The 72,089-nt window shown below is 39.0% G+C and overlaps 3 protein-coding genes across 3 annotated transcripts; 1 reads left to right on the forward strand and 2 right to left on the reverse strand.

Moving 5' to 3' along the window:
* Positions 1-4,363: 4,363 nt before the first annotated feature.
* Positions 4,364-6,759, reverse strand: LOC118926135 (olfactory receptor 14C36-like). Its single transcript, XM_036912685.2, has 2 exons — positions 5,847-6,759; positions 4,364-4,491 (listed from the first exon to the last, which is right to left on the reverse strand). The coding sequence occupies exons 1-2, from the start codon at positions 6,757-6,759 to the stop codon at positions 4,364-4,366; spliced, it is 1,041 nt and encodes a 346-aa protein (XP_036768580.2).
* Positions 6,760-19,033: 12,274 nt separating this feature from the next.
* LOC118926134 (olfactory receptor 14C36-like) lies at positions 19,034-19,966 on the forward strand. The gene has a single exon (XM_036912684.2). The coding sequence runs from the start codon at positions 19,034-19,036 to the stop codon at positions 19,964-19,966; it is 933 nt and encodes a 310-aa protein (XP_036768579.2).
* Positions 19,967-53,991: 34,025 nt separating this feature from the next.
* LOC118926133 (olfactory receptor 2H2-like) lies at positions 53,992-54,930 on the reverse strand. The gene has a single exon (XM_036912683.1). It carries the CDS (start codon positions 54,928-54,930, stop codon positions 53,992-53,994), a length of 939 nt encoding a protein of 312 aa, XP_036768578.1.
* Positions 54,931-72,089: the final 17,159 nt, after the last annotated feature.

The following is a 72,089-nucleotide window of genomic DNA, read 5'->3' on the forward strand; positions in this document are numbered from 1 at the left end:
GGAGCTGCGGGGCGCCGGCCCAGACACGTGTGCCTAGACTTTGCTCTTCTTAGACGTTCACGGCTTAATAAACTTATGAGGCATTTAAACTAACCGGTCTTTTCATCTTAAAAGTACATAAACTTTCCAATTTTCAGAGTTATGAGTGTTAAAAAGTATAATATATAAGTAATTGAATTAAATATAACAGTCTAAACAAATAAAAGCATTTCTAAATATTTACTTTGTTTATTTTTGGATCTATATGAGGGAAGGAACAGAAAAAATCTACAAAGAAGTTCATAAAATATATTTTAAAAGAAAGTGAGAGAAGATGAGGATTTAAACATCAAAATAAAGAGAGAACATGGTAATAATTGCTAGAAAGTAGTATATGTAGCTGATCAGAAGGAGACTATTAGAAAAATTCTTGATAAATTTCAATATGAAATGTATTTCAAAACCCTAGTGGTAGAAGTGGACATAAATGTTTTTCTGCCTGGTATGCAGAGAATGGATTGTGACTGTAAGTCTAGCTTTGAGGTATCTAATAAAGAGTAGCCTCCAATCTGTAGTCGGATTCTGTTTTTTAATAAACTAACCATGTGTTAATATTTGTAAAATACTTCTGATAAGTCAGGATGTATAGAAATGACCTATATTGTCTCAATCTTCCAGGCAAATCTTTGATACTCATACTCATTTTATAGTAAGTTATAAACAGGTATGCAAATATTTGCCCAAACTCTTAAAGACTCTGTACCACCTCAAACAAGGAAATAAATCACATAAGCAGGGAAAATGAAGGAAAAAATTTTTTTTTCATACTACTCAATACCAGATAGAATAAAATTGGATACATGGGAGTTGATAAACATACATAGTCTAATTGTTTCCATCCTTTGATTTTCCATGCTTTAGGGACTACTCATGTCCAAAGAAAAGTACCAACACTTTCCGACTCTAGCATGGTGACTGAATTCGTGCTTCTGGGATTTTCAGATGTGCTGGAGCTCAGAGCCTCGCACGCCATGCTGTTCCTACTGATATACTTGGCATATCTACAGAAGGCAGATATACCTTCTGATCGTCACGGTAACCACCTTTGACCAGGGTCTTCACACTCCCATGTACTTCTTCCTCAGGAATCTGTCCATCCTGGACATGTGCTACATTTCTGTCACTGTGCCCAAGGCGTGTGTCGTCTTCCTGCTGGACAGTGGGGTGATCTCCGTAGCTGGATGTGCAGCTCAGATCTTCCTGGTACTTGTCTTCACTTTACCAGAGCTGCTGTTTCTCACCGTCATGGCCTGGGACCGCTATGTGGCCGTCTGCCTGCCCCTCCGCTAACCTGCAGTCATGAGCCCTCGGGTCTGTGTCCAGATGACCCTGGCCTCCATCCTCAGTGCTGTGGTTGACTCAGGGTTCCACACTGGCAACACATTCCAGCCGTCCTTCTGTCTGTCCAGCGTGGTCCACCAGTTCTTCTGTGACATCCCCTCCCTGCTGAGGCTCTCCTGCTCTGACGCCTTCAGCAATGAAATCGCCATTTTTGTCTGTTCTGTGGTGATTGCGGGTGGCTGCTTTGCCTTCATCGCTGTGTCTTATGTTCACATATTTGCTGCTGTGCTCAGGGCTCCAACTGGAAGAGAGCGAGGAAAGGCCTTTTCCACCTGTGTCCCTCACACCCTTGTGTTAACAGTGTCTGACAGCTCAGCCGCGGCCGTGCGTGTGAAGCCAAGCTCCACCCCACCCACAATTCAGGACACGGTCACATCCATGCTCTACAGTATAGTCCCTCCCCTCTCGAACCCTGTTATTTATAGTCTTAGAAATCAGCAGATAAAGGAGGCTATACAGAGAACTATGAGAAGGTTTTATTAAGAAGATTATTATTATTTCAACACATTTCCTCTTTGATGAGGTGAGTTGAAAATGCTTCAAAATTAGTTTTCTTTTCTATTTCCAACTTTAAGGACTTGATTTATTTCTAAGTAACAATCAATATATCATCTCTATATAGAAAAAAATGGAATTGTTTTTCCTCCCCCAAAACACACGTTCCCTCATTCCTGAAACATCACTGCTTAAGACTGCTATTGTTTGTTAAATATTTACCTTTCCAGTTTTTCCCATTTAGATCTAGTAAGTTTTAGAACAGATAAATTGTATATTAACTTTTATCTCTCTTTGCAATTATGAATCATGTATTCATCCTATATTTTAAATATTCCTTAAAATTCATAAAACATGAAAACTGGTAAAAAAATAACACTTAAATATAATTTTTAATAATTAGGTGAATAGGTGGAACACAGGGGATTTAGGGCAGTGGAAAACTATATATGATACTGCAAAGTGAATTCATGACATATGAGTTTATTAAGACTCAGAGGTGTAAAATACAAAGAGCAAAATCTAATGTAAACTGCAGGTTTTTGTTAATGTATCATTATTGGTTCATCAATTACAACAAATTTACTATCCCATGAGAATGGGAGAGAACTGTATTTGTTTGTGTCTCCTTCAATTTCTTTCATCAGGGTCTTACAGTTTTTAGAGTACAGGTCTTTCACCTCCTTGGTTAGGTTTATTCCTACATATTTTATCCTTTTTGGATACAATTTTCAATAGAATATTTTCCTGATTTCTGTTTGTGCTAGTTCATTGAGTACATAGCAATTCAACAAATTTCTGTATATTAATTTTGTATCCTGCAACTTTGCTAAATCCAGTTATTAGTTCTAATAGTTTTTTTGTGGACTCTAGGTTTTTCTATCTACAATATCATGTCATCTGCAAATAGTAACAGTTTAACTTCTTCCTTGCCAATTTGGATTCCTTTTATTTATTTTTCTTGTCTGACTGCCATGGCTAGGACTTCCAGTATTATGTTGAATAAAAGTGGTAGAGTGGGCATCCCTGTCTTGTTCCTTATCTGAGAGGAAAAGCTTTTAGCTTTTCACCACTGAGTATAATTTTAGCTTTGGCTTTATTTGATATGGCTTTTAATATTTGGAAGTATGTTTTCTCTATAACCCTTTGTTGAAAGTGTTTTTCATGAATGGATGTTGAATCCTGTCAAATGTTTTCTCAGCATCTATTGGGATGCTCACACAGTTTTTATCTTTCCTTTTGTTAATGTGGTTTTTCACAGTGATAGATATATGAATATTATACTGTCCTTGAATCACTGGAATAAGTCTCAAGTGATTGTGATGGATGATCATTTTGTTGTGTTTTTTAAATTGTTTGCCCAAAGCAATTTACAGATTCAATGCAATTTCTCTCAAAATACCTATGGCATTTTTCAATGAACTAGATTGAATAATTCTAAAATTTACTTGGAACTACAAAAAATCCAAAACAGCCAAGGGAATCCTGGGAACGAACAATAGAGCTCCCTGATATCAAGCTATAATATAAAGCTACAGTAATCGTAACAGTCTGATGCTGACATAAGAACGGACCCATAGATCAATGGAGCAGAATGAAAACCCCAGAAAAAATAAACTCACAAATGTATGGTCAACCAATATATGACAAAGGAGGCAAGAATGTACAATTGAGTAAAAAGAGACTCTTTAATAGTTGGTATTTGGAAAACTGGACAGTTACAAGTAAAAGAAGGAAACTGGATTACTGTCTAATACCATACACTAAAAACTTAAATTTATAAGACATGAGATATCATCCCCTTATCCTGTGTAATGTACTGATGGCTGTTTACTGATGCTCTCCTTGTATAACATTTCTTATTTATGTATTCATTGCCATAGTTTCACTTTTTATGATTTCATGCAAACTAATGTCCAATTCTACTCTATCATTAATTCCAGTCAGTGTAATTTTTATCACAAATAGTGAATTTTTTTAAATCTTTAGGAGTTACTCAAAGGTCTTTTTATATCCCCCATATATCTGCATTGCTTTCAGAAAACATGTCAGAGTTATTTTTGCATTTCTTTGCATTTGCTTGCCTGCTAATGCTAATATCTGCTTAAGTTGGATCAGTCTAGATTAATTTTTCTCTTTGTTATTTCTTGGTATTTCCTTTTTTTGTGTGTGTGTGTGTGTGTGCATGACTTTTAATCCCTAATGGATTCCAGATATTGTGAGTTTACCTAATTTGATGCTGATATTTCGTGTTCATATGTATATACTTGATCATTGATTAGATTTATAATTATGATTTTGGAAACATTTTGTTGCTTTAGGTCTTTCAAGATTTTTGTCCAGGACCTGATTCTAGATCTGATTTTTATTAGTGACCGAAAAAATTCCTTCCAAGATGATGAGCATTTCCATTCTAAAACTATTGGGTATAGACATTCTTTTGGACATTGTGAATATATCTTCCTCTTCTTCTTGATTACATTTTTTTTCATTTGGATTGGGTAGTTTCTTCAAGTGTGCACAGAACACACTGTGGAAAGCTGCAGAGAAATCTGCAGATTTCCAGATCTCTTCTCATGGACAGCTCATTCCTCTGATATTCTGCCCTGTAAGTCACCCACCAGTGTCGTGGAATCTCATTCCCATGTCCTCGTACCAGGGGTCCCACTGGCTGTCACCAGGGCCCCCTCGAGTTGGAGTACAGCCCTGCAGGAGGCTCCTCTGTTAACATTCGTGCTTTTATGTCAACACTTTGCCCTTAGTGGGGCTGTAATATAAGGACTCAGTTGGAAGGCAGCATTAATCATGAGATGCTGCTTATAATATTAGATAATAAAGGGTTCTGGCTTCCCTCCTGACTGCCCCGTTACACAGCTCCTCTCACCCCTTCAGTAGCTCGTGCTGAGGTAAGTCATCTGCCATGCTGAGGGAATCTCCCATGGGTGGGCCCGTGTGGCTAGGTCCTGTGGCCTCACACCACTACGTAGTGAGTTTGAAGGGTGATTCCCCATCACCATTTATGGCTTCAGGTGGAATTAAAATGCTTTCCAAAACCTTGACAGCAAGCAAATGAAAAGCCTTGTTAGAGACACCCTGATAAGTCTCCTGTACTTCTGACTCACAGAAACCATGAAATTTTACATATTCATTGTTTGAACTGAACTTTCTGTTTTCTGAGGGAATTTATTAAGCAGAATTTATATTTACTATCATTTTTGGTACCTGAGGTGGGATGATGCTATAATAATAATAAAAAAGATTGCCTTTAGAATACTGGGATTGTGAGGAAACTTGACAGAAGTGGAAAGTGCCTGGCATTCATGGAAGTCTCATGGTGTTGGTGAGGCTGCCACTGGGCTTGGGGGAAAGTGAGGAAGAGCTTGTCAGGAACTTCAGGAGGGGTGATGTTCTATGTTGTGGAAGAAATTTAGAACATTTTTTTCTCCAGTAATGTGGACAGTAGAAAATAAATTCTAAGAACAGTGTGATGTAGCTAAATTGACATTCACATTATGTATTGAAGACACTCCTTTTTTCTTCATGCTTGATTATGGTAAAATGAAAGAGGGCAGAGATAAATTGAAAGGAGTAGTATTAAAATACATGACTCAGAACTTACTACTTTAATAATTATTAGCTTCTCCACATCAAATTTGACTAAAATTAATGTTGCCCTTGAACAATAATAGAAATAAGAGAACATCTAGGAAATGCAATCTTCTGGAAGAAAACTTATAGAAACAGTGAGTAAAAGACCCGCCAGGACTGTCAACACCTTAAGGATCGCATCACTGAACCCAAGTTATGTTCCGTGGATCCATCCTCTCATGTTAAAGAACACAAAGCATCTTGGAAAAAAATGTCAGACTAGTGTGTACAATACATACAGCACTGTATTTATAGAAGTCTGAATTTCACTGAGTGACAGTGGATAAGTCTGAAGTAGCTTCATAATTTTCCTGAAGAAGTCTTTCTTAATACTACTTTCTTCAGAGCTCCCTTTACCTGTTTGTTTCTAAGACTGTAGATGATAGGATTCAAGAATGGGGGAACTATGGTATAAAATACAGAAAGAATCATGTCCAGAACTGTGTCAGAGGCTCCTGAAGGCCTTAGGTACACACAGCTGCCAGAACCGAGGAAGACAGAGAACACAAGGAGGTGAGGGACACACGTGGAGAAGGCCTTGCCTCGCTCTCTGGTTGGAAACTTGAGCACAGCGGAAAATATATGAAGGTATGACATGGCAATGAAGATAAAGCAGCCACCACCAACCCCCATGGCAGAAATAAGAATTAAGAGCTCATTGCTGAAGGTGTCAGAGCAGGAGAGGCTCAGCAGAGAGGGGATGTCACAGAAGAACTGATGGACCACGTTGGACTGACAGAAGGACAGCCGGAATGTGTTCCCTGTGTGCAGGCCTGCGTAGATGAGGCCACTGAGCAGGGAGACCAGTGTTGTCCAGACACAGAACTGGTGGTTCATGATGACGGGGTAGCGGAGGGGCTGGCAGATGGCCACATAGCGGTCACGGGCCATGATGGTGAGGAACAACAGTTCTGAGGTAGCAAACAAAACCACAAAGAAGGTCTGAGCTGCACAGCCAGTCACTGAAATGGTCCTGTTGTCAGTGAGGGAGTTGACACAGGCATTGGGGACAGTGACAGAAACGTAGCACATGTCCAAGATGGACAGATTCCTGAGGAAGAAGTACATGGGCGTGTGAAGGTTCTGGTCAAGTGTGGTGGCAGAGATGATGAGAAGATTCCCTAACAGGGTGGCCAAGTACATCAGTAGGAATAACAGGGCATGTAGGACCCTTAACTCCAACACTTCAGCAAAGCCCATGAGGAGAAATTCAGTCACCATGGTGGAATTGGCCATTTCTGGAAATGCTGGTTGACCAGGAAGGCAAAAGAGAAAAGCCATGGAAGATGTGAAAAAGAAAAAAGAAAGTTAGCTTAATTTCTTTCACAGATTATTTTTTATCTTAAAAGTTTGGCCTTGGCATTTTGAAATTTTCCACCATTGTTCTTTTCATGTGCTTCTCTCTCTCTATAAGCTTATTACCACTCTGGAGTACAAAAAAAGATAAAAAGTGGGCTTTTAAATCCTAGTATTTCAATATAATACATAGAACTGCTACTTTCTGGTCTCAATAATTTTGAATTCTTGAGGTTTACTGCCTTAAATAGGATTAACTTAAGTGACATACATAAAATTCTTGGTAGTGATAAATTCTCAGTGAGAGTTGTTAACTTTCATTAGATGTTGGACAACATATTTTGCCTGGATATTGGTACAAAATGGAAATTTGACTCCTTGCCCTTCAGTCTGTGGAGCAGTAAAAACGCATGATTGCTTTGCATTTGTCTTCAAAACATAAGTGCAGAAAATGAGTTAAGAGTTTCTATGCTTTTGTAGAAAAAGTTGACATGTCCATGACTAGCAACAGATTTATGTATTATATAGTTTTCACTCATTATTTTTCCAGAAAGCCATTTATTTCAATTTTTGAGAGGATTACAAAAGTTTGGAGAAACATAAAATTGATCTTCACCACAGCATGTTCAAGAGGAATTTGTCTCATTGATGTGAGCCTTGGAAGGGAAGATTTCCATGTGGTCAATTTTTTTTCCTTAAAAGAAATTTGATTTCTTAAAATAACACTGTTTTCTTAAGTTGCTATTAATTGTGGTATGGATCTATCACAGAAACTTACCTCAAGTAAGATATTAAGATAAAAGATTAGCATGTTTATCACCACCTCTCTGTTTGAAAGCCCTGCTTCTCCACAACATACTAAAATTTAACTATCCACCCTTTAAGTACTGTGTTTTAATTTCCTGCCTTCTGTTGCCCAGATGCCACACTTGCCACCATCATCATAGCACCATATTCAGTGTCAGCTGTGATCCAAACTATGATTAGATCGGTTTCTTACATAGGAAATTATGCATGACCTTGTTGTATTTCAATATCTACTTTAATATTAACAATTTGTTAATGGAGAGACAGTCTCAAAAATACTAAGTAAACTTTTACATCCAAAGAAGTCTAAGTCTAAGCATTGGCTCAACCTGGCCCTGACTCTAAAAGCTCAAATCATGACTATTCCATAGTTGCCACCTTGGAGAGTGCTAGACCTTTTACAACACTGACATTTCCCAAAAAATGCATATAAATCAGTGGCCTTAGGTCGTCTACATTTTACTCTTTTTCTCCTATACTGGCATATTATTATGGGTCTTTAAAAGGCTATTCTTTGTATTCTTTGTATCCATCTTCTCTCATGAGAGAAGGCTGAGCCACCTTCCATTTCTGCAGTTCATGGACAATGGCCAATAATATTTCCCAAATCTTGGATTTCATTGTTTCATTCAAATTTAGCACATGTCCAGAGCTCAGAATTATTTAGCATGTTTCTTAGAATTTCTCTGAAGTTTCTTAGAATTTCTCTGAAATATCTTTGAAATATCTTAGTTGTCAGAAACACACAGCATAATCATTTGCATATTTTTTGAAAATATCAAATTTTACTATATTTACACTAGCAACTTCAGCATTCATAATAGATACCCCCCTTAACTACTTTTAATTAAATTTCTCCATTTTCTCTATCTGATTCTCATCAGACCCTATTCAACTGGGTGCCAGTTTTCACCTCTCACTGCTTTCTTAAATTGAAATGTTCTAGTCACTGGTGTTACTTAAACGTAGATTTCTCTTTTTATAAACTGATCTGCGCTGGTCTTTTTAAAATCTTTCATTATTTTTGTCCTTTTTTTCATCATGGTCACTAAAAAAAGTGTTTATATTCGTGACAATAGAAATTATATCACTCCTGAGATCTCTCTTACCTATTTTTCTCTGCAAGTGGCCAGACTGGGCATTTTCTCAGTCCTCCCCTATTTCTTTGGCATTTTCAGTATCTTCTCACATTATCAGCAATCTTACCATAAGACCACTTTTCTCACAATATTTCCTAGAGCATATCTGAAAATACATGTGTTCTACAGGTCTGTGCTCATGTCTCTCGGAACCACATTCCTAATGTGTTACGTTTCACTTTGCCTGAAATTGAGTCCCTGTTTAAGAGTGGTGCGCCCGTCCTCCTGTCCCAGGCGCCACCCTCCCTCCACACCTGCTCACCTTGGTGCATGTCCTCAATCCCCGAGTACATCCAAAAATTTGGCCTTTCATTCCTGGGTCACTTTTCTTCCTCAAACAAGATCATGGTCTTCTGTTGTAATCTACAAAGTTTTAAAATCCAACTTATATACTTTTATTCTAAAACTCCTTTAAGTGTATCAAATTTATTCTCCTATAAAAATTTATATTTTGTTTAAGATAGCACATGCTATTGAATTATAAGATAACTGGGTTTATTTATCACACCCAGACATCTGTGTGTGTTAAAATGTGTATAAAAATGTTATACAACTATTTATAATCCTTTAATATAGTGTTAAAATATTGAAAATGACTTAATTTATCAATACTTTGCCTGCAATGAACATGATTCAATTCATAAGAAATCATATTATTTCTAAATTGACTTGGGAAAGAACAAATCTTCTAATGTGTGTAGAGTACACTTAAATTCCTGTAAATTAAGGAAGAATACAGTATATAAGTAAATTAAGATAAATACTATTTTCTTGATGTATGGAAATAGTAATGAGAAGGTAATGCTCAACTATATGCAATAGGTGAAACTTAATATTTGTCAGTTTTGTAATATTTAATATGCTTAGAACATTTGATAAATTTACCTTAATGTCACTAATTTCTCACTAGGGAGCTTTTCTGTGGATATCATTTTAATTAAAACATACTGGATAGCAATTTTTTCAAACTAGACAAAATAGTCAAGACACTAATATAAGAATATTTATAATACATTGTTGTTTTTGTTTGCATAGGATATTTGGTTTTTTGTTTATAAGTCATTGTCCTCAATAACTGAAGTCTATGTCTATTACTAATTAATATCCACAGGAGATGGATGCATCAGCTGTCTTATACTATAGTCAGTAAACACATGCACTATGGGTCTTTGATTTCTCGATCAAAACCAGCTTAAGGATTTTAATTTTGATTTTCTTCTGGTACTTAAATTCATTTGAAACAATAAAAATCAAATTTAAGAAATATAAAATGTGAATTCTCTTATTTATCTAATCATTTTTCCGTGTTCATATATTTAATATATTAGAACATCACTTATGTCTTAGTGAAAATAAGTAGTATAAAAATTTGATGATTAAAGGAATGTATTTCAAGTGTAACAGAATTGCCAGAAAGGGCATACATTGAGCAAAACTCTGGTTTTCACTGATGGATAAATTCTTAGTATTGTAGACAAAAGGGGAAGGAATAACTTATAAAACCAATTCTAAACAAGTACATTTAAATGGACAATATATTAATTTTTGTTTTATTTAGTTGTACATTATATACCATATCTTGTATATATATATACTATAAAGTATTGTCTATATAAAATATAATGTAGTCACTTAATAACTATTTACATTTTTTCTAAATTGACACAGGAAAGAGAACAAATATTCAAATGTGAATATAATACTTTTATTTGCCTAATATCAAGAATAAATAGTATTTAAATAAAAGGTCAGCAATATTTTTGTTTATATATTTTATTTATGTAACAAGAGCTTTTATACTGGTGCTTTCTTCATCTCTTCTTTAATGTCTGTATACATTTCTTTATTTTTCAGAAACATATTGATGTTTGAAAGTATTAATTTTAAATCACTAAAGACATTATAAGTCATGAGTCCATCGTCCTGAGTCTAACACACTCACTCATATTACTGTTGTGACATCTATGAATTACAGAAATGATTATAAAATAATTAAAAATTATCTATGACAATATTTTAAAAATACAATGATAATTTATTGCTCTGCCTTATTCCTTTGATCATAATTGTTAATTGTTGCACAGAAAAAATAAGAGCCATTACTATACTTTAAATTTATATCACATTTCTGTCTATAAATAAAAGTAAACAGCATCAGGCAGAATATTATAGGAAAATCAGAGTGTAAAGGAGAAAGAAGCAAGGAGTTTACTTGCTCTTGAGCACATGGGTTCTTAACATGGAGAAGATAAAAAAATCTCATTAACTTTACCAAATCAAAGTCTTCAATATGGTCAATCAAATTTTCTTATGGAGACAGAATTCGGGATTATCACCAGATGAATCAAGCATCATCTTATATTGTGGGAAAAGGTCAATCCCATTCTGATTGATTTTAAGAAGAGATTATGCCTGTGAAATAAACATCAAAGCCACTGGGAACACTGTCCTTACTATCCAGTGAGAGCCAAGAGCCTAAATTACTAAAGGTAATTTCAGGCAGGTGATGGTCTCCAGAGCACAGGTGTATAACACCCAATTAAAAACACAGGAGTGGACAGAGTTGAACAGCTAAAAAGAGTGTTAACTTTCAGTGTGTGTATTGACTGTTAAGGTAATGAGCAAGTGACATTAGACAACATAAATTACACTTTTCCTGTACAATGTTCAAAGGAGGCATTTACGTGAATCTCAGAGATAATATATTATCTTCTAAAAAGCCCAGATAACTTGTCTCTGGCATTACCTAGGCAGACCAGATGACCCTCTCAGCCTGTCACTTCCTCTGCAGAAGATATTTATATTTTTCATGTTCATTTTTGAGAGAAAGTGAGGGACGAACTCATAATCATCCTATTAAACACCATAGTATTGTGAAAAATGTTTTCATGTGGAAGGTGCTTTGTTGAAATCATGATTGAATTTAGGCACAAATCATAGGTGTACCTTAGAGATGATAGTATAGTTCCCTGAGGATATTTTACATAGGTCCTAATCCCAGAATGGCTTTTTACAAGCTGAGAGGACATGTGCATGTTTAAAAGAGTTTTCTAGGACACTAGGTGTGAATTGTGATGTTATGATAAATTAATGAGTAAAATGTCTAAAAATTAGGAGTAAAATGTTAATCAATTTGTGAAATATTTTATGCAGAAATAAACATTTAAAAGGTATTATTGATTCTCCCAACAAAAGGCTAGTACCATATGGCTTCACAGCTGAATTCTACCAAACATTTTAAAAGAGCTAATATCCATATTTCTTAAAGTATAAGGAAGGGAATACTCCCACTCTTTCTAGGAGGCCATCAGCACTCTAATATCAAAACCAGGCAGAGACACTAAAAAATAAAAAATACCAATATCCCTGATGAACATAAATGCAAAAGTCCCCCACAAAATATTAGCGATCTGAATTAAATACATCCAAGGGATCATCCATCATTAACAAGTAGTATTTATTCTAGGGAAGCAAAATGGTATAATATTCATAGATCAACCAATGTCATGCACCACATTAACAAAAAGAAGGATAAAAAAACCCACAAGATCATATCAATAGGTGCTGAAAAAGCATTTGACAAAATACAACACCCATTCATGAAAGAAACTTAAAAAAATGGGTATAAAGGGAACAAACCACAACATAATTAAAGATGATATATAACAAATCCACAGCTAACATCATACTTAATTGTGAAAAGATGAAATAATTTCCTCTAAGATCAGGAACAAGGCAAGTATGTACACTGCCATGAATTTTATTCAACATAGTCCTGGCAGTCTTAGCCACAGCAATCAGACAAGATAAAGAGATAGAAGGTATCTAAATTGGTAAGGAAGAAGTAAATTGTCACTATTTGCATATTAAATGATATTAAACATAGAAAACTCTAAAGACACCATCAAAAACCTATCAGAACTAGTAACTAGATTCAGCAAAAGGATCAGTCCAATAAGAGGATATAACAATTGTAAATATCTATGTACCTCACATAGAAACACCTAAATATGTAAAACATATACTAACAGACATGAAGGGAAAATCTGACCATAATATAATTGTCATAGAGAACCAACATATCTCCTACTTCTCCATATCAGGATAATTTGCAAAAAGGATATTGTATATTTTCTATTTGCTGACTATTCTCTCAATCTCTCTCTCAACTTATATATAAAAGACATCAAAATTAGGAACTTTGTTACAATTTTTCCAACAATTTTGTACTTTTGTTAACGTGGTCTATTAAATTCAGAGTAACATATTAAAATACTGAACTAATTAAACAGTATGTACAATTATCTGTATAATACTGGCAGTTGTAGATTGGATAAAATTGTATATTTTTATGAAAACATGAATTAAAATAGAGGAAATATATCAATCAGCGACTATAATAAAGTAAGTGTTGGAATGCAAAGAGCATGAATTCAATGCCTTGTTTCCTAAATTTCATAAAAAAGTAGAAAAAAATAAGCCACCTCTTAAAATTGTATGAGTATTAAGCTAAGATATTATAATATTTCAATATAATTGCTTGTTTGTTATGATAATTAATGATAATTTATGGATTTTAACTTTTTTATTCCCCATAACAGCCCTATTTAGCAATTAATAGATGAACAAAATTGATGGCTGAGAATTAGGGGGAAAAAAACCTTGCTCAAGTCCATTTAGTTGTTACATGAGAGATTTGGGAACTGATCCTTGGTGAAATGTCCCCAAGGAGTTGCATCATTGATCTTTACATTATACTGGCCTATAGTAAGTGATCTACTTTGTTTGTGAAGGTATTTTATCATCTTTATTTGGGGGCCACTCCAGGCAGGGAAATGTCCAGTCACAGTGAGTGACAAAGGCTTGCCTCACACTTTCCTTTTTAGCTTGTAGCTTTAAAGGACTTCTTAATGCCTGACAGTTCAACTCTCTTTCCAATTCAGTTGAACCCTTGCCAAGTCCCCTCAATTTCTCTAAAAGCTGAATGGGAAAAATTAGGTTTACTATACTTAGAGACAGTAATTGAGGTCATGTCATTCATCCAGATCAAGGCATACAAATCATATGGGCCCTTGGAATACAAAACATTATCTCTGATCTTCTTGTACACGGCCTGCTGTAATTGGTCCCACTGACCTGCGCTGTGGAGATCCTTACCTGCTGGGAATCACCCTTGGGGAACTGTCCTGATTCATAGGGTCCATGCCTCACGGGGGTTACAGCTTCTGGGGGCTTTAAAGTTGATGGCATAGGTTTGTCCACATTTTTAGATAAAGCAAATCACGACCAGCCTATTCCACAACCTAGAAATCATGATCTTTTCATCTAAGTTCTCAAATCCTGCCTGCATAGGAAAATTTGGTTAAGCCATTTTAAGACCTTGACTTAGAATGAAGATAAATTTTGGTTTTCTCCTGGATTAGAAGTATGCACTGCTCAGGAGTAAGTAGGTTGTGGTTACTGTTGAAATATCTTCCCACCTTCTTTCCTTCCCTTTCATAATCTGATTTTCCTGCAATGTTTTTCTTCACTTTGGAATTTCATTTTGGTTTTAGAAATGGAGATGGGTTTTACTAGAATGTATGGTTAGTGTGTCAAAGCAGTGGACCAAGAACTTTAATTCTGTATAACAATTAATAATTTCATTAAAGGAAAAAGCCAACCCAGTAATGAAGAGTTAGGTCTTTCAATAAAATAGCAAACACAGAGAATTTGCATCAGCTTCTTATACATTTTGTGCTTTCTTTAATTACAGTGGTCATATCAGGAAGTGTGATGTACTCATGTGAAACATATGAATAAGCAGGAGATGATCATTTTTTATGCTGCTACTGTTGATACAAAATCTGTATTTTCAAAATTTATTTACCATATCCTTGGAAAATACTTATAATTATGAATAAAATAGTTGCAGAGGAGACTAAGCATCAATATTAAGATGTTATAAAAGATAAAACAGTTGGAATATATTTATATCTATACAAATAAATGAAAATGATAATATTTTATTTAAAAGTTTAAGTAATACTTCAGAAATTGTTCTGTAAGGCTAGTTTCACTTTTATCAACCCTAACATAATGACTTTTTCAGTAAGTGAGAATTTTTTCAAGATTTTGTTTAAGGCATTTTTGGCATTTCTGTTATAGTTAAATATATTTTTAAGAAATCAATAAGCTCATTAGTTCTTATTTCAACTGAAAGCTAAGTGATATTCAAGTATATAACATAGAATGAACAAGCTAAATAAACACCTATACAATGAATGACAGATGTTATGTTCTCAAATTTCCATCTTTGAATTTTCTAAACTATGTTAGTCTGCCACTGAAGAACTCCAATTAAGTTCCTTAAATTGGACTTTCATTATTTAATCAAAATAATTCATACTGCCTCTGTGACTAATATCAGTTTAAGTTATTCTGATACATTCATGTTTGATAGGTTACTAGTGAAGAGAGCACATGACTCTAAAAGTTTGAATTATTGTACACAATAACCCAAATATTCTGATTAAATTTAAACACTGGTTGATGGATATTTGTACAACTAGTAGCTGGACCATTTGACTAGGTTCCACATAAAGTGCTATCAAGTAAATTTTAATTATATGTACTGATATTCATAAAATAATCACAGTGAACAATTTGTGTCTATTATTTAAGGAAAATTCATTAGAGAATCTAGGAACATTAAATGTTACTATTACTCTCCAATATCATTGTGTCACCCATTTAAAAAAATTATTGGCACCATTCATCTAATCTAGAGGTTTACAAAAGTAATCTTTAACTTTATTTATTTATATGCATTGTGTTTAATATATGATTCATAGGAAATTTAGATATATTTACTCACAGTGTAGGATGCATTCTGTCCCTGATATCAATCGAGAAAATGATATGATTAGTTTTATGTAAATCTTATTTATTGCAGATAGTTTAATCTGTATCACGGATTACCAATTCTTGTGATATTGGAACTGAGTCAATTCATTGAAAGAAATTAGTCACTCACATTATCTTATTTCAGTGTGTGTGTGTGTGTGTGTGTGTGTGTGTGTGTGTCACCCATACGAGCACAAACACACAAATAATTTGAAATGTATGTAAATATGAAGGAGCAATATTCAACAGCCCATATAAAATTTCAAAATACAATTGTTTACTTTAATATTTCTCAAAGTTTTAGTAAACATTGTTTACTAAATTCAAAAATTAACTATAATCTCTCAACTGCAGTAATGTTTTTCAGTTTTGGTCTTAAGTATTATGCATTTCATTATTTAAAAATAAACAACACACTGTTGAAAGCATAGGTCCTCAGCCCTTACAAATTTCTCTAAGAGGAAAGCACTTTAGATAGTCTCTACTAATATTTCTGGAATGTGGAGATATTCCGATTTATCTTTCTAGTTACCTATCATTCATTTCACCTTAATCATTATTTTAATTTACAAATCCACTTCTCTTTCACATGCAAATTCCACTTAAATGATTTGCATACCTTATACATCAGGTGGTTTTAGTTCAGACACTCCTAAGATATTTATGGTTAGTTTCTCTAAAAATAAGTAAGAAAGTGTCCTTTATAAAAAAACAGCAGTTTGGCAAATTAATTAATTTATTGAAATGATTGATGTCTGCACTAATACCATTGTTTACATATTTCTTCTTTTCATAGTTCATTCTTACATGGGACTTCTGCTTCAGGCTCTATAATCTAAAGTTTCCCTCCAATAGTTATGTATGAAAAATATTTTCATATCATAATTTTCTCACATAAGTGAAATAGTGCATCAAAGAATTTCAAACTAATTAATACTAGTGAACAATTTACTAAACTTCTGTGTGAGAGAAGTAAATAGTAGCTGGAATAGTAAAAAAAACAAAACAAGAAAATGTGTCTGCATCTATGCTATCTTGCAAAGTTTAAATGGATTTCTTACCTTCGATCTAATATTTTAGAAAAGGGAAAAGGCTTAGAAATGTTCTACTTTTCCTCTTGGGATCCATTATATCTGAATTATTAAATATTTATTTGTGGTTTTAAGCATTATATTTTAACCTAAATGAAATCAAGCACCAAAAAGGTAACATTTCATTTTCTCACTAAAACCCCAGCATCAGAAATAGTTTTTAAATGGCTGTGGGTGATCAGTGAAAAAAAACAAATGTGGATAAAGACCTTAGCTTGTGTTTAGTACATGTTTACAAGAGTTTTATTATTTTAGATCTATAAGGAATGTATTAATTTAAGGTGGTTAAGAAACAGTGTAATCCCTTTTAGAGCTAGGCATCTGTATATAATTGAAAGTTGAGCATTAAGAATAATAGTAACCTATGGATTATCTTGAAATATTTTTAAATTAACTATGATATATGTATTTGGAACTAAGTGTACACTAATTTCTTGGTGTAGTTTCAATTACAGTGTCAGTGAGGTGAAAGTTTTGGTATTATATAGGAGCAAAAGGAAAATGGTCAGTATATAATATCATGTACAAACAAAGTTACTTGAATTCCAGACTTTGGTTGTTAAATATAATGTATGGGCTACACATATCACAAACTTGGAGAATACATGCATTTCCAGAGATACTATAGAAAAATTAATGAGTAAAACAATGTGGTTAATGATCAAAGATGCTGTAAAGGGAAAATTTTTCACAGGGCAAAGGAAATAACGCAGTTGATTACTCACAGGCTTGTAATATGTTAAAGAGCTGTTTCAGAAATGGCAATTATATAGTGCCAAAATGTGCAATAAGTACAGGTAATATATTTCAATAATCATAAAGTAAATGGGAAAAAGAAAAAGTAATGAAAAGAATCAACAGGGAAAGATCAAATCCGTTTATAGACAAAGAAAAAAAGATGTCAGAAGGCATTGAGACCAAATCTCTATTAGTGCATTTTCATATGGAGATATTTAAATATTCTTGTACTACGAAGTCATTCTCTAAAGGATCTGTATTAAATTATTGTTTGGATTCTCTTACTCAAAATGGTGATATTAAAATAGTAGCAACTGTTTGTTCACAGAAGAAAGGAAATTGAAACACAGGTGGTTGGAAGAATAAATTTAACATTGTAATTTGTTACGAAGAAAATAAGCATAAAGAGTTTATGTTTAGAATGTTAAACTTCCATATCATTGTTATTTGGAAGGTTGATTTCCTTGTGTGATCAACCTCAAAATTAATTGTAAATTTGGATAGCAATGTAATTGTAAGTGAAATTGAATTCCTAAATTGAAAATTACATCCAGAATATAAACATGGAGAAATAGTTAATTTTGTTACAACCATAAGAAATTTAAAAATATTAAGTCTAGGTTGCATAGGAATGTAGACAAACCATTTATAAAATGTACCATTGTAAAATGAGTTTATTTCCTTATGTAAACATATATAATTCCTCTCTACTGAAGTTAAATTCAGATCAAAAAGTGCTTAGTGAAACACCTGTAGTGAAGAACATTTTATTTTTCTCCAAGTTTTTTCTGACTGATTAAAAAAAATATTAAATGAATATCTTGAGAAATAATACTTCTAAATGAGTAATGAGAGAGAAATGTGCTGATTCCACATATGGATGTCATAGTATCATTAAAATTGAGTTTAAGAGCAGGGAAAAACCTTTAGAGCAATTTTGTGCTCACCTTTGTGGGTCATTTTGAAGCAATTATGGACTCTTGATGAACCACAGATCATATTTTAAAAACAAATGAGTTAAATCTCAACTGTGTATCAATATCCAGGCTGAACATGATGTCCAACATTTAATAAAACATTTAAGGACACTTATTGGGGTGAGTATTTAATACTGTAGATAATTGTCAAATCATTATGTTGTATAGATGAAACCAGAAAAATATTGTGTATCAATGTAGTTCAACAAAAGCCATTGAAAATTTAATCTGTTTGAAGACTTGACATATATGAACTAATTAAAACATCAGTAAAATGCTAAGCCTCGTGGGCTGGATATTGCTGAGCACCGTAAGAGCACTGCACGTCACAACCCGACAGAGGGACTCAGCAGTCCTGTCCGCGCCACGTTCCAGGTTAACTACTCAGTAGTGGTGATAAGCTAAGGAGACCATGACTAATGATGGACCTTTCCTACACTCGGGGGACAATTTTGTGAATTAGAAGAAAAATCCTTTCAAGGAAAATATTTAAGGTGATGTCCTAAACGGTTTTTAGCAATCGTGTGTTTCATGGTTTACTCCTTTTGTTTTATAGGTCAATCAGAATTTCTGGAAAATGGCTAATTCCACCATGGTGACTGAGTTTCTCCTCATGGGCTTTGCTGATAAGTGGCAGCTGAGGCTCCTGCTCTCCGTGTTATTCCTTCTGATGTACTTGGCCACCTTGTTAGGGAATCTCCTCATCGTCTCTGCCACCACACTCGACCAGAACCTTCACACACCCATGTACTTCTTCCTCAGGAACCTGTCCATCTTAGACATGTGCTACGTTTCTGTCACTGTCCCCAATGCCTGTGTCAACTCCCTCACTGACAACAGAGCCATTTCAGTGGCTGGCTGTGCAGCTCAGATCTTCCTGGTTATTTATTGTGCATATGTAGAGTTTCTGCTCCTCACCGTCATGGCCCGTGACCGCTATGTGGCCATCTGCCAGTCCCTCCACTACCCCGTCATCATGAACCACCAGTTCTGTGTCTGGACAACACTGGTCTCCCTGCTCAGTGGCCTCATCTTTGCAGCTGTGCACACAGGGAACACATTCCGGCTGTCCTTCTGTCAGTCCAATGTGGTCCACCAGTTCTTCTGTGATGTCCCCTCTCTGCTGAGCCTCTCCTGCTCTGACACCTTCAACAATTTCCTCTTAATTATTGTTTCTGCCATTTTGGTTGCTGGTGGGTCATTTATTTTTATCATCATATCTTATATTTACATATTTTCCACTGTGATGAAGTTTCCAACCAGGGAGAGAGGCAAGGCCTTCTCCACCTGTGTCCCTCACATCCTGGTGGTGTCTGTCTTCCTCAGCTCTGCCAGCTGTGTGTACCTAAGGCCTTCAGGGGCCTCTGACATTCTCCAGGGAATGATTCTTACTGTATGTTATACAATAGTTCCTCCATTGTTGAATCCCATCATCTACAGTCTTAGAAACAGACAGGTAAAGGAAGCTGTAAGGAAAGTAATGTTAAGAAAATATTATTCAGGAAATTAATACAGATCCATTTCAGGTTCATTCCAATGTCACTGAGATCCACCTCTATAAAATAACTGCTTGTGTAGGTATTACATATTAGAGTTCTTCCTACAAAACCTCTCTCTTGATATCTGAGTAAGTAATGTATAAAACTCTCATTTTGTGTTTTATATTACCCTTTCCATTTACCCTCCATAAAACAAAGTTTTATAACCAATTTTCAATTAATGGATATCATTGAAAGTATTTGATGAGAATTATTTTAAGTTATATATATTTAAGATTCATCAAATATTAACTAAATCAATAATGACTCAAAAGAATACTTAAAGAAATCAAATATGGAGATAACTTTATTATTTTATTTAATTTATTTAATGAAATATAAAATGAGTCTATAAATAATTATAGAAATTTATGTATGTGGAAATAAAAAATTATATACAAAATTAGTAGGAGTCTACGATATATATGGAGAAAAATTAATATGTATATATCCATCCTCCATATTGTCTCAGCATTAGGATGGGTAGCCACAGCCCTCCACTTCGGGGGCTGCCCGTGACTGGAGCCATCTGTGTACCAAGCATCTTCAGGCGTAAGGGATTTTCCTCCTTATTAGGCCAAACAGCCATGATGGCTGCTGTCAGCCCACCCAGAAGCACCTTGGTTCCCTGAGGTGTGAAGTGCACTTTGCAACCACTGCAGGAGGGAAGGGTGAATTGTCAAGGAAGCCAATCTACCCATTTCAGAACCCAACATAATGTTTTCACCCCCATATCCCAAAGGCACAAAAGTCATGTAGGCAGAGATTCCAATGGCTTCTGCCTACACCGGATGCTCATGTCTGCCAGCTCATCATGGGTATAGGGACTGACCTAAGGAGCCTGTGGTTGTTGCATTTTTATTTTCTTAATCACAGCCAGGTGGGCCTTTAATATGGGAGAGGTTGGTGCCTCAGGGAGTGGCCTCAGCAACAGATCAGCCCTCGCCTCCAACCCCTCATCCTCTCAAGACATGTCCTCTACCATCTGCAGGGCTGAAGGCACTGCTCTTTACTTCCCCTTCCCCATGGCCTCCTGCAATGTGGATTCTCCTGATGTCCTTGCTACTAACGTATCTTCCAGGAGTGTGATCTATGTTCTCAATTACTGTCTCTCTTTCTTAAGGGCATCCCATAGGTATCGTCCAGCTACTGCAAGGGATGCTGAAGTGTGTCTCTTTCCTGCCAAAGTCTCTCTCTCTCTCCTCGATAACATTTTCCACTATCTCAAGGAAAAGAGATAATCCCAGCTGCCACATGGCCACTCAGGGCCTCTAAGCATCCTTCTATCTTGTGGAGGGCTAATTCCACAGCTTCTGGTGTCCCCACACTTCCTAAATTCTGGGGAAGACCCTACCCTTCTTGGAGGTTCCTTACCCTGGACCAATTCCCCACTAGGGGCTCCCCAAATGGAAGCTCCATGGATAGGGGGTTTCTAGGTGAAGCCACACCCTCCACCATTGCTGGAGGGAAGGGTTAGTTGTCATCCTCCTCCACAGCAGCCACTGGGGTCTCCCCCTCATCTCTAGAGGCAGCCTGCCCAAGCATCATACCCATGAAGATAGATTTCACTTTCAGAGATCCTGCCAACTATTCCAGATGTAACTCTGGGGGGAAGCTATGTTCAGCCAGGGGAAATTACCTTTGAAGCTGAAATGTCAAAGGGAGAGGTAAAGTGGGAGAAACCCATTTATTGCCTACAAGAAGTTGTCTACTTCCACTCACCCATGTCTCTTACAACCCGGCTACAAAAGGACCCCACCCAACCTCTCCTGTCCAGATGCGTGCTCAATCCCCATTCCCCTTGTAACCACTGGTTGATATGGAGATGGACTATTTCTCTGCATCCCTTGGAAACACCTACTGATATGCAGATGCACTAAGGCCAGGTGAGAGATTCTGGAAATATTGCAATTTACTCACATAGTGACACCCAAATTATGTAAATAGAATGAGATCTCATTTCCTACTGTTGGAAGCCAATTTACATCTTCTTTAAATTTTTACATGGGGATGGTAGGCACAGAAAATATCAGCCAACACACTAGTGCTATCAAATTTTGTCAGGAAGTAACTTACAGCATTTCTATTGTCCAGTCACTTTGGAGCAAAGAGTGTTTTGTGAGTTTATACAAAGAAACAGACTGTTAGGTTTTTAAAAAATTGTCAGATATCTATAACATAAAATTTACAGTCAACCATTATTGTGTACAGTTTAGTACTGTTACTTAGATTCACTTTAGTATGCAACCAATACCCAGAACTCAAGCATGTTGCAAAACTGAAATTCAATATACCCACTAAACCACTTCTCTCCATTTCCACCTGCCCTATGCACCTGGCAACAAGCATTCTAATTTTTTTTCTGTGAATTTGACTACTCTGCGTATACCTCATATAAACAGAATCATCTATGTGATTTGCCTTTTAATGGCTGGCTTATTTCACTTAAATATATTGTTCTCAAGGATCATGCATGTTGTAGGATGTGTTAGAGTTAATTTTTAAGGCTGGATAATATTCTGTTTTATGTGCATAACACATTTTTTGGACCCATTGTTCTCTCAGTGGACAAACAGCTTAGTTCTACCTTTTGGTTATTTCTTTGTTTTAATTAATTGTGTTCTAAAAATATGGACTATACAGTTTACACTGGGTGGACTTTATTGAGCATTTCTATGACACTGAAGACTTTTTGCACCAAGGGAAATTCATAAATTTTTATCATTATTATTGAATGATTTAACTTTATAGCAATCTGTTCATCCTTGATAGTATTCTGAATTACAGAAGAGGAAATTAGAAGGATAATTCTCAGTATGTCTCCAGGAAGATAAAAATATTTAATTTTATTCAGGAGGAAAGTTTTAGGTACCATTGTTACAGAAACTTAGGGAAGAGACAAAATTTGGCAATTGCCAGGGGCATGGTTTTGACAGTGTGTATGATCTACATTTATTATTTTACACTTATTTGGAAATATGGTTATATTAACTCAGTACTAAGCATATTTTTATATATGTAACTCCTATTCCCATTTGTCTTTGTTCACTAGCTGATATTGATGGAATAGGACAATTGTTTGGTTAAATGCAACTTCTATGGGGCACAATGAAAATGTAGAAATAAAACAAGCAGTAGCCTCATAAACACTGAGAAGTGACTGGTGGTTACCATGGGGGAGGGGTTGGGGTGGATGGGTGGCATTCATAGAGGTGATAAAGAGGCACGAAATCTCAGTCATAAGTTGGTCATGGGGATGGAAGTACATCTTGGAGAGTATAGTCAATAGTTTTGTTATATCTTCCCATGTTCACAGTAGCTACAGTAGTTGAGGTGAGGATTTAATATTTTATATAACTGTTGAATCACTTTGTTGTATACTTGAAACCAATATAATATTGTGTATCGACTACTTCAATAAAAGTAAAAGAATACATAAATAACTAAAATTTCATATATAAAAGCTACATGCATATATTTTTAAGAGAAGTTTACTCAGATTATATAAAAATTTCTTAAATGTCAACATTAAAAACTCAAAGAACCCTATCAAAAAAGGACAAAACTTGACCAAATGTTTAATTTAATCCAATAGGAATGACTATTACCTAGAATCACAAGAAAAATATGTTCAACAGCATTAGTGTTAAATTATCCAAATAAATATAATAATGTACCTTGGCATATGTAGTGTATTGGCTCATAAAAATTATGCCAATATCAAATGAGGAAGAAAATTTGGAATAAATAAAATTCACTTGTTTTGCTGACTGAATTCACAAAGATATTTTTTTGTTACATGTAAATTTGCTTGTTTCCAATAAATGTATACATATAGCCACAATATGCCTAGGAATTTGATTCCTGACTTTCTACCTTAAACAAGTGGTAATGTATGATCTCATAAAAACAGTAAAGTTCATAGCAACTTTATTCGTGTCCATTAAGAAGTAAGAAGTAGCAATTCAAATGTCCTCAACATGTAAGCAAATTGTAGTACAGCCACAGGATGGAATGCAGAGCAGGATTTAAAAGAACCATAGAGCAATGTGTTGGCTGACTCTCAAAGATATTAGCTAGGCAGAATAAAGAGCCAGTATCAAAAGGAGACAGAGTGTACTATTCCATTCCTATGACATTCTTGGAATAAACAGATTAGTGTTTTTAAAGGGTATAGGGGGAGGGAGATTGTGAACATAACTTGAGGGATATGAAGTTTGGGAATTGTTACTATTCTCTGTTCTGAATATTTGTGGTGACAAATCTACATTTGTGTGAAAATTAATAAACTGTACCACAAAAGGAGTCAAATCCATGCATAATAATTTTTTTTTGAGAGGGCATCTCTCATATTTATTGATCAAATGGTTGTTAACAACAATAAAATTCTGTATAGGGGACTCAATGCACAATCATTAATCCACCCCAAGCCTAATTCTCAACAGTCTCTGATCTTCTGAAGCATAACAAACAACTTCTTATATGGTGAACAAATTCTTACATAGTGAATAAGTTCTTACATGGTGAACAGTACAAGGGCAGTCATCACAGAAACTTTCAGTTTTGATCATGCACATAATAATTTTTTAAATATGAAAATTATAAAAGAAGAAAAGTCTTCAATAAATAATCTAAAAATATACCTTAACGCGTTACATAAAGGAAAAATTTAAACCCAGGCAAGCAGAAGGAAGGAAGTAATAAATATAAATGTAAAAATTAATTATATGGAAAACAGAAATAGAGTAGAGAAAAATTAATGAAACCAAAATTGCTACTTTGAAACATTAACAACATTGAAAACTCTTGAACCAAATAGGGGGAAAAAAGACACAAATTATCATATCTGAAATAAGAAACATGATATCATAGACTATAAAATTTTAAAGGATTTTATAGAATATTATGAAGAAGTTTATGCCCACATTGAAAGCTTTGCAACATTGAGATCTTCATTGTAATGGATTCATCCTTGAAAGACTCAAGCTTCAAAAACTAGCTTAAGAATAGATATATAGTGAAAAGATCTTACAATTCTCAAATTTATTTGTAGATAAAAACACATTCACACAAAGTATCCAAATCTTATCAACTTCACTAGTTAAGTCTACCAAACATTAAGAAATATATACTACCAAACTCTATATAAACCTAATTGAAGAAGAATATTTTCCAAACCATTTTATAAGGCCAACATTTCCCTTACAGTGGAAAAAGACGAAGCCACTAAAATAACAGAAACTATGGACCAATATCCTATGCAATGAGGTGCTCACAAAGCCTGTGAGAAGAGCAGACCCCTCTCTCTTGTGACCTGTCTGTCACCAGAGAGCTCCCATGTCTGGGGGACCAGAACTCCACCGCATGCGACCGAAACAGGCCCTGAGCTTCAAGAGGATAGAAGCTCCTTTATTTGGGACCTTCCTTACATCTCTCTATCTGGCTGTTAACCTGCATCCTTTAAGGAATCCTTATTAGACTGGTACATGTGTTTCCCTGAGTTCTGTGAGCAGCAATAGAAAGTCAATTGAGCCTAAGGGGGAGGACATGGGAACCTTCAAAAATGTAGCTGGTAGGTCAGAAGCACAGGTAATTGCCTGGGCCTTGTGACCTGCGTGTGGAGTTGGGGGTGGAGGGCAGTCCTGCAGGACGGAGCCTCTACCCTGGGGAATTGGGTGCTGTCTCTGGGTTGAAAGCATCAGAATAGAGTTGAGTTCTCAGACACCCTGCTCATGTTCAAAATTGCCTGGTGGTGTTCTGGGAAGGTCCCCGCCCCCCATCCACCACCACACACACACACACACAGACACACACACACATTGAAATCAGGTCTGGGAATCTAAAAAGAGTTCCTCAAGGAACACACTATCTCATGTTATTTTCATATAACAAGATTGCTATTTTTATTTCTGCAAGTGCTATAATCTTCATGTCACTACTTAACTTTATGAGCAAAGGAAAAATAAATGCAGTAACTGTTTCAGTTGTTTCCTAACATTTGCTTCTGGCTTAGGTCTGCTTTTACTGCTTTTTACTAATCATGTTTTGAATTTTTCTCCTTGTTTGAGTGCCTGATAATTGTTGATTGGGTGCCAGATATTGTGAATTTAACCATGTTAGTGTTATTTTGCACTGCACTAAAAATACTTGGCATTGTTCAAGTGCACAATTTAATCATTCAGAATCCCTTTATTGCCTTCCTGTCGTCCCTTGAGGTTTATGAGGAGGACTGGAGGAGGGTTATCCTGATGCAAATGTCTCCTGAACAGTCTACCAGGTGTCCTCCGAATGACGAGGTTTCCCATGTCAGCAGTCAGGCGCAGGCACAGTCCCCAGCCCGTGTGAGCACCTGGCACTCTGCTCTCATCCGGGTTGGGTCGGTAGCCCCTCCACTGGCCTTTGGCAGCGTCCCCAGTGCGTGTGCAGATTTCCAGCCTTATTCCCTGTAGACCACTACTACCTGGGATTCTGAAACGTATCCAGCTTGATCTGCCCAGAATACAGCTTCCATCTCACTGAGTCATGACTTCAATGGATTCCACCAAGATCCCGCTTCCCCCCAAGGTTCCCCCAGGGGCCCGGGCTGCTCACGGCTCTCAGCATGAGCAACTGTGGGCTTGACTCGCTTGCTTGGAGTCTCTCGAGGACTTTTGTCCTTTGTTGCAAGGTGTCCAGTGTCTTGAAAATTGTTTTAAGTATGTTTTGACTGGGGTTTCCTGGTTGTTCAGGAAGGTGGCTCTGAAAACACGGGGCCCACAATAAGCGTCAGCTGCTGGTATTGACGCCCTGGGTCAGTCCCTCCCCTGAGAAATGGGCCCTGGACTTACTGAGTTACTTGTAACAGATGAAACACAGCGTGAGCGATGGGACAGCACGTCCGACACCAAGTATTAACCAAACATGGGAGCCGTGCTGGGTACTCCTACTGTTCTGGCACCGGCCAGCCCGACGGAAGCCCGATGCTGGCTCTTCAGGAAAAGCCCACAGATCCCCGTGGCCAGTCCGGGGGCCTGTTGTGCAGTTACGCTTGTGAGATCACATGCACACTCCTCTTGCACCACTGGAAGCTTTGGATGAGGAGGCGGCCAGTAGCATGACTACAATCTCGTGGGAAATCTTGAGGCAGAATCACTCAGACAAGCTGTTCCTGGTTTTCTGATCTAAAGAAATAATGAGATAATAAATATCTATTTGAAACCATAAAGTTCTGGGGATATTTTTTAGGCATCCCTTTATATTTAGTAAAGGTTTTGTTCGCTAGAAGTGGGACAATGTCCTAAGAACAAAAACTAAGCAGGACAGTCTTTGAACTCAGACAGAAGGCTTGGAGAAGCAGGAGTTAAAGTGCCAAGTGCCTGATGAAACCATTAACAGAAATGCCATGGAGTCGGAAAAAGCTGTCACTTAGGGCTTAAAGGGAAGTGGAAATTGAAGTGCAAACTTTATTATGTAGTGTCAGAAAGTTTAGTAACACTTTTATGCAGAATGTCGAAAATATCGAACATAATGAAGAAAATGTCTATACTGTGTTAAAAATACAGCCTAATTTCTTCTTGCCTGCTTTTAATAGAATACAAGACAAAATGGGTAAAATGAGGGAGGAGTATTGAACAAGCTGAAGGTAGCATTTGATATTTTTCAATTCACTCAGCTGTCACAGGTGTAAAATAAGGCTAACAATAAGAAACAGCTTCTGAGGAAAGAAGTAAACCAGAGCCGTGCAAGAAGTCCTGCTCATCTGGAACCTCAGGAAAGGCAGGCTTCAGCCCCACTGGGAAGGGCAGCTGCTGAGCCTGTTAAACCGTGCAGTAAGAAAACCCAGAGGTGGTTCCTTAGATCCATCCTTTGCAATTAAATATAAGGCATCCTTGCATAAAATCAGAAAGTTGCCCTTGCTATGGAACTCAAACTGAACATTATTAAGAAGAATCCTTCAAAAGAAGTCAGTTTCCAAACAATACTTTCAGGAATGGTAGATGACTAAATAAGGTGGAATCCTTTTTCAAGCAGTAACTGAACAAAATACAGGTGATAGCAGCTACAAATCATCATGCTGTAAACTCAGTCCTCTTGGTCTTTATTTCCTTAGCTAGTTTCTTCCTTCTCTGTTAAGATTCTAAATCCCTTACAGTCACTTGTTATGCCTTAACTGTGACACTCATAAGGACCCTCACCCTCATATTAGTCTTAGCATACTTATTTCCCCCTTGATAAGAGTCCATCAGCTGGCTACAATTCCCTAGGAATTTGACTAAGAAAATTACACTAAATGTAGTATCTATATTTACTTTCATTTAATTTCTACCTCATTCCCTTTGCCAAGAATGTTAAATGAATAAGCTGCTCCCCCAAATATATAGTCCATACACTACATGGCTTTTGGATGGCCATCATCACACAGGGCATGGTGGCCAGAAGTCTACCAACCTCTACGCATGACATGTAGGACAGAGGCTCCTGTTTGCACTAACATGACATCCATGAGCCTTTTGCAGATGTTGGATATTTGCTCACATTTTCACAATAGTAGGCCTTGGGGAAGGACTCAGAGATGATAGTGTACACCTGGAATCTCCTTGACTGTGGCTGGTATGAGAAATGCTCACTAATTAATCCACTATTTTCATTTATTTTTCTTGTTTTAGATACCCTTGATGAACTTCTCAGTAAAAACTTTAGCAATCAGAGCACACAACTGGGGCCAAAGCTATATGAAGGGGCAATAGCATAATCATATGTTTGCAAAAGATAAGCCCTTGTGTTTCATCCTGAAAACTGATTCAATTTGCTGCACCTTGGAACTGGACAGAAAAATGGAGTCTCCAATTAAGAATTAATAACTTAGACACTGAAAGTGATTTCTGGCCCAACTTCTTCTAACCTTAATCCTCACTACTTCACACAAAGAATGAGAATTGGGAAAAATCATATATGTTTTGGTTTAGAATTTCATGGGTGAACTACACAGTGAGAAAAACACCGTAAGACTTAATATGTAAGCCAGTCCCTCACCATATACATATAATTTGACAGACACTGGTTTCAAACAACAGAACTCTAAATATTGACATTTTAAGGTGGAACATGTGTAATATTGGGGGGATCATGGTCTACTTAGGTCACTACAGAACTCTTCAGCATTTTTACAATTACCAAATGTCCTAGAACACTTTAAATAAATAATATATAGTTTGTCAAATAACACAACGTCTAGTTCTGATTGTCCTACAGTTGAAGATAGGATCTGTCCCTTTCGTCTGAGTGCTGCACACTTGGCTCCAGAATTAGACAGAAGTGGGCTACAAATCCTGATGCTAATTAGCCTCTTAGTATTATTCTATATTACAGTGCTATCATTCATTACCAGTTTCTAGATGTTGTTGCACAGACTCTGTGCTATCCAATCATAAAAAATAGGAAAGCCTGAAACTCGGAGAGGTTTAACTGACCATGAAGACTATTGATAGTCCATGATGTTACAGTAAACACTGGTGCAGATCTGAATCATTCACTTTACCTGCAGGAATAATCCATATTTTAGCTCAAGATGGGTAACAATCACAAGGTATTATAGGGAACAGAGAGTACCTGCATCAGTGTAATTGTGTGCTCCACTAAATTCCTTCTTAGGAGGTTAACACTGCAAAAAAACAAATAACTTTGCTAACTACATCAGGAAAGTGATACTCCAATGTGTCTTGGAAGACATTTTATTTATTTGGGTCATTAGCCTGCTATGGAAGACAAGAGTTGGCTTATCAATATTTGCCCTATGAAACTTAAAACTTCACCTCAAGGTCATTACCCCATTGTATTGCCCTATCTTATGCTATTTAGTATGAATGTTGCCCAATTCCCAAGTGTACTGAAAAATCCTACATTGAAAAATCCTCTCTAGAACATTTGATCTCTAAAGTTTATATAATTTTACATTCATAATTTGTCATTCTGATCATCTGTCAAGGTGATGTTCCCCCCTGGTGCGGTGTTTCTTGGGTAAAATAGCAGGTATTTGGGGGTACTGAATTAGAATGTTATATTTTCAATTTCCCTTACAATGACAATCATTACAGGGCCAAGTAGTCTGTGTTTCTTTAAATTAGTTTAACAAAATGCTTTCCCTCTTTTTCCTGCGAAGTGGCAGGAAATTAAAGTTATCATAAATAATTTCCTGACCAAAAAGGGAGAACAGTTTTGTTGGAAAATATTTCCTGTTACCTAATGTCCTACATAAAAATTGAAAGAATATGTCTAATGTTAAATACAACATATTAGTCAACATGATATGGGGTTCGGTGGCTTATTCCAGTCTTGCCATGTCAGGTGTACCATAGACATCCTTAAGTCCTGAGAGACCATACTGCCAGTTCGTGCATCAGAGTACCTGTATCTAAAGGAGATTGGAAGAAACCACACACACACACACACACACACACACACACACACACACACACAGAATGGAATCCCATGAGAATGCTGCTTGAAACCAAGATGGTGTTGGTATAGACCTGAAAACCTAATAATTTACCCATTGTGTGAGGTCATCACATCAGCTTCAAAAAAAAGAAAAAGAAAACTGAAATCAGGAAAAGTATTGTAAATGAAAAACAATCCATATAATGCATCATTTGCAAAGAAGATATCAAACGTAACCACAACCCAGAGAGAAGAAGGATGTGGAAAAATAAAGAAACTTGTGTTGGCAGAGTGGATATATGGAATATTGAATATGGAATACTTTTAAACAAATCTAACAGAAAAAGTTTGATCTTTTGACAAGAAATGTAATTTTTAAAACAATAAAAATAAAAATAAGAAATAAAAATAACAGTAGCCTTTCATCACAAGTCATACCATCTGAAGCAGACAAATGACTATGATCTTTGAGTGATCCAAGGACTTTAGACCTTTACATACTTACCCCAATTGAAGATCATTTCCTAATTACATGCAATAGGATTTGTTTCAACCAGTATGAATTAACCATGTGGAATCCATTTATTTCATCCTTACAGATAGGTAAGTAGTGCCATGAAAAACTCATTTTTAGGGCTGAAATATCTATAAATTTTCCCGCCATTGACTAATTAGTAGGTAAATTTCTTCTCATTCAAGTTGACACATTTTTAGGATACAAGAACAGATAGACATGTATTATGGAGCTAAACCAAAATAACTTAAGAGTTGACACAGATGTAGAAGAGACAACTAGGGATTATCCTTTATTAATTGTTAGACATGGCACTTTATTCAGAAAAATAGAAGAGAAATACATCAGAGAAGACAACAAAGAAAACAGGCCCATATGTAGTCTAGCAGCAAACGTTCATTCCCTGAAAATGGGCCATTCAGCGTGGAGTGACTGAAAGGGTGACAAGCCCAGCCAAGAGGGATAAAGGGCTCTCCCTCAAAGAACAGAGTTCTTCTATCACTCAAGTGGTGAGACCAACCAGTTACTTAGTTCTCTTTCTGTGGACATATACCCTCATTTTCCAGGTGAGTTTGAGACCAGACAAAAAGGGTCTGAATCTCGGTGAGTGCCAGCTGTCTGGTTAGCACCCTTGTACCAGTCTCTTGAGAGTGTTTGCAGCTCATAAGACTCCACCATGCCAGACTGTAAGGAAAGTTATCACTTGAAGCAAGTAAGGAGGAAACGAGGATAGTTTGTCTCTCTGACAGCTCTTTTATAGGCACAAATAACAGTACAATTCTGAATGGCACATAAATTATGCAAGGGGAATGAAAAAATAAAATCCTGATTGGTGTTCAGAAGAGGAGTAAGGTTTGGCCACAGCTCTCAGTCCCTGGCTACAGGGAAGGGCCTCTAGGCACTGGCCAGGGCAGGCCTGCATTTGCAGATGCCAGCTGCTGTGCCTGCCTGAAATCTGCTCCTCCTGGACCATCTTGTTTGCAATGTAAGTCAGCAAAGAATGGTAATTCTCACTCTAATTTCCCCACTAATGCCTTTTCTCATTTCTTTCAATATATGTATTAGATTATCATTTCTTTGTCATCTCACTTGTTATTTCAAAGAACTTAAATCACTTTAACTAAATAACACATATTTATATAATTATTTCCCATTATACTGGATACATCAGATAATGAGTTCTATACATTACCCCTTTATCAATTTATTAATTTCATTTGAAGCATTATTGATATTACTAAATATTGGATGAACAAGCTTATCTGTCCTGAAGTGATTCTCAACAAATATATTGAGTTAAATCCATTCATTTAAACATATAAGAGCTAAAATATTTTTATACTTCATAAAATACCAGGGAAAAGGGTAACACAAAATAGTAAGATTGATTACTCAGGTCTTAATAGACTGATTTTAGAGTGGATAATTTAACAGAACACATAGATAATGAGTATATTTTCTTTAACTTTGAATCTTAGTGATATCCCAAGACAAATCTGAAAGGGATCTTTATAATTTTCCTGAATAAAACTTTAATATAACTTTCTTCACAGCTTTCTTTTTCTGTTTGTTTCTAAGACTGTAGATGGTAAGGATTTAACAATGGAGAAACTATGGTATAAAATACAGAAAGAATCATGTTTTAGAAGGTTTCAGAGTTTACTGAAGGTCTTAGGTACATGTAGGTACCAGAACTGAGAAAGACAGACACCATCAGGATGTGAGGGACACAGGTGGAAAAGTCCTTTCCTCTCTCCCTGGTTGGAAACTTGAGCACATTAGAAAATATGCAGACCTATGACATAGTGATGTACCCAAAGCAGCCACTACCAAATCCCCATGGCTGAGACAAGAACTAAGAGGATGTTGCTGAAGGAGTCAGAGCAGGAGAGCCTCAGCAGAGAGGGGATGTCACAGAAGAACTGGTGGACCACGTTGGACTGACAGAAGGACAGCCTGAATGTGTTCCCTATGTGCACAGCTGAATAGGCAAGCCCACTGAGCATGGAGACAAGTGTTGTCCAGACACAGAACTGGTGGTTCATGATGACGGGGTAGTGGAGGGGCTGGCAGGTGGCCACATAGCAGTCACGGGCCATGACAGTGAGGAACAGAAGCTCCACATACACACAATAAATAACCAGGAAGATCTGAGCTGCACAGCCAGTCACTGAAATGGCCCTGTTGTCAGTGAGGGAGTTGACACAGGCTTTGGGGACAGTGACAGAAATGTAGCACACATCTAAGATGGACAGGTTCCTGAGGAAGAAGTACATGGGTTTGTGAAGGCTCTGGCCCAGAGTGGTGGCAGTGATGATGAGGATATTCCCTACAAGGTGGCCAAGTACATCAGTAGGAATAACATGGTGAGTAGTAACCTAAGCTCCCAAATATCAGCAAAACCACTGAGGAGAAACTCAGCCAGCATGGTGGAATTAGTCATTTCCTGAAACGATGGCTGAACTGGAAAACAAAAACACTAAAATAAAGGAATAAAAAATAGTTAATAAATTTACCTTAAATATTTCCTTGACTTTTTTATTTCTATTTTATACAGTTGTCTTTATGTGTCTTTTGCACTGTTTATATTTTATATTACACCTTAGTAGATACATTTCGTAGCAAGTTTTTAATAATGGAGATTTCCAATGTAATTGTATGAGTATGATACTCAATTCCTACAATAATAACATGAATCTTACTGTTTTAATAAAGATGAGTTTGACTAACGTATGGTAAACATCTGAAACAGAGGAACTTAGCTATATCAGAGATGTCCAGAGAAACTTCCCAGGGAAACTTGAGTGTTTGGTCTTAAGGCCTTTAAAAGAATTGGATGAGACCCATGACATTACAGAAGATAATCTCCATTACTTAGAATCCACTGCTTTTAGATGTTAGCTACATCTATAGAATACTTCCACAGGAACAACTTGGATATTGATCTTATTAAAAACCTGGGCACTATGGATAATGGATTAAAGATGGTGGCATGAGAGGTGAGACAAAGGCTTCCTCCTAAAACTGCACATAATACAAAAATAAAATTAAAACAACTAATCCTGAAAGAGCAACAGGAAAGAAGACTGTCACAAACTGCATACACCTGGAGAAAAGAGCAGACCTCACAGAACAGGGTAATGTACCAAAGCCATGTCCTAGCAGGATCCAAGCCCTTCCCCTACCCCACCTTACTGATGGGAGGAAGAGAAACAGAGCAGGGAGGGAGTGGAGGCCTGGGACTGCTGAATACCTAACTCCAGAGATCTGCTCTGGGAGCACAAAAATATATTTCATGGTGCTTGCATGGTACTCTCGTGATTAGGGGGTTGGAAAGCTAAGACAGGCAGAATTCCTGGAGAGACTGAGATTCCAGTTGTTTGTGGAAAGCAGGGATCTATATGCAGCTGCTCTGGGACAAAAAGAAAGGCAGGCAGTCTGAGAGACTTCCTAACAGTGAGAGGGCTGCTAAAGGGCCAAGGACTGCAGAGAGCTTACTGCTCAGTAGAAAGGACAGGTAGACAAAGTTGTTCAGGTGCACTCTGCCCAGCAGGTTGGGAGCTTCCACGATCTTTGGGCTCTCCAGCTCCCTGCTGGCTACACAGATACTAGGACACCCTCCGTGATACACAGCTTACTGTGCCTTTCTCCCAGCCAGCCCCACCTGGCTCACAAATTGACAAACCCTACCCTGGTGTTAGGTTATCCAGAGGGAAGGCCTGTCTATAGTAACTACCAAAGCAAAGCATGGAGGCTTATACCTGTGTGCTCGGCTCACTGGTTTAGGCAGTGGAGACAGGCATAGCAGCTGGGAAGCAGGAAACAGCTCTTTCCTCTCCCCAGGCAGCAATACCACTTCCTTGCAGCTGCCAACATTGCTTCAGGGGCTGAGCTTCTGGACACTAGAGGGCACCATATACAAATATGAAACACCAAAGGAAACTGGTTCAAAGTAAAATTATGAATACAACTCTAGAGAAAGGTTTAAATGACATCAACCTTATGAATCTTCCTGAAAGGGATTTGAAAATAAAAGTCATTAATATGCTCATGGAGGTACAGAAAAATATTCAAGAACTAAGGAATGAATTCCAGTAGGAGATCCAATTGTTTAAGAGCACAATGGAGGGTATTAAAAGCAGATTAGATATGGTGGAGAAGACAATGAGAAATAGAAACTAGAGAGGAATACAAAGAAGCTGAGACACAGAGAGAATAAAGGATCTCTAAGAATGAAAGAATATGGAGAGAACTGTGTGACCAAGCCAGATGGAACAATATTTGCATTATAGGGATACCAGAAGAAGAAGAAGAGAGAGAAAGGGATAGAAAGTGTCTTTGAGGAGGTAGTTGCTGAAAACTTCCCCAATCTGGGGAAGGAGATAGTCTCTCAGGCCATGGAGATCCACAGATTTTCCAACACAAGGGACCCAAGGAAGACAACACAAAGACATATAGTAATTAAAATGGAAAGAACACAGATAAGGACAGACTATTAAAAGCAGCCAGAGAGAGAAATAAGATCACATACAAAGGAAAGCCCATCAGGCTAACATTAGACTTCTCAGCAGGAACCTTACAGGCCAGAAGTGAGTGCCATGATGTTTTTAATGTAATGAAGGAGAAGGGCCTCAAACCAAGATTATTTTGTCTGGCAAGATTATCACTTAAATTTGGAGGGATTAAACAATTTCCAGATAAGCAAAAGCTGAGAGAATTTACCTCCCACAAACCATCTCTACAGTCTATTTTGGAGGGACTGCTACAGATGGAAGTGTTCCTAAGGTTGAATAGCTGTCACCAGAGGTAATAAAACCACAGTAAAGAAAGTAGAACAGCTAATTACTAATCAAATGCAAAATTAAATTAACTATCCCTAAAGTAAATCAAGGGATAGACAAAGAGTACAGAATATGATGCCTAATATATAAAGAATGGAGGAGGAAGAAAAAGGAGAAAAAGAAAAGAACCCTTAGATTGTGTTTGTAATAGCATATTAAGTGAGTTAAGTTAGACTCTTAGACAGTAAGGAAGTTAACCTTGAACCTTCAGTAATCACGAATCTAAAGCCTGTAATGGCAATAAGTACATACCTATCCATCATCATCCTAAATATAAATGGACTAAATGCACCAATTAAAAGACATAGAATCACTGAATGGATAAAAAAACAAGACCCATCTATATGCTGCTTACAAGAGATTCAATTTAAACCCAAAGACATGCACAGGCTAAAAGTGAAGGGATGGAAAAAGATGTTTCATGCACCTAATAGGGAGAAAAAAGCAGGAGTTGTAGTACTTGTATCAGATAAAATAGACTTCTAAACAAAGAAAGTTACAAGAGACAAAGAAGGACATTACATAATGATAAATGGGTCAATTCAACAGGAAGATATAACCATTATAAATATGTATGTGCTAAACACAGGAGCACCTATATATGTGAAACAAATACTAACAGAATTAAAAGGGGAAGTAGAATGCAATGCATTCATTCTAGGAGACTTCAACACTCCACTCACTCTGAAGGACAGATCAACCAGACAGAAAATAAGTAAGGAAACAGAGGCACTGAAAAACACATTAGAACAGATGGACCTAACAGACATCTACAGAACTCTACACCCAAAAGCAGCAGAAAACACACTCTTCTCAAGTGCACTTGGAACATTTTCAAGAATGGATCATATACTAGACCACAAAAAGAGCCTCGGTGAATTCAAAAAGATTGAAATTGTACCAACCAGTTTCTCAGGCTAAAATGGTATGAAACTAGAAATAAATTACGCAGAGTAAACAAAAAACCCCACAAACACATAGAGGGTTCGCAACATGCTCCTAAATAACCAATGGATTAATGACCAAATACAAACAGAGATCAAGCAATTTATGGAGACAAATGACAACAATAATTCAACACTTCAAAATTGGGATGAAACAAAGGCCATACTAAGAGGAAAGTATATTGCAACACAGGCCTACCTCAGGAAAGAAGAACAATCCCATATGAGCAGTGAAAACTCACAATTAATGAAACTAGAAAAAGAAGAACAAATGAGGCCCAAAGTCACCAAAAGGAGGGATATAATAAATATTAGAGCAGAAATAAATAAATCTAGAACAATAAAACAATAGACAGAATCAATGAAAGCAAGAGCTGGTTCTTCGAGAAAATAAATAAAATAGATAAACCCCTAGCCAGACTTATCAAGAAAAAAAGAGAGTCTACTCACATAAACAGAATCAGAAATGAGAAAGATAAAATCACTATGGACACCACAGAAAAACAAAAAAATTATGAGTGAATACTATGAAAAATTTTATGCTAACAAACTGGATAACCTAGAAGAAATGGACAATTTTCTAGAAAAATACAACCTTCCAAGGCTGACCCAGAAAGAAACAGAAAATGTGAAGAGACCAATTATCAGCAATGAAATTGAACTGGTAATCAAAAACCTACTTAAGAACAAAATGCGTGGACCAGATGGCTTCACCACTGAATTTTACCAAACATTTAGTGAAGACCTAATACCCATCCTCCTTAAAGTTTTCCAAAGAGTAGAAGAAGAGGGAATACTTCCAAACTCATTCTATGAGGCCAGCATCACTGTAATACCAAAATCGGGCAAAGACACCACAAAAAAAGAAAATTACAGACCAATATCCCTGATGAACATAGATGCAAAAATACTCAACAAAATATTAGCAAACCAAATTCAAAAATACATAAAAAAGATCATCCATTATGATCAGGTAGGATTTATTCCAGGGATGCAAGGATGGTGCAACATCTGAAAATCCATCAACATCATCCACCACATCAATAAAAAGAAGACAAAAACCACATGATCATCTCCATAGATGCTGAAAAAGCATTTGACAAAATTTAACATCCATTCATGATAAAAACTCTCAACAAAATGGGTATAGAGGGCAAGTACCTCAACATAATAAAGGCCATATATGATAATCTCACAGCCAACATCATACTTGACAGTGAGAAGCTGAAAGCTTTTCCTTTAATATAGGGAACACAACAAGGATGCACACTCTCCCCACTTTTATTCAACATAGTTCTGGAAGTCCTATGGAATCAGACAACACAAAGAAATAAAGTCCATCCAGAATGGTAAGGAAGAAGTCAAACTGTCCCTGTTTGCAGATGACATGATATTGTACATAAAAAACCCTAAAGAATCTACTCCAAAACTACTAGAACTAATATCTGAATTCAGCAAAGTTGCAGGATACAAAATTAATATACAGAAATCTGTGGCATTCCTATATACTAACAATGAACTAGCAGAAAGAGAAATCAGGAAAACAATTCCATTCACAGTTGCATCAAAAAGAATAAAATACCTAGGAATAACCCTAAACAAGGAAGTGAAAGATGTATACTCTGAAAACCACAAGGCACTCATGAGAGAAATTAAAGAAGATACCAATAAATGGAAACACATCCCGTACTCATGGATAGGAAGAAGTAATATTGTCAAATGGCCAACCTGCCTAAAGCAATCTATAGATTCAATGCAATTCCTGTCAATATACCAACAGCATTCTTCAATGAACTAGGAAAAATCATTCTAAAATTCATATGGAATGAGAAAACACCCCAAATAGCCAAAGCAATCCTGAGAAGGATGAATAAAGCTGGGGGGGGATTATGCTCCCCAACTTCAAGCTCTACTACAAAGCCACAGTAGTCAAGACAATTTGGTATTGGCACAAGAACAGACCCATATACCAGTGGAAGAGAATAGAGAGTCCAGATATTAACCCAAACATATATGGTCAATTAATATATGATAAAGGAGCCATGGACATACAATGGGGAAATGACAGTCTCTTCAACAGCTGGTGTTCGCAAAACTGGACAGCTACATGTAAGTGAATGAAACTGGATTATTGTCTAACCCCATACACAAAAGTAAACTCAAAATGGATCAAAGACCTGAATGTAAGTCATGAAACCATGAAACTCTTAGAAGATAACATAGGCAAAAATCTGAATAGAAGCATGAGCAACTTCTTCCTGAAAGCATCTCCTTGAGAAAGGGAAACAAAAGGAAAAATGAACACATGGGACTACATCAAACTAACAAGTTTCTCTATGTCAAAGGACACCATCAACAGAACAAAAAGGAATCCTACAGTATGGGAGAATATATTTGTAAATGACATATCTGACAAGGGGTTAACATCCAAAATATATAAAGAACTCACATGCCTCAACACCCAAAAACCATATAACCCTGATGAAAAAATAGGCAGAGGGTATGAAGAGACAATTCTCCAAAGAAGAAATTCAGGTGGCCAGCAGACACATGAAAAGATGCTCCACATCACTAATCATCAGGGGAATGCAATGCAAAACTACAATGAGATATCACCTCACACCAGTAAGGAAGGCCAGCATCGAAAAGACAACAAATGCTGGTGAGGATGCAGACAAAGGGGAACCCCCCTACACTACTGGTGCGAATGTAAACTAGTTCAACCATTGTGGAAAGCAATATGGAGGTTCCTCAAAAAATTAAAAATAGAAATACCATTTGACCCAGGAACCCCATTCCTTGGAATTTACCTAAAGAATACAACTTCTCAGATTCAAAAAGACTTATGCACCCCTATGTTTATTGCAGCACTGTTTACAATAGCCAAGATATGGAAGCAACCTAAGTGTCCATCTGTAGATGAATGGATAAAGAAGATGTGGTACATATACAAAATGGAATACTATTTGGCCATAAGAAAGAAACCAATCCTACCATTTGCAACATGGATGGAGCTGGAGGATATTATGCTCAGTGAAATAAGCCAGGCGGAGAAAGACAAGTGGCAAATGATTTCCCTCATTTGTGGAGTATAACAATGAAGCAAAACTGAAGGAACAATACAGCAGCAGACTCAGAGACTCCAAGAAGGGACTAGCAGTTACCAAAGGGGAGGGGTGTGGGAGGGCTGGTGGGGAGGGAGGGAGAAGGGGATTGAGGGGTATTATGTTTAGTACACATGGTGTGGGGGATCACGGGAAAACAGTGTAGCACAGAGAAGGCACATAGCGAATCTGTGACATCTTACTACACTGATGGACAGTGACTGCATTGGGGTATAGGTGGGGATTTGATAGTATGGGTAAATATAGTAACCACATTGTTTTTCATGTGAAACCTTCATGAAAGTGTATATCAATAATACCTTAATAAAAAATTTTAAAAAAATACCTGGGCACTAGAGTGTAGCCAACTTGATACATAAATCTAAACATCATGCTCTTAATGCCATTTGTTAAGGTTTGTTATGACATGGGCACCCAATTTGGGCTAGATGTTGATATACAGTAGACCTCCAGCTCAGTGTTCTTATACATGTGGACTTTTGGTCAGCAATAGCCTACATGTTACTTCTGATTGTTCTTCTAGGAATGAGTACAAAAATCATGATCATGTTTCCACATATAATTAGTGGACGTTATGACATCCAAATGTGGGAGGAATAGTTTTATAATTGGTGTGAATTTAAATATAATCTTTCTAGAAATGTGTTTTTACTTAATTTTTAAAAGACTAAGTTAGCAAAAGTTTGGAGGATAAGTAGAAGTAACTCTGTCACAGCTAGTCTGCAAAGCATAGTCTTGGTAAAAGACCCGTGGTAGAGAAAATTTCTATTTAATCATATAAAGAATTTAAACATCGAATTTTTAGTAAGATACATGTTGTATTTTATTTACACTTTACACAACCTAGAGTTAATACTTCAAACTCCATCATTTTCATGAGGAAGGAGCTGAGATAATGACAAATAGCAGTAATGGGCCATGATAATGTAAAACATCATTCGTACATTAATACAATAAAGGACAAGGCAGATTTGAGTTGCATATGGAGCCACTAAATTTATTTTCTTTATTTTACAAATAATGGCTATTTATTCCCATTAGATATATCAGTTCTTTAAATCTATGACAAATACAATCTTTTGATAATCTCAAATGTATTCTTTTTTTTCTGCAAATCACATATTGGGTCAAATTATAGAAACTCAGTATATACTTATCAATCCCACACATGTGTACAAACTCCTTGAAAGCTGAACCATATGTTATTTATATTTTTGTACTTTTGATGCCAAGTCAATTTTTACATGCATAATGGCTCATAAATGAACAATAACAAAACTGGTTAATCACTGACATTCTTTCCTGTGCTTAATTATTTACAAATGAGTAGATCCAAGTTACCCTTTATCAACCACCATAAACCAATGAATTCCAACTCTTGTCAACACATGATAGGTAAAAGCTAAGATCTGAAAAGTTAAGCTTTCAATAAATGTTCTTAGTTGTTCAAAAATGGCTTAACGCCATTCTAGACTTGAAAGTTTTGGAGGAAATATATCCTGTTTTTAGTTGCTTGATTCCAGTGAGTGAAAAATGTAATACATAAGAACAGAAATAAATATGAAAAATAAAATAAATGGGTGGATGCTTAGGAAAATTAGTGGTGAAAACTGAGCAAGCCTCATAGAAAGATGAGACATGCATTCAAAACCTACAAAGTAGGACAGAATTATAGAAACATTTTATTTTTGCACAAAATCACCTACTTTTGTCTCTCAAAAATAATTTATTAGATTTCCTACTAGCTGGTTTGAATTAATTGATGTAATTGATTAATGTGTATGTGTCACCAAATCATTATTTGGAATATCCCCTTCCGGATTGCCTTCATTTCCCCTCCTGCCTTGGAAAACGGCTTCTCGTCATGGGCTGTCAGGTCACAGTCACGTGCAGAGCAGGTACATGCCTGACTGTCTGGTTACAGGTTTGTCAACAAATAAAAATATCGCTCTATGCACTTTGGTGAATTTTACTAAACCTATAGTTTATCTATTTTTGAAAAAAGTTACCATTAAAAGTTTAGAGTAAGTGTGAACTAATATTTGTTTAAATGTATGATATGACAATTAGTGGAAAATCTCCTAGGGAAAAATGACGATGTTAAATATCTAAGATACTGAAAGAATAAGATAATGAAAGAGAGATAGGCTTAAGGAGAAATGTGGATATTCCCAAACGCCAGAAATATTTATTAAAGGAACTGTCCAAAATGCTTTCTTTTCTGAGTAGTTCATTAGTGAGAGAAGGGAGCACATATTTTCCATGTCACACTTACATAAAACTTTATTCTGTATAAAACAAAGAAATGTACAATATTTCTATTTAAATATTAACAGAAATAACTTGACCTTGGAGATTACAGATGTAATTTGCAAAATTATATTTCTCTATGTTAAAAATATTAACATATTACTATTACTTTTTAAATGCTGTAGAAATATTGAAGTTTGACTTCATCCTAAAAATTAGAATATGCTTTTAAACACTGCACGTTCATATTTTAATGTTTATAAATTGTACATGCATGCAAATGTAATATTCTTTTAGTATAAAATATTAAAATAATTAAAGAATTCCCAAGATAATTTGAGCACAACATCACAAGGACTAGTAATTTGTGATACAGATAGAATTAACAGTATTCACTTCATAAAAAGGCACATCGTTTTCTTAGTTGACATGGAGGACTAAGTCTTATATTGTGAGTTCAATATAATTATGTTTCTTACAAATCATTATTGCTAACACATAAATAAATTAGGGTAAATTTAATTTTCCAGATTTATGGGGAATCCAATGAAAGGGTAGTAGTCAGTTATTTAACATAATTAATAATTTTGTGTTTGTGATTAGTAGTGTTTCCAGGCATCTGTGTCTGGGGAGGTCTCTGCATGCTCACCAGGTGAAACCTCAGCCTGGAGAGGGAAGGGTTCTTGACTCTGAATGAGAAATAATTCTGTAGCAGATTGGACAAGTATAGGTAAGGAAGGAAGGAATTAAAGCAAGAGTAGTGATGAACAGCAGGTGCTGTGCAGGCAGCAGAGAGAAAGGGAGAGCAGAGGGAGGGAGGGAAGCTCACTGAGTTCCTGCTCAGCATAGTGCACCTCCCCTGCCGACTCCTAGAAGCCAGGATCACCTGGCACACAGTGTCTGATTGCATCTGCACAGCATGGGGACTAAACCCCTACCAACCCAGGATTCGGGAGAGCTGCAGAGAACTGGATGGAGTGAGATTAACCTCTGAGAACTTCCCAGAGCCAAAGAAAAGAGATTTTCAAGCAGGCTACAAAAGAATAGGTTGCACAGCTGCAGTTCCATCCAGATCACCCTGGGAATGGGGACTTGCAAGCTCAAATCAGAGCTCTCAGAAGCCCCTCCCTACTTATCTGGAGTAGAACAGAGACAGAAGACTTGGAAATAGAATGAAATAGCAAAGAGACAAAGATGCTTATCACGGGAAGAGTGCAGAGACAAAATGCAATGAAGGGAGCAGAGAGAAGTCTTTATTTAAAAGTATGCACTTAATGAAAGGGGAGTGTGGGAAACCTCACATAGAAGGCACACTTGAAAGGCTGGGTGTTCTATCTTTGAAGGATTTTGAGTACTGTGATAAAGGGTCTGGGGAGAAAGACTTACCAAGTGATCTCAGATTGCTTATCTCCAGTGAGAAGCACTATGTATCCTCCATTATAAGTCCTCCAGGTAATTCTGTAAGATAAACCTAACACAGTGAATTTACTGATCTGGTTCCCCTCCAGGACAGTGGCTTTTCTTTGAGAACACCAGTTAGGATTGCCTTGCTTTAAGGTGGGTTAAGTTATTGTCTGATTACCTAAGAATACATTAGGAATCTTGTTTTTCAATTCTGCTTTTTCTTTAAAATGGAATCTATAGTTGTAAGGTGGAATCCCTCCTGTTCTTTCTATGATATTCATATCTCAGCTTTTTTGGAAAATTAATCATGATGCTTGTCCCATGACTCTACTCTACTTCAGTAGTAATATTTGCTGTTGCTTAGTTTTGATGAATTTATATCAAAGTACATTCATTGTTCATGAAGGAATTAGTCTATATTCCTCTATTTATTTATGATGTATTTGATAATGCTTTTTATTTAACCCAGAAAATGTAGTTTAGCCACTGTTTATAACAAGGTCCATAGTTTTGTCTTTTTAATTTTTACTGGTTGGGGTGAGCATTTAATGTACACAACTGTCAAAACACTATGTTCTGTATTTGGGCTCTTGTATTGATACTATGTGCATTCAACTCAAATTCCAACTTCATATCCAAAACAAAAATTACATTCCAGAATGAAATGAAAGATTACATGAAAATCATAATATAAATGAGATGGAAAGAAGGAAGATAGTAATAATAATAATCACGGAATACTTACTCCTAAGTAATAAGTGTTCTTAACCTAGAGATGAGAACAAAGCTTTCTTTCATGAACCTCTTCAAATCGGTTTTAAACACAATTTAACCAAGATTCCCTCTGCACACAAGGCTTGAGTCCCACCTCCCGACTAGCAGAGCGCCGCTCAGGCCCGTCACGTGCTTCCTCGTCTGAGCACGTGCGTCACCCACACCGTAGGCTCGGAGGCCCCGGGAGCGCCGCGCTCACCGCCCAGAGGCACCAGGCTGCCCGCTGGCCGCTCGTGGGAGGTGACGGTCTCCGAGCACAGGTGAGGGAGGCCCGACTCAAGTGCAGGGGTGGATGCAGGAGTTGAATATCCTGGGCAAATCTGTCGTCCTTAATCACTCTTGCTGTAGACTACAGTATGCATAAAAACTACATATATGTACGTACATGTACCACATATACAAGCTGTATATGATACATATGATTATATATACCATACATAGTTTTATGTATAACTATGTATACCATATATAATATATAACTGTATATATGTATATAATATATAACTATGTATAACTATGTATACCATATATAATATATAACTGTATGTAGTGTTATATATATATCATATATTCTTTATATGAATATATAAATAAATACCTTTGACAACAAAACTTACTTTATTGCAGCCTCTGCATTGTCAACTTTTTTATTTACACCTATTTATTTCTTTTATTTTACATTTAATTCCCCTATTTTAATATTTACAGCATATATACAACTTTACTCAAATTCTATGAATATAAATACATTTTCTATATAATTGTAGCTCTGGGGGGAATCAGTGTTCCTACTGGGGTGACTAAATCAGTGTGAAGGGCTAGATTGGGAGAAATCCATTTTTGCTCATGATGGCGCTTGACTCCTTTCTTTCCCTCTGGCTACTGCTCTGTCATGGTGCACATTCACCTCCCGCCTGCCCCTGCCCAGAGGAACTCCGTGGATGGGTCCCTGGCACTGACAGGCGCCAGTCCAATTATGCAATAGAGGAGAGGAGAGAGCAGCCTTTCTTCACCCCTTGTCCCAGAGGCTGTGGGAAGAACACCTATTGATACGTAAATGGACTAAAGCCCAGCAAGAGATTCTGGAAATATTGCAATTTTACCCACAACCCACACCTCCAGAATTCTCACCTTACAATCGACACAATTCCATCTTATACAGTGGTTCCTATGCGAGAAAGCTGGAGTCCTGTAACCAGCAGTAATACAGGTAGCAATATAATCATGATAATCCTCAAGTCCGAGGATCCAGCCAGGTTCAAAGTCCTGTTCAGATTAAGTCTAGAGTGCACCCATTCCACAGTAGGCCAGCAGCTGAACTGGTAGGGAGATCGTGTACACTCAGCAAGAAGCAGCTGTAACCAGGAGGCAGGTCGAAGCAGTGAAGACTGTGTAAGAAAATAACTTTAAGGGTGATAAGATGCATGTTTTAATGACACCAGCAAAGGCAAATCCTACCAATCAGGTAGGATGCAGCAAAGAGAGTAGTCTTCTGATAGGACAGTGGCAGGAATGGGGTCTCTTCCTGGGCTAGTATACCAGGCCTTCACCCCCGTCCCAGTGGGAGCTGCAGATGGGTCAGTATATAGGACTAAGGAGGTACATGCACTGGCCATAAAGATAAAACAAAACTTCCCTGTAAGGTAGTCTTACCTCCCAGACGTTCACGGTACACTACTGTGAACTTAGGGTGCCACACTGCTGTTACTCCAGGAACACACAGGAGGCCAGCTTCCTGGCCTTTTTCTCAAGGTGCCAGAAGGGTCGGCTATAGCTGGTCCCTGGGTCAAAATGTCCAGGGCCACGTCCACTCAACAGAGTCTCCAGGGTTTAATGCAGTTGGGGCTGGCAGCATCATGTTACCATGCTGGCCATCTCCTGGCATCAATAACTCCTCTTTGGTTTGCACATACAGTTGTACAGGAGAGGCTGCAATGTGTGTTAGCATGTCCACAGGGCTCAAGGATCCTCTTTGGGGCTTCTCATTCAAACGCCATAGCACTGTCCACAAATGCATTGGCCAGTCCTGCAGACTGTTGGTCTGTGACTGGTCCAAGTTCAGGCCAGATTTCAACAAATCATTGTACCTCTCTATCATGCCTGCCCCTGTAGGGTTATATGGAACATGAAACTTCCACTTCATTCCTAATTGCTTCAGTCATTCCTCCAACACATGTCTGGTAAAGTGGGTGCTTTGACTGCTCTCAAGGCTGGCTATAGGCTGCAAAGAGATGCTCTAGGCCCCTCTTGGTGGTTTGCTAATCTGCATGACATGCAGGAAAAGCAACCAAAAGTCCAGTGGCTGTGTCCACATAAGTCATGGCATACTGATATCCTTCTGATGTGAATAGAGGCCCAATATAGTCTATCTGCCACCTGTAAAGGGGTATTGGCCCCCTTACTATTGTCCCAGTTGCTGTGGGACTCAGTGTAAGTCCCTCTTAGAGCACACAAGGCACTCCTTCTGGGCTCTGCTGACTCTTCAAAGGTCAATGGCAATCCCCACTGACAGGCTACAGCCCCCATTGTCTTTTGCCCTGCGTGCAACAAATGCTGATGTAAGCATTGCACTACCTCAGAGGCAGGCTTTCCTTCTAACCAATGTATCTGGGCCAGTGTGTCTGCTTCTTAATTCTCTGGGGATGCCAAAGGCAAATGGCCAGTCCCATGATATACAGTAACAGTCTTTGACCAGAGGCCCATAGGTCTTACCACAACTCTTGCCCCCAAAGGGGCCAGTGACCATCCATCCAGTTGGCATGTTACCATGTCGGTAGCCACAGGGTCAAGCCCCAATAAATGGCCCAGCTGTCAGTGCAGACAACTATAGGGGAGGGCTCCTGGGTGGTCACGAGCAATACTGCCCACAACTCAGCCCATTGACTGCTCTTCCCCTCTCCATCCTCCATCCACATTGTCTCAGTCTTAGGATGGAAAGTCACATCCCTCCACTTAGGGGACTGCCCACAACTAGAGGCATCTGTATACCAAGCATCTTCAGGTTTAGGGGCTTTTCCCTTCTGATAAGGAGTCTGAGCTACCAAGGGCTTAAAAGCTAGTTCTTCCTGCTTTCCACTGGTAGAGGTCACTGGCCCCAGTAAGCATTGGAGTTCTCCACTTAAGGAGCTAGTAGAGAGGGTGTTGCACTGCTGTAAATATGCACCCCATTTGGCCAGTGTAGGTGTCTGTGTCACGCCACTCTGTGGACTCTGGGTCCAGTCTTGCACCCACCCTGTGATGGGATAGGTGGTTACTACCTTGGTCAGAGCTGTTCCAGCGATGGGCTCTGTAGTCAGCAAGGCATGGTACACAGCAGCCAGTTGCTTCTGTATTAAGGTGCACTGGACCTCTGCTCCTTTCCATAGTTGTGACCAGAATCCAGTGGATTGGCATGACTGTTGAAGCTGCTGCCAAAGACCCCATCCATACCCAACTTCGGTTATATGAATATCTAGCTCACAGGGCCTTGTTGAGTGCATTACATTCAAGGCCTGTACCGCCTTGGCTGCCTGCTTGGCAGCAGTAACAGCAGCTGCACATGTCTCATCCCAGTCCCACCTGATGCCCTTTCGTACCAACTGGTACAAGGGCTTCAGAGTTTGTGCCAAGTGCAGGATAAACACTCTTCAGTGGCCCAAAAGATCCAAAAGCTCTTGTAATACTGCCACAGTGGTAGGAGCAGGAAAAGCCTGGACCTTGGCTATGACTGCTTCAGGAATAATATAAGTTTTACTCTATCAAGACAAACCCCAAGAATTTTACAGACAAACCAGGTCCCTGAACCTTGGTGCTGTTCACAGCCCATCCTTTCTCCTGTAGATGTTGCAGCTGTCTAGGAACTGCCCCTTGTAAATCTGCAAGAGAATCAGATGTGAGCATGATATCAAGGTAGTGACATAGCCACACCATTTGTGGTTTCTTCCATGTGACCAAGTCTTGGGCTACAAGTCTGTGACAGATGGTGGGACTGTGGAGGTATCCCTGAGGAGGGACAGTGAATGTCCCCTGCCAGCCTTCCCATGTGAAGACAAACTGTTCCTAGCTTTCCTGTGCTGTGTCAATAGAGAAGAAAGCATAAGGTCCACAATATAATGCCCAGCTCAGAATGGCTGCTATAGAGGGGACAGCAGCATGCAAAGGGGGTATGACTTTATTTAATTCATGGAGGGCTCCGCAGCCTGGGGAGGGGGCATCTCCTCACCTTGAGAAGCCCACGGTTGTTTCATTTTTATTTTTTAAATTACAGCTGGGTGGGCCTTTAATACAGGAGAGGATGGTATCTTGGGTGGTGGCCTCGGCAACAGGTCAGCTGATGGCCCCAATTCCTCATCTTCTCCCCCAGATCCTCCACCATCTCCAGGGCTGCAGGTACCGCTCTTTCCTCCCCCTCCCTCCCCCACAGCCTCCTGCAACGCTACTTCTCCCGCTGCCTTCCCCCTCACCGCTGCTAAGGAATCTTCCAGGAGCACGATCCATTTTCTCAATAAATGTCTCTCTTCCTTAAGATCCCGTAGGTCATTGCCCAGCTACTCCAGCAACTCCGAAGTGTGTCTCTCTCCTGCTGAAGTCCCTCTCTCTCCTCCACAACCCTCTCTCCTCGATAACCTTTTCTACTACCTCAATGAAAAGAGACCCCAATGCCAGTTGCTACATGGCCACTCAGGGCGTCTAAACGGTTGTTTTTTTTAATCTCAGATAGACCTAATTCTGCAGCTTCGGGTGTCCCCAACCTTCCCAAATTCTGGGGAAGGCCCGGCCCCTCTAGGAGGTGCTTTACCCTAGACTAGTTCCCCACTAGGGGCTCCCCAATTGGAAGCCCCACCTTTGGCCTTGGCAGCCACTGGGGCCTCCCCACCATCCACAGGGGGGTTCTGGGTATTTCCCCACCATCTCTAGGGGCAACCCGCCCAAAGGCCACATGCATGCAGACAGATTTTGGGTTCAGAGGTCCTGCCGACTACTACCAGATATAAATCCGGGGAGAGGAAATCCTGGGGCACAATACCTAGCTGAAGCCAAAATTGGTCAAAGGGAGAAATTAAGTTTAAAACCTGTTTATTGCTTACAGAAGCTCTCTGGCATCTCTCTTTCTCTCTCCTGCTGTGGCAGAAGCAAGCGAGCCTCCCCCCAACCTCCCAGGTCCACATAAGCCCTTGGTCGCCCCAGTAATTACCCATTCCTATGGAGATGGACTACTTCTTTCCACCCCTTGGAAATGCCTGTTGATAAGGAGTGCACTACAGCCAGGTGAGAGATTCTGGAAATATTGCAATTTTACCCTCACCTACCAACCCCACCAGAAAGATTTGAATTAACTACCAACTCATTTGCAACATAGCAAATAAATTTTTTCCAGTCAACACTCTTTAATGGATATCAATATGTACTGGTAATGGTCTGTGTGGTTTCTCACTCGGTTGAAGCTCCCCTGGTCCCCATGCCACTGCCACTTTTTGGCTAAGATATTGATAGAAAAAAATTATGCCAACCTGGAGAACTTCTCCCACACCCTATGTTGATATGGAAACTCGTTATACTGGCAAATTTTCCAGCAGGTATGTGCCACCTGGCCAATATTGCAACATTTTCATTGCACATGCCATTCACAATCCTCTGGGGTAGGAGAGAAAATAAACAGAATTGTGAAAACCCATTTACCTAAGTTCATGGAAGTCTTAAAAGTTCCTTGACCAAAAATCTCACTGATAGTTCTCTTGAATCTGAGATCCATTCCCTTTATAAGACATAAGCTTGCCTTCATGAAATCCTAACAGGAAGACCCATGCATCTTTCCCCAGTGGCCTTAGACTCTAGTTATAAAAGGGTTTTTGTTTATTGCCAAGAGCTTATTAAGGCTGTTAATAAAAATCACTCTTTAGTAAAACAATGTTTTCACTGTAATGAGGACAATGTTCTTCTGCCCCATGGAATCCAAACTGGAGATTTTATGTCCTGGAGAAGACATCACCACAAAAATTCTTTATAACCCTAATGGGAAGGTCCATTCCAAGTACTTCTTGCAAACCCCTGTGCAACCAAACTCAAAGGCATTGACTCCTAGATCTACTTCACCCCCTAAAAATGGCCAATCCACCTGAACAGTCCTGATCTCCCACCTCTGGCCTCAAACTCTCTGTGTCCAGCACGAGAAGACACTGACATCTTGAAGTTGACGGCATCTACCCAAGAGTTTGGACCAGGCCTGCATACTCTAGATTAATAAAAAAACCACTTTCATCTATATTCCTTCTATTTTCTTTCCTATAATGATATTTTTAAAAACGGGCAATCGGGTTGTAGAAAATCTAAGATCCAGGCACCATCATAAAACCTTTAATCAGTCTGTTGTTGTGTTTTCCCACTGCAGAATGGACATTAATTTTCTCAACATAGAAACCAATCTGATTGTTGGATTTGTGGACAACAACCCCCTCCAGTTCACTGGGGTCACCCTGGTGGCTGTCATCACCTCAAGGGGGAGATTGAGTCTCTTAAACAATGTATTTTTAAAAATAAGTTAAAAGTAGCATCCTTAGCTCATCTGACATTACTAATTTTGATCCAGAAACACAGCCCATTTTACACATTGTTAAAGAATCTAGGTAGGGTGTTTATTGTGTACAAATCAGACAACTTATATATCCTGTCAAATGGATCACCAGAAAAAAAAATGACCCTGTTAGAACTGCAGGATATTTTGGGTGTATCCATGTGGCTCACTCAATGCTATGGTCAGTTGAGTCACCAGGTATCCTTATGCTGGGGACAGAGGAATCACTCTGAGTGGGGCCAAATCAATCATACTAAAAATATGGGAAGGATATCACCAGAACTCTGTGATTATGCTACTGTGCTAAAGGGAAGCAATTGGTTTGGAACAAACTGGTTAAGCTGTCTAACCATTTACTGCATAGCCCCAAAGGGGACCCAATTTTTGGCCATAGCTTCCTGCTGGTTGGATAGATCATTGTACCCTCGGTTTTCCTTGGGTAAAAGGAAGAATTCATCCCCCAGTTACAGAGGTTGCTAATCTCCCTTTCCTTAAATCCAGGTAGAGTTTTTCTGTTTTTCATTGGTATTATCATTTGGCTGCTGTCTTTGCCTCCTCTGTTGGTATAGATGATGTAATAATACATATAGAAGCCCTACAAAATTCACCCAAATGCTGAATGATAGCAAATGGAACTTGTCTGTATTAAACACTGAAATATCTTCAATGAGGAAACCTGTCCTTCAAAACAGAATGGCCTTGGACATCATTACTGTCCCACACAGAAGTACCTAGGCAGCCACACAGGATGTTTCATAATCATACCTGACAATTCTGCTAATGTAGTAGCTTTATTAAATTATATGAAGACACAAACTAGGGCCCTGAGTAATCCATTCAGTGACCAATGTGGAGATAACAAAACAATGGCTCAGGTCATGGGGCTCATGGATTACAACCATCTTTCAGATAGTATTTGTTGCCCTACTTTTAATTTTGCTTGGTGTTACTTCATTTAAACCTTCTGCTCCTTTTTCCTCCCAATTATGCAAGCCTAGGAACCAAACTTCAGCCAAGATAGTTCTTGCTCCACAGATGGAATTGGTCAATTACGCCTTTTCAGATGAAGCAGCTCTTTAAGAAAAGATAACTGAAAATACCTGACAAGAGTTGACTGAAAGATATCTCTGTCTCTCTTGCTTACCATCTTGTTGTCCAAAATTGGCATGGGACATCTCATTTCAACCAACATTATCTTTGCATTTCCCTCCTACATGGGACATGACTGCCTAGGGATGAGGCTTCCTAGCAAGGTGGGACAATGCCTTGAACATAAAAGGGTCATTTTAAACATGTTAAAAATTTTGAGATATTCATCAGTGAGAATTTCAATGAAATATCTTGATGAAAAGGGGGAAACAACATGACAAAAATTCTGAAACATCCTTAAATAAGTGACATAATGGTCAGAGAATGAGGGAGTGAGAATCAGGGAATGACATTAGTCAGGAGCTTTGGGACATATCTAACCAGAAACTCCACAATCCTGGATGAAGTCATTTCAACAATCATTAGAAGGTCCCCAGGACCACCACATCCACCTTGCATATGACCAGTGTCTCACCATCACCAACAACCAATCCATGAGCCTTCTCCATGGACAAACTAATTCTCCCAGGACTTACCCTGCTTCATATTAGCCCACCTTCCTTATCTGTAGCCAGTGTGAATTTACCAAATATTCTTTTCTTGAAACCCTTCATAAATGTGTCCTATATATTGAGTCTGTTGGACAAGTTGTTTTTGTTAAGTGGTCTTGCTGCTGGTTAATCAGAAATTTCCTGTCTCAGGACTCAGCCTTTATCTGGCTGCATCTATAAAGGCTCAGTAAAACTTTTATTTCAGATATCTCTCAGCCTCTAGAGTTTCTGTTTTGTCATTACCTTTATTTCCTCTTAGGTGTACTGCTGGTCATTATGTCAGAATGACCCATTATAAAGTTCTTGTGTGAACAGTATCGACTTGAGCCTCTAGCTCTAAGCCATCTGTCTTCTATACATCTTGACATCAGTGCCACTCATAGGCCTCTACTTTAAGTAACTGTTGATAAAGATATTTGGCAACCACCCCAAAGACCCTGTGATAAATCAGCGAATGGAGATGTCTTACAAACGCCATGACATCATAGTTATTTCTGTTAGCACAAGGGCCTAGCCAATGTCAACAAACCTTCATGGAAATTCCAACTCAATTTATTGTGCCAGCTTTGAGGGACCACCTGTTCATGTCCTGGCTCCTCTAGGAAAAATTCACTTGGATTTAGGTAAAGTTGTGTTTGTACAATTTCATAATAAAGGAGACAGAGTATCCATGAGCCACATTTTAAAAAAAGACTTATTTCTGTAATGTGAAATAGCCTCAATTATATGTACTATATTTAAAATACCATATAATATAACTAATATGTCATATGTTCAAAGGTTATAAATAGATGAATATATTTGGATAAATATTTTTAATCTAGGAAATGTGCTAAAATAAAATGTGTGTAATTATATTTATTTGTGATCAAATGGAGGTTAAATTAAGTGTGAATTACATTTAGAGATCTATTTATCTCATTATTTAGCTCATTCTAGACCTAGATTCACATAGCTCCAAGACACCTCAGTAATGTGGCTTCATTTTCTGAAAACACCAAATAAAGAATATAGCTCGATATATGCAGCTAGCATTTCTTCTTTATACCCAAGTTGTCACTCAAAATAAATTAAAAAGAAAAGATAACACATGTATTAGAAGCCTAGGGAACTCCAGGGAAATTTCTCTCCATTCAGACATGTATAAAAGAAAACAAAGTATGCAGTTCTCTACAGTTTTTTTAATTAAAAAAGATGAATGATAGATAACTTGTTGGTTTTCTGAAACAAAACTGTTTAACTCATGGTGCTTTTGTTAAGAAATGATAGTATATATTCTTCAAAAGTAAACTCTGAAAACAGTATTACACCCTAGGCAAATATATTTTGAACATTTATTAGGTGCCCCAAACAGGAATTGCATTTATACAGATTTTTTTAAAGAAAGTGGCGTGTGAAATACTAGGAATGAAGAATGTCATAACTTACTGTCTTTGACCTAAAAGCACCCTTTTAAATATAACAATTCAAAGATATTCTAATGGAGACTGTGTTAATGTCATGATTTTCAACATCCTTTCTGGTTCAAAAGATGGGCTTCTATTTTTTTGGTGTGCTGACCCCCTTTCTTAGCAGTCTCTGCAGAGCATCCATCACCTCTTTGTTCCTCAGGGTATAGATGAGGGGGTTCAACAGAGGGGTAAGCAAGGTGTAGAAAAAGGCAAAGAACTTTCCATATTTTGATGCAAAGTGGTTCTTGGGGTCTGTGTAAACAATGGCGACCGTCCCATAAAACATGAAGACCACAATGAGGTGGGAGGAGCTGGTGGCGATGGCCTTCTTCCTTCCCTCATCGGACTGGAGTTTTCGCAAGGCTTGAGCTATATAGACATAAGAAGTCAGAATCAGTGCCACTGGCAACATGGTGAGGAGGTCAACAGAGATGGTCATCTGCCACTCATTTGCAGAGGTGTCTCCACATGCCAGGCGTATGAAGGCAGGAACCTCACAAAGAAAGTCATCTAGGCGGTGGTGGGTGCAAAAAGGCAGCTGGAATGTGATGATATACTGGGTCACAGATTCTATCAGGCCTGATAACCAGGCTGTGAGCACCAGCTTCCAACAGAACTGAGGATGCATAATGATGGTGTAGCGCAGGGGCTGGCAGATAGCAACATAGCGGTCAAAGGCCATCACCACCAGCATGACACCTTCTGTGACACCAAGACAAATTAACACAGAGAGCTGGATGGCACAGCCTGTGTAGGTGATGCTCTTGTCTGGCCCCCACAGGTTGGACAACATCTGGGGCACAGCAGTTGTGGTGAAGCAGAGATCCAGGAAGGAGAGATTACTGAGGAAGAAGTACATGGGGGTGTGGAGACGAGGGTCCACGCAGGAGAGCAGGATGATGGTCAGGTTGGAGAGGACGACCATGGTGTACAACAGGATCACAGCCCAGAAGAGAACGGTTTCTATAAAGGGCCATTTGGAGAAGCCCAGAAGGATGAATCCCACTGGGAAACTCTTGTTGGTCATTTCTGGAGACTTTGGCATTGGGTTTGGATGTAATTATAAGCCAGATTTTGTGAAAAAATTCTGTGAAAGGCTATTCTTCCATTTATCTAGAGAAGGCAAGCATTGCTTGTTCTCCAGTGGGTCTTGGGACATGGTACATATGGGTATTTCCTCTTACATTAGATCAACAGGATACAACCTCTTCTCCATAAGGCTGTGTTTTTTTTCTATAAACGGAGGTATTGGTAAGATATTATACTTGGTATGTACCTCCAGAATGCAATCACAACACTCCCAGTGAACGCTTACATACTTAACACAGATCATATACATGTTCTTCCCAGAACATTTTATCCATATTTATAGTAACTCTCTATAAAATTTGGAATTAAATGTTAAATACAAAGTTTTATCTTTCAGATAAGTAGTCCCATATATATCAAAATTTAATCCACATTGTTTGATGATGTTAAAAAGAACATGTGAAATAAAGATTATCTCAGATACACAGCCCTTCTACACTAAATGTAGATCCCAAACAACATAAATCATCCCCTCAGTCTGAAAAACCTTCTTGGGATAGGAGATAAATCACCACTTTTAAACAATACAATTCTAGGATAGACCCTGGCTCTTTTATCATAACTAAAGTAATTTAAGTTACTTTAAGTAAACAAGTTTAAAATCTTGAGACACTATCTTATATTAAAAATGGTTGTAATAACTCCCATCTTGAGAAATAGTGTCCAGATTAATGGGAATAATATTATAATACTATTTGCTACCTTTCAGCAAAAGAACACATAACATGATAAAACAGTAGAACAGAAAGGACTATAAGTGCTAATTATCACACAATAAATATCTCTTTTGTTCTCTAATAATCAACTGAGTATAGTAAATGATGTTTTTAATAGTTATTGAAGTATAGAAATAAAACAAACTGAAAAATTATGAAATCAGATGATTTCAAAGCTCCACTTCATGGTCAGGGAAGTTGTGCATTGCTATTAGTTAAATAATACTAACCTGGGGAATTTGATTTTTAGAAAATAGTATTAGAATATTAATTTTATGTTTTCCAGGAACTATAGAAAAGTTCAGGGAAAATCAAGAATGTAAAAGGCACAGGACACACAAAAAATGCTGTTAAGTAAACTGAGTTTGTACATTATGAATATTTAAATTTGAAAGTGAACAAACAATGTAAAAGTTTGAGGAACACTATGGGAAACAGGTTGTCTTAACTAGCAATGTCCTAGGTATTAACTGAATGCCTGCCATGTGCCACTCACTGACCTGTAAATGGGAATATTCTGTGAACAAAAGAGATTAACTGTGTCTTCTTGTATCAAACCTTTAGTCCCATGGATGTGAGAGAAAAGGTAATGGAGTTAGAAAATCAAAAGAATTCAACTATTTTAGGTGACGAGATCTAGAAATGAGGAAAACTCAGGATATTATAACTGAGGATAACAGTGGAGGACTGAAAAGCAGAGGAAGGTTGTTGGGAGCCAGGCTATGCCCCTTCCCCCACTTGCTGATGTGGCGGGAATGGAGAACAAAGAACATCCTGTTCACGCATTCCAGGAGCAACTGAAGGAGCCCTGCTGTGCCTACCTTTGCCCAGCTACCGCTGACGTCAATACTGTGCTTGATTGTTTATTGGATAGTGCTATTTCCTGGAATAGTGTGCCTTCTTTGCTGTATAAATACTCTGGACTCTAATAAAGCTTTGCTGGAGACGCGCAGGAGCATCAGCCCTCCCAGTTCTTTCTGTCTTTCTTTGTTTTCTTCGCCCCCCTTCTGCACTTCAGGACCTGCTCGACTCGGTGCGGCCGGACCCCATCAAGTGGCTTGTTATTTAATAACTATAATTCTATTTAGGCAAGTGCCTTAAAAGCTTTTGACAGCTTCCCAAAACCAAAATTTAAAAAGGTATATTTACCTCTCAATTAACTGATATTTTCCAGAGGGCCCCTGGAACATATCAGTAGAATTTCTTCTCCTCATCAAAGAAAATATTTGACTAATTTGGCTTATTTACCTGATATATATTTACCTGGAAAGCACTGTCAAAAAGAATAATGCTAAACTTTATTACTGAATGTTTTATGTTACAGAAATGTCACTCTTCCCCCTAAGACGCTTACTCCTGATGCCCAATTAAATTTACCTGTTAGTACTACTATAATTACTGATTGTGTATGTATTAATTGTACTCGTGTACCCTCTTATTGTAATTCTTCAATCATTGTAAAATAGTCTTCTAGATATAGACTTCCAAATGGTGGGTATTTTTGTGTAATATAACAAAACATATCAAGCCCTTCGTTCACACTATCAAGGTGTTTGTGAGGTGGGACGCATTCTTCCTGCTCTAATAGACCACCTGAATATAAGTGCAAGAGGCTTCTCCTAGCTCTGCCATCTGATTGTCATGAAAACTTGAAACTTTGAGATCCTGCTGCTGTTGCAGTTGCAGCTGCTTTCCTCCTGCCAGTTCCTAGACTTGTCATTGGAATGCAGAAAGAGATATCTAAGCTGGCCTGTGCATACAGCAAAACAACAAATTTGACTGCTTCTGTATTATCTGAACTCAACCAAGAACTTAAGAGAATTGTGAGCTGCGGTGCTTCAGAATCGCACTGCTGTGGACTGTCTGCTGTTAAAAGAGCATGTAAGATGTGAACAATTTCCAAAAATGTGCTGTTTCAATTTGTCTGATTTTTCTCAAACTACTCAAAATCAATTAGATGATATCACTCATATTTCAGTAAGTTTTTACAATGCCTAAGCTATCTAGTTTTTAAAATTTCATTAGATATAACTAGTAATTGTAAGTCTGCCTTTGTTATGTATCTGTATTCCTATTCTGTTAATGTATGTAAGCAATTTAACTAGTAGTTTGTTAAAACCTATATATATATATATATTCAAGTTATGTCTGTCTTTCAAAATGTTTGATCTCAGCCATGTAATGCATATTTCCCACAAAACTAAGATACCATATAATCCACAAGGCAAAGCACTGTAAAACGTGCCCATGGCACCCTTAAAGCTCATTTGGAAAAAACAAAAAAGGGGGAGTTATATCCCCAGCCACCACAGAACTGTTTAAATCATATCTTATTTGCAGCCAAAACTGCATCTGATATATTAAATCAGATAAAAGACATGTTCAGGGACCCCCTGAATAGTCTCTGGCATGCTGTCGCACCTCTCTTAACCCTAAGCATTTTACGGCTTTTGTTGCTGTTACTAGGGCCTTGTGTCCTTCGCAGCATGTGGAAACTCATCCGGCAAGCCTTAAGAGACCTGCATCATTTGAAATTGTAGATGGGCCCCCCCACTTGTAAATCATAAGTTCTAAAGTCTTGCCTCATTTTCTGTTATCATTATGTGCAGCCATTGTGTGTATGTTTCTCATTGTGTTCTTGTTGCCTTGTTTCCTAAAAATGAGTTTAAAAGCATTTCTGCACCTTGGTGCAGAGCTACATATGTCTCAGCTGAAAAGTCACCCCCTGATGCCGGATTTTGAGAAGGGGATGGGATAGTCAATGACGGGTAAGTGTCCCAGAACCTCTGGCAACCTAAGAGAGGGCCTGTATGTTTGAGTGGGGGTACCAATGATGGGTAAGCCCAGAGAGTTGCCTGGGAGCACCTAAGACAGGCACTGTCACCCTCTTAAAAGATAAAAAAGGGGGAGATGTTGGGAGCCAGGCTATGCCCCTTCCCCCACTTGCTGATGTGGCAGGAATGGAACAAAGAACATCCTGTTCACGCATTCCAGGAGCAACTGAAGGAGCCCTGCTGTGCCTACCTTTGCCCGGCTACCGCTGACGTCAATACTGTGCTTGATTGTTTATTGGATAGTGCTATTTCCTGGAATAGTGTGCCTTCTTTGCTGTATAAATACTCTGGACTCTAATAAAGCTTTGCTGGAGACGCGCAGGAGCATCAGCCCTCCCAGTTCTTTCTGTCTTTCTTTGTTTTCTTCACTCCCCTTCCGCACTTCAGGACCTGCTCGACTAGGCACGGCCAGACCGAGTCAGAAGGTCACTTCACTCCTGGGGAACAGGAAGAGCAAATAGCCAGGTGCTAAAGGAGTGTGTCAGCTCCGAGATCCCCAGCGTGGTGGGGAAAGCACAAGCCCTGTGCCCTGCAGGTGGTCAGATACGTCAGCCAAACACACCTTCTCTCCTCTAAGTTCACATGGTCACCCTGAACTGACGGCATTCATTCTCTGTGAGGCACCCTGACTCCGATTCGGAATGTCTGTTCCGCTCCATCCCACCCCACAGCATTGCCTCTTCAGTTCTCTCATTTCAGTGTTATTTCACCAACTTACCTTGATCTGGCTCAGAGAGCAATACTGCATGAAAGCATGGCATTAGGACAAGAAAGTTCAAAAGTTCAAGTGGCTGTAAGTTTTGAAACACATATTCACATCTTGCTGACATAAAGAAAAAAATAATTCAGATTACCTTTTTTTGCCAGTTGTTTGTTGAAAAAATCCAATTGACTTATGTTTATAAAAGATACCATTTTTTACTCTACGGATGCATTTTTTAACAGTATAGGTAATTTAAGATATTTATGAAACAAAAAAACAAAAAAGAAATGAAGGAAACTCTCATACTACCATCAATATATTTACGTATTATAAAATTTGGTTTCTTACTTTCAGTGCATAGTTTAATAAATAATTTAAATTGATCAATATGTCACATGAATTATCAGATATAAAATGGAATCCCAGTGTATATAGCTCCATATTTCTGCCAATATTAAAATTATGTAATATTCTCATGACTTAAATATCATAGAAAATCACTTCTTTGAATATAAATCTTTATATTTGCCTTAGTGATAGGATGTACATAAAGATTTTCTATTATTATAAATGTAGATTTCTTACAACATTTTACTAATCTTAAATACTGAGATGAATATATAAATAATTCCTTGATTCCATGGTTATGTTTTTTAGTTAAATAATAATGCCCTTTTCTGAATAACATACCTATGTTGCTTCCCATCAAGTATTTACCCTGACACAGCACAGATTGCACAATTTGGTTATTTTACTTTATTCACAATACCAGTTGTAATCACCAGTTTTTCCTGTCTGTAATGCAGCAACAGAGAGGTCCTATTGTGGATTGCAGGTAAAATTGCAGTATTTCCATAATCTACCCCCACCCCCCGCCTTAGTGCATCTCTATATAAATAGGTGTTTCCAAGGGGTAGAGAGCAGCAGTCCATCCCCATATCAGTATGTGATTACAAGGGGAGAGTGAGGGCTTATCTGGATGGGAGAGGTTGGGTGGGGCCCCTTATTGCAGCCAGGTCATGAGACACAGGTGAGGAGAAGTGGACGACTACTTGTAAGCAATAAACGGGTTTCTCCCACTTCACTTCTCCCTTTGACTGATTTTGGCTTCAAAAGTAATTTTCCCAGAGCTGGAAACTTATGCCCCCTCTGGAGTTACATGGATTTAATTATCATTTTTGTGATTGATGTGTGCTTTTATATTTATAGGTCATCTTCAAGTTCTTCATAAAAGTTTGTGCCCTTTTAAGGTTTTATATGCTTATCATTTGCTTATTCATATGTAAGAGATTCTTGTAGAATATAGACCGTTAGCTTATGATTAATCATTAGATGCAATTTAAAAAATCTTTTAAAATGGTTTATCTCTTTTTCCTAATCTCATAAATATTTATTTTTCCTTTTTCATATCCTAAAATATTTTCCATGGTATTTTCTTCATTTGTTTTTTCATAATTTAGGTTAATCTTTACCCTTATGTTTGTCTAGTTGTTTTGTTTTATTCCATTTAAATATTTAATATTTAAAAAATATGCAAATAGGATCTAAAGTCTATTAATAGTTTGTTGCTAAATATTCAAAGAATTTTACTGAAGACCCCTTTTTCAGTTCAGTGCATCACAGCAGCAATTTCACTGCTTGCATTTTCCAAGAGTTTTGCTGACATCATGGCAGGGAGCCACATTTTACATTGTCATTGTTATTGCCCCAAATGAACCGATCTGTTCTGGGGAGTAGATGTATCTCTTTGCCTTAGCATTTATCTGTCTCTTGTTTATTTTCGTCATATTGGCACTAAAGTCTTTCAGTCTTCTGTATATTTAAGTAGTACTGATAATGTAGCTTAATATATGTAGATTTTAGTTTGAAATAGGTCATTGTTTCTCTATGGCCTACTCTGTTCCTGAATAGCATATATAAGTATCCAAACATGTGAAATAATTAATACCAAGAGTTTACACTTTAAAAATATTTTACTAAATAATCTACTACTTAATTCTTGCTGCCTTTCAAAATATGGAATTTTCAAAAACTCACTGTTCTAATATGATAAATGAAATACTGTGTAGAAAAATTTCTATGATAAAACAGTCATTCAAAATAGAGAGTTTGTGTGTATTGACATGTAGATTATAAAATACATAAATAGCACAAAAACACTGGTAATGAACAGAGCAAAATGATATTGTGTGCAGCTTAAGTAAACCTTTTTCCATGAATTTCCACAGAAATTATCACAAATTCACTTCACATCCTGGAAAATCTTACCTCTAAATGTATATGTCTGAATTTTTCTCTATTCATCTTCTCACCTTTCCAGCTCAGAAATGAAGTGACTTACCTGGTTGGAAGGGAGATGGGTGACTGAGTTGGGCGAATGTGAGCCTGCTCAGAAGCTGCCCCAGACCTTCCTGCCTGGAGGCCTGGTCTCGGGCTCCCTCGCCCTGTGTGCCTCCCCAGATAAATACATGGCATCCTGTGGGCCTCTGCAGGCAGGCAGGAGAGGCACAGAGCTGTTTCCCACTGAGGAAGAACATGAGGAGCACGAGGGAACTGGGCCCTCAGGAGGTCCCCAGGGTCTGTCCCTGCACGTAATCATCTGCCGGTCCCCAAATGCTATGAAGACAGAGACGATGAGAAGAGCGCTCTCCTTGTTTTCCAAGAATGGCCTGAGATAACACATTATTTACAGTTGACACTTTTAAATTAACTTAATTAAGCAATTGATTTATTGATTTTACATACTAAAAGTTTTGCTATTCCATTTTATTTATTCACACCACGGATATTTGTTGAGTGCCTGTAGTGTGTGTCCATCCCTCTTTTAGTCATTGAAGACAATTGGAACAAAAGAAAATAGGAAGAATTAAGAAAATACTCCATATCAATTTGAAATTAATTTCATATAATTTTTTCTTACAAATACAGTTGGGAGAATACAGTGATAGATAACATAAGATATACAGGCCTAGTGCAGCTGTGTAGAATATATAACAGAATTAATAGGCTTTAAACACATTTCAAAACCAATTTCTGAATGAAATTTAGTGGTAGCTAAAAATAGAAAGATACTACTTTAAAACAATGTATTCTCTTTAGGCAACATTATATATCAAAAGTAGAAATTAAGAAGGAAATATGACAAAAACATAATAAAATCAAATTAGAAAAGGAATAACATTTACAGAAATATTAAAAGTTTTTCCTTTTTTGTTTAATGTTTTATTTATTTTTATCGATGTATAGTTCATATACAATATATTATTTTCAAGTGCATAGCAGTGATTGGAAAGTTACCTATAATATTAAATACTCATCACACTTAGTATAATTATTGGCATCATACAGAGATAGTAGAGTATGATTACTATATCCTTTATGCTGTACTTTCTTCCTCTGACTAATATATATTATGATTGGGATTTTGTGCCTTTTTATCCCCTTCACCTTCCTCACCAACCCACTCCAAGACCTCCCCCATGGTAACCACAAGTTACTTCTCAGCGTCTATTAGTCTACTGCTGGCTTTTGTTAATTTGTTTTGCTTTCTTTTATTTTTAGATTCCACCTATAAATGAAATCTTATGGTATTTGTCTGTCTCTGCCTGATACATTTCACTGAGTATTATACCCTCTAAGTCCATCTATGTTGTTGCAAATGGCAATATTTATTCTTAAAAAATGTACTAAGATATAATATTTCTGTTAAATTATATTCAAATACCATACATGAATTATCCAAGGAGAAATATAAAAAGTAGGGAATAATATTGAGCCCACAAAGACAAGGTAATAAATAGAAGAGAAAAATAGAATTTCAAAATGATCTGAAGATTAAATGAAGATTAGATAACAGCTAAAACTGACTAAAACCAGAAAAGAAGCCTCAAAACTCTTGAGAATAAATCAGAAAAATGAAAAGATTAAAAAGCAAATGGTCAGTTTGAACACAAAAACTATTAAACATAAAATTGAATTACTCTTTAGAAAATATAACTAAATGAATGCAATGAAACATATACTCAGATACATTTCTCAAAACATTGTATTATCTATATGTATACACATCTTGGCATACATGGAACTATAAGAGCAAACTGAGAATTTCTAGAAACACTGGGCAAAAGCATCAAATTGTTAGGCAGAAAATTAGATATGAGTGGGGTGCAGAGAAAATGAGGCCAGTAAATTTCACTAAAAGGGACCCAACAACTTAACCAGCAAAAACCAGAGAGCCAGAAAGGACTCACAGAGTTAATGAGTTGATTAGTGAAAGTTCCAAAGTCCAGGAGTAACTTGGAATATCTGGATATTCCCCAGATAAAGAAAAGTATCCCGGCACAGCCCATGTCTTCATTGTGTCAGTGAGATCATGCCATTGTAATATTTACTTTAGCCTGTTAAAAGGCCCAGCTTACTCTTTAACTTAACCTATATGCTGTTTTTCCCTCTTCTTCCAACCCCTAATCAAGTAATTTGCAACCTGGGCAGGAGACAAGTATCATGATTAATTTAGCAAACAAGCCCAGATATAAACAGTATAGTTAGAGCAGGAATGTTTCCATCTTAAAGCTAAGATTGCATTTTGAAATCCAGGAAGTTAGGAAGTAAGATTCGCAACACATTCTTTAGCAAACAGACAATAACTCAGCCCACCTTGGGTACAGGGCAGGTGGTCTTGATTGATGTGTTCCCAGAGGGAAGCTGCTATCCTGGGGAGGAACCAGATCAGTAAATTTCTTGTGTTTAGTTAATTTTGCAGAATTACCTGGATGACTGATAATAGAAAAGAAGAGACAATGTCTGTCACCAGAGATAAACATCTTGAGACCACTTAACAAGTCTACACCCCCTAGCCCTTTGTCACATTCCTGAAAAACCCTTAACCGCCAATAAAACCTCAGGCCCTAAACCCTTAGGGGTGTCTCTTCTGTGAAGTTTCCCACATTCCCCTTTCTTCAAGTGAGCAACTTTTTGCCTTAAATAAGCTTCTCACTGCTCAATTTGTATCATTTTGTCACCGAGCTTTTCCAGTGGTAAATTTCTTTGTTACTTTGTTATTTCATTCTAATCTTCCAGACTTAGGCTCAAATCTTCACTCTCTCTGTCCTATTTCAGGTAAATAGAAGGGGCTGCTGAGAGCTGTATGGAAGGCTCCCCCCCACTTTCCCTACTGATTTATGAGGATGGCTGTCTGCGGCTTCACCCTGTCTGGCCTTGTATGGAGATGTATATGTCTGGCCTTGAGAAACCTGAAAACACAGTGTGCTGTACCCATGAGAAAGGAGCTAGATAGGGGCCTTGAAGGCCGGACACCTGGCCATGGAGGCCACACACATGCACACCTTCAATATTTATGTAACCATGAATCAGCATTGTAATAGTATAAGAAGTGCAGCTTTGTGCAGAATAAGGTGGCCTCTTTTGAGCAACCTCCAAGATGACTCCCACTGCCTTCTTTGCTCTTTGCATTGCCCCAAAACCTCAAAGGCAACCCCATGACCCCAACACTTGGTGCTGTGAGCAGGATGAGGTAGGTGTTCATGAGAGCAACAGTCCTTCAGCTTCCCTGGACATGGAGGGGAGGGTGGAGGAGATGTTGGCACCCAGTGGCAGCATACTTGGCCGCTTGGGAAATGCAGGAGGATTGGGAGTCTGTCCAGCAGTCCCCAGAGGCTACACAGACAGCACTGGAGACGCTAGAGTCCCTAGTCCCTCTGGCCCACTGGGAGTTGACTGGGCGAGTGGCATGGATGTTCCTGATGGGCATCTGCCATGCCGCTCGCAAAACTAAGGAGTTGCAAAAGCAAATGCAGAGTCTCCAATGGAAGGGGGAGGACTCAGAGCGATGGCTGGCAGCCGCCGATCACATGTCACAGAAACCTGGGTGTGCTGCCCTGTCATCATAGGCTGAAAGCCCCATGTGCAGCACAGCACCACTGGTTTTGCATAGTCTTCCCACCATGTGGCAGGAGATGTGGGAACTCATAAACTCAGGGTGCAGCTGGGTGGCTCCTCAATAGCTACCTGGCGAACAACGTATTCACTATAGACCTGTGGAATTTGGCCAAACAGTGCAAGCAACATTTGGGGGAATCTGTGCCTGCCTGGTTGTTGTGACTGTGAGATGAGGGCGCTGAGAACATAAAGCAGTGTTGGTGTTAGCTTGCTCAGGAGAACTACGAGTAGCGTGACCTCAAGCGACCAAAGTAAGAACTACTGCAGTAAAGCCACGGTGAAAATGGCACCAGGGGCAGCTGCGGGAGGACCACTGAAAGTGAGCCACACACAGGTATGGACTGACCTTTTGGCTGCTGGCTTGGCTTGTGAAAAGCTTCATGGACAGACAGCCTTTGGGAGTCTTGATGGGGCTATGGAAGCAGTTGCTTCCAGACCAACACTATTTCCCACTGCCCCCAAAGCAGGTGCAGGCAAGCGCTGGTAGTGGACCAGGAACCCGTGCCATTCACACTGACTGACTGACTTCCTTCCCAACTAGGGATGCGGCCAGGTACCCGGTATACTGGAACACTGGACAACCAGAGGCCATTTGTTGAATTCGCCATTCACTGGTCCCCACAGAATGTACAGCAGTGTTAGTGCTGGTGGATATGGGTGCTGACTCCACCCTCCTTCATGGCAGCCTGGATAGATTCCTGGGGCCCTCTGCAGTCATAGAGAGGTATGGTGGGCACACAGTGCGGATGAAGCGAGTGACTCTGACTTTGAAAATTGCACACTTGTCCCCACAACAGTATGCAGTTTATGTATATCTTATAGTGGAATATATTTTAGGGTGGATGTGCTGCACGGTCTAATGATGCAAACAACTGTGGGAGAGTTATGGTTGAATGGGCATGTTGTAAAAAAAAAAAAAATTGCGGTGAGGTCATCTCCACCACACACCTTTGGTGTTGCCACAAGCCACCTGCATAGTGAACTTTAAACATTACCAGCTGCCTGGTGGACAGGAGGAAATCAACCAAATCATTTTGCAGTTGGAAGAAGCACACATTATCCATTGGGCACACAGCCCCTTTAATTTGCTCATGTGGCCTGTGAAGAAGCTAGATGGCACTTGGAGAATGACAGTATACTATTGAGAACTAAACAAAGCAACTCTCCCTCTGCACACTGCAGTACCAAACATTACTGACCTGATGAATAAACTGATTGTGAGTTTAAGGACTTCCCACTTTGTGTTGGATCTGGATAATGCCTTCTTTCCATTGGCATTGCACTGGAAAGCCAGGACCAATTCACCTTTACATGGGGGGGCTGCCAATGGATGTTTGTGGTCCTCCCACAAGGAAACTTGCACAGTCCTACTTTGTGTCACGGCTTGGTGGCTAGTGACCTGGCCACCTGGTCCCATCTGCCCTCATTTCAAGTGTTCCATTATGTAGATGATATAATGTTGACTTCTGATTCTCTTCTCGATCTAGAAGCTGTGGCTTGCAGTTTGCACCAGGCCCTCCAGGGATGGGGATGGGCAGTGAACAAAGACAAGGTGCAGGGACCTGGTTATTCTGTCAAGTTCTTGGGTGTTGTCTGGTCCGATAGGACAAAAGTGTTATCTGAAGTGGTGATTGATAAAATACAACAGTCACTTAGCCATGCTGTTAAAGCCACTGCATCACCTTATAAAGTGAGGGGAAATGTGGGAGTGGACACCAGAGGTAGAAAAGGCTTTTGCTGAGACAAAAAAAGCAGTGGCTCAGACCCAAACACTATGAGTCACTGACCGCTCCACATTGTTCCTGCTGACAGTGTCTGCCAGCATGATGGATATGGGTGAGGATTATGGCAGAAGCATGGGGTCTGCAAAGTCCCAAAAGGGTTTTGGTCTCAGTTGTGGAAGGGACCAGAGATTTGCTATTTGCTGTTGGAAAAACAGCTGTCAACAGTGTATGCTGCCTTACTGGCTACTGAGGGAATCATGGGAATGAAAGCAGTACAAGCCATTACTGCCCTCCTGATTGAGGGGTGGGTGCGAGCCTGGGCCACAGCTCCCCAGACTGGGATTGCCCCGACACCCACCCTGACCAAGTGGGAAGCCTATTCAGAACAATGGGATAGATTCTCCAAAAACCCTCAGGAATTGCAGCAAGCTCTGGGACCATTAACCTTTCTTGTCTAACCCATAACCACCTTACCAAGCATGGAAGTGTCAAAGGTAAGTTCCTATGAGGAGGGGACAGGGATGCCACCAGTGGAGTGCTGGTATACAGATGGATCCACAAAGGGCCACCCATTGACCCGTGTGGCCATCGTCCTTCAGCCCTTACAGGAAGAGCTCTGGTGTCAGTCTGGAGTAGGGCAATCCAACCAATGGGCTGAATTATGGGCAGTGTGGCTTGTTTTGACTAGGGAATCAGGTCAGATAACCGTTTGCACTGATAGTTGGACTGTGTTTTGGGGCCTCACTATCGAGTTGCCTCAGTAGGCAGCACATGGCTGGGAAATCGGTCATTGCCCACTGTGGGGACACACGATGTGGAAGGACCTGTGGACCCATAGGTTACGGGAAGGTGCCCTGATATACCACGTGTCAGGACACCGCCCAGCACTAGCCCTGGGGATGATATGGCTGATGCCCTGGCCAGTTCTTGTATGCTCCAGGAAATACCCTCTACGGACACGAGGCCATGTTTGCATGAGAAACTAGGGCATGTAGGCCCAGAACCTTGTGTAAAGTTGCCCAGAGGTGGCACATCCCGCTGACATTTGCTGACACGAAACAAGTGGTGCAAACATGCACTCAGTGTGCGCACTTTTACCTGCCTCATTGTCGTGTACCTGTGCAAGTGGGACAGCTCCTCCACCCACCAGAACCCTTACAGGTGTGGCAAGTAGATTACATAGGGCCCTTGCCCAGTAATCAGGGATGCAAATATGCATTTACAGCAGTGGACATGGCTACAGGATTGGTTTTTCTCCATTCCCATGACCCAGACTACCCAATACACTACTAAACAGGCCTGGGAGCAGTTATATGCCAGTTATGGGTGTTGTTAATGGTCAACAGTGACCGAAGGAGCCACTTTACAGGACAGGAGATACAAGAATGGGCTCAATAACAGGACACTGTATGGTAATTACATGTGCCCTATTGACCCCAAACCACCGGAATGATAGAAAGGTATAACAGGTTGTTAAAGGACAAATTGAAACATTTAGGATAGAAGCAGTGGGTGAACCAATCACGGAAACTGGGGAAAGTCCCATAGAGAGGTTGTTCGTGGCTCCCCCATACGTCTTGAAATATATGAAACAAGGCCCCAGTGAGCTGCAGCAACAGTTGCTAGAAGAAACGTTGCTCCCTCCTGCCTTGTGTACGCTGTCTCTTGGCTGTCCAGAGGAGTGGACATGACCATGGACATCGTTGTTTGAAGGATATCTGTAAGTCGCCTTGTATAAGGAATGGGCGGAGGGGCTGACCCATGGGTGACAAGTTACCCCATGGATAGGAAAGTGGCCTTTTAAACTGACTGCCTCCTTGCCGGACAGGGCAACAGCCATATTGGCAGGGACTGTGGTCATATGAGCACGGCCAATACCACAATTTCTGTTGAAGGCTGAACCTAATGCTCTTCCAGTGTCCTCAGGTGCTCTGGTCTGGTATCACAGACCAGGGAATTCACCCCTGGCAGCCACTGTTTTGTCGCAAGATGACAAGGTTGCTTGCATCCTCCTGACTAACTGGGACTCACCACTGGTGGTGTCTTTGTCTGCTCTGTCTTTCTGTCCAGGCTGACAGAGAGCAATAGTACAGTGGCATGGGCCTATACTTTTGCCCAGGTACATAATGAGTCCCACTGCTGGGTGTGTATGGAACTGGCCATGGAAGTCACTGCTGGACTGCCATGAAAAATCGCTCCCACAAACCTGTCTGTGTGGGAACACCTTCGAGCATGGAGTCACAGTGATGTCGAAGGTGAATCAAAATGGCACGCAACCGAGCAGTTGATCTGTCAGTCAGCACACACTCTGTCTGGGGAGGGTACCATGAATAATAGGTGGGATGGATGTCTAGTATACATTTAACCTTGCATACCACAGCTCCGCTATGCATTGAAAGGTAGGTTTCCATACCCAACCTCACAGTTGGCTGCTTACCCAGAGAACTGTGTGCCAATGTCAGTTAATCACACCCCTAAGTGCAGGTGGGATGGTTGCACCCATGTGGGCACTGTGCTGACTGAACCCTGCCTGGAGAAAACATTTGAATATGTGGGGAATATAGCTGGTCCTATTCCCCTGTGAACTGGACAGGCCATTGTACTTGGGGCCGTCCCTGTGTATCAATACTACAAACCTTGCCATGGCCCATGCATAATTGGAAGATTGTACATGCCCACTGGCATCATCCCAAATGGACATCAGCAGAGTGGTTTTATCCCCTGGGTATCTTCCTTCCAGGAGCCAGCACTATAAATGTAGAATTACAAATAGAAGCCCTGGCACAGCATGTTGCTATTGCCTTGAATGTAACAAGGTCCTCGCTGGCCCTATTGCTAGATGAAGTCACCCAAATGTGGAAGGCGGTTTTACAAAACAAAATGGCTCTGGATATACTCACAGCTGCACAAGGGGGCACCTGTACTTTATTGCATGTTGACTGCTGTGTTTATATCCCAGACCACCAGCTACAAATACAAGCCATGCTCCGGGAACCAGATGATGAAGTGTCTCAGATACAAGTCTTATCCCAAGACCCCCTGCCTATTTGGTGGTCACAGCTTGGTCCCACTTGGTGACTCCTAATCAGAGTGGCCGCTGGTGCATGTGGCCTCCTTGACTGTTATTGTTCTTTATATTGTTTCTTGGGTTCTGGGCACAGAGCTCTGCTTTGTGTGCAAAGAAGAAGCAGATGGCTGCTGTCATACTATAAAGGGTGGGATTTAGGGAAGCCCCCCACCTGCCCTGACTTTCCCTACTGTTCTGAGGACAACTGCCCTCTGCTTCACCCCAGATAGGTCTGGTCTTGAGAAACCTTGAACACACAGCGTGCTGTGCCCATGAGCAAGGAGCTAGAGAAAGACCTTGACGGATGGACACCTGGCCGTGAAGGCCACTCGCACGCACGTCTTCAGTACTGATGTAACTGTGCATCAGCACTGCAGCAGTATAGAAAGTACAGCTTCATGCAGAATAAAGTGGCCTGTTTGAGCGCTCTCCATGATGACTCCCGCCTCCTTCTTTGTTCTTCACGTTGCCCCAAGACCTCAGCAGCAACCCCAGACCCTGACAATGGGTGCCCTGCACACCCATGCACTTCCCCAGCCCCCCCACACCCAGGAACCAGGTCTTCTCTGCCTCTGCGCCATCCTCACCCCTGCTGAGTCCATCAGCTGCCACCTGCGGAGCACCGGCATGGCCCAGCCTGGAGGACAGTTTGGGCAAGAGGCTGGGTGCAGCCACCGGGGAGAGGCCCCGGGCACAACCCTCCAGGCCAACTTGGGACGTGGGCACCCTGGCGTCATCACAGGGGCGGCTTAGGTGAGGTCTGCAGCGGCCCATGCCACTGTGGGGAGCGTGCACCAGAGGTACTTTTGGCAAAAATGTGGAGCCATTGTAGCACAAAAGCGAAAATGCCGGCGTGGCACACACACCACTGCTGGTCAGTGTGTGCTTGGGTACAGCCTTTCTGGCTGTTTTCCCATTCTGCTTCTTTCATTGTAATCGCCTATAAATTCCCCAAATGTCTGGTTATTATTGCACATGTACTCTACCAGTTTTCAGTGGCCTCATAAAAATGGCCCCAATTTTTCCATAAATTAAATAAAGAATATTCCTGAAGACAACATTGCTGATTTCCTCAGAAAAAACAAACAAACAAAAAAGAACCTCACCAACAATCTCAGGAGTGCACCAGCCCTTCCAGCAACTTGGGGAAGAACGTGCCAAAGCTCCTAGCCTCTAGCCCTATTCTGCTACTTAGAATGCCATGACTACACACCGTGCTTAAAAAATGCGGTCCTATATGGCACACAGAGTGACGTTTGGCCTGAGAAGGCGGTGGCCCCACTAAGGAGGACCGTCACAGGATGGGGTGCAGGGAGCCGGGGCTGTGGTCAAGGGCCCAGGAGTCTGCCAGGGCCCTTCCAGGAAGCTGCCAAGCAGCAGGCACTGTGCAAAGAGCTGTGGAAATCCTTCAGGCAGGAAGAGCATCCCAGGGAGCGAGTGAGCCTGGAGGACAGCTTGTCAGTGGCTGAGTGATGGGTCTACAGCTTGTGCCAATTTCAGGGACCGCCAGCAATGTACCGTGGTGAGACTTTCTGAAAAGAACAAGGACCGCGTTCAGGTTTTGTGAGAGGAGTGGTGCAATCCCATCAGCTGGGATGGATGCAGGCGGATTACTGGGGCTGAGTCCCAGGGCATGAAGCGCCAGGCATAGGTGCCTTGTACTCGTGATTCCTGACCTCGTTCAGAGTGATCACTGCAGAGGTGAGGAAACGAGTCCCAGCCAGAGTTCTGGCTGATGCAGCCTGCTGTTGATGCAACATTGGCACAAAACTAAGGTCTCGTGCTTCACATGTATCCAGCTGCAGGTGAGTAACCTTCACAACTATCAGGGAAAATGATATAGTAATGAGGTACATGGGCGCACACACACACACATAGTTTGTAAAAGGTGGTCACCAAGATATGAAATCCAGCAATTATTGCTGAGAGAAAAATTTAGATGAGAAGCAATTGTAGAACGATAATGCCTTACCAAGACAAACCCATTCCCACCATATTGGTTGATAGAGTTTTGGGAATTCTAAACAACATAATGCAAATAAAAAACAAATCTTTATGTTTTAAAGTAAAGAAGATTAAATGTTTATGTTGTACA

This window comes from Manis pentadactyla, chromosome 13 (assembly GCF_030020395.1).
Source record: "Manis pentadactyla isolate mManPen7 chromosome 13, mManPen7.hap1, whole genome shotgun sequence".
NCBI lineage: Eukaryota > Metazoa > Chordata > Mammalia > Pholidota > Manidae > Manis > Manis pentadactyla.

What these genes read in the sequence shown, in the direction of transcription:
- LOC118926135 (XM_036912685.2), bottom strand. Translation starts at nt 6,759, where the DNA reads ATGGCCAATTCCACCATGGTGACTGAATTTCTCCTCATGGGCTTTGCT. An exon ending in GAAGAAAGTAGTATTAAGAA is followed by an intron (nt 4,492 to 5,846) that starts AGACTTCTTCAG and finishes GACACTGGTGGG; the next exon opens with TGACTTACAGGGCAGAATAT.
- LOC118926134 (XM_036912684.2), top strand. Translation starts at nt 19,034, where the DNA reads ATGGCTAATTCCACCATGGTGACTGAGTTTCTCCTCATGGGCTTTGCT.
- LOC118926133 (XM_036912683.1), bottom strand. Translation starts at nt 54,930, where the DNA reads ATGACCAACAAGAGTTTCCCAGTGGGATTCATCCTTCTGGGCTTCTCC.